Below are 72,089 nucleotides of genomic sequence, written 5' to 3' on the forward strand. Positions count from 1 at the left end.
GCTAACACGCAACAAAAATGTTTGTAAGGAACATTTTTTAACCGAGAGCTTTTCGCATTTGGAAATGGTATAATCCGCATTTGCCACTTGCCACCATTTTTAAGCCGAATCAAATTAACATTATGAGTTCATTGAACTTATGTTAAACTGACTTAAAACAGCTTGTGTAACTTATAAAATTAAGTTACAACACGATTAACTTAGTTTAATAGGTTACAATGAACTAAAAACATGCTGTCAGCATTCATTAATCAGAATTTTTTTACAGCGTTCGATTCAAAGGTATTGTTGAATATTATGAAATAAATGAGAAAATTAGCTATGTAAAACAGTTTGGTATAGTTATCTTCAGCCCACGGCTCTCAATATAATTAAGTTAGAACATGATTAACTTGGCGCAGTAGGTAGTGCTGTCGCCTCAAAGCAAGAAGGTCGCTGGTTCGAGCTTCGTCTTGGTCAGTTGGCATTTCTGTGTGGAGTTTGCATGATCTCCGCGCGTTTGCTTGGGTTTCCTCCAGGTGCTCTGGTTTCCCCCACAAGTCCAAAGACAAGCAGTACAGGTGAATTGGGTAGGCTAAATTGTCCAGTGTATGTGTGTGAATGGATGATTCCTAGTGATGAGTTGCAGCTGGAGAGGCATCCGCTGCGTAAAAAAACTTGCTTGATGAGTTGGCGGTTCATTCCGCTGTGGTGACCCCAGATCAATAAAGGGATTAAGCCGAAAAGAAAATGAATGATTACTTAGTTTAATAGGTTACAATAAACGAAAACCATATGCTGTGAGGACTGTTTGATCATAGAATTTTTCACAATGTATGATTTAAAGTTATTCTTAAATTTTATGAAATAAATGAGAAAATGACCATGTAGAATAGTTTGGTATATTTATCTTCAGCCCATGGCTCTCAGTGATATTTGATTTTTGTCCCTTCATACGGAAAGTTGGGCACCCCATGTAAGGTTTAGAAAGTACAAACTTTTTTTATGAAGAATCAGCGCGTGGCATAGAAATCCGACAGGGGGCGCCAGAGGTTACATTTGAATTTCAATGATATAATATTGGCATCAGCTCCCTTTTTTTATTAAGTGTAAACTCAATAATTCCTCTTATAACTAAAGTGTTCACTTTCATACCTGTAAGACCAAACATGTATATATAATAAAATAATTTCCCCACAGCTGTGAACGTGTGTACATTGGTAAACTGACTATTAAAATGGATTTTCGTATGCTGCTTAAATTCCTGATATACATCAATGTACTCGAGTCTAAGTATTCAGTGACCCGCTTGAACTGGGTGTCGTGTGGCGGAATAAAAAACAATCGTAGCTTGTTGATTTTGGTTTGACGCGAGCTGACATCCTGCCAGATGAAAGAAGAGGAGAGAAACCGGACCTGCCAGAAAACCCTAAACAAATCGTCATCCCGAACATCCAGGGAAAAGGAGGGATCAGAGCCCGAGCTCCAGATACATTATCCTCCTCATCCTGATTCCTGCGGCGGACACACGGGAGATCTGTCATTTCACACACACAAACATTCAGCTTTGCTTATGGATTAATCGCTTTTTAACGCATATGAGGTCATGAATTCGGCTGAACAGACCATCACATGGTTAATAACCCTGGGTGTCCTAGAATCACCCAAAAAGACACTATCGGACCCCGAAGGATTTTTGCAGGCATCCCTCAGAGATGGAGTGGTTTTGTGTAAACTGCTGGAACGGCTGCGACCCGGTTCCGTTCACACGGTAAGCTGTTGGCTGGAGTCTTCGTGTTTTTAGAGTAAATAAATGACACACAATTACACAAAGCAGCAGATGTTTTGTCGGTCAGGCACATTATGATGACCATTGTATTTGTCTCCGCGCGCACACGTTTATCGTTAGCACTGGGTCACTAGCTACTAGCATACTGTTTTTCTGTAGCTTATATATTTTAAATGACTTAATGTTAACAGTCGAGTGGAAGAGTGTGGCATATTTTAAGGAAATCCCGTAGAGTGAAGGGGTAAGAGTAGCATTTTAATAGCCTGCAAGGAAAACACTAGTCATTTGCTGTAATTAAAGATATGTGGTGGTAAATATGTCGACGGATATTAATTTTGGGATGCATCAATGTGTGAGTTGACCGCCATTGATTGAATGTGTGTTGAGAGAAAGAGGAAACGGCAATGTCCGGTTTGGGAACGAATTGTTCTTTTGAGTCGGATCTTTTGAGTGAATCGTTGGAGCACCTGTCTGAGTGAGTCGTTTACAAACCCAAGCTATACATTTTTCTTACATCTTTTTAAAAAAAGACTAAATCTCCTTTTCCCTCCATATTTTCAGATACAAATCATGTTGTACAAAGCATTACAAAAAAACAACAACATTAATAGACTAAATCTTGACTGCACAAGTTCGAATTGCACACTGAATACACCGGTCAATCAAAATCAATAGCTTTAAAAGAGCAGATATGCTTAGTTGGCAGTGTTGGGGAGATTACATACAAACTGTCGTCTGCTACTGATTCTCAATCAGATGAAAGTTGTAGTTTGTATTATCATAACTATAGATTACACATACCTGTACTACTTTTAGATTACTTTTGACCTGATTTGTATATCGCGTGGTTTTAAATAAAATCTTGTGCCATATTGAAAATAATAAAATAAATAAGATTCAGTTCTTTGTTATAAGCAACACAAAGTGCATAAATTGACTGTTGGTTGGCCTGTGTTTTGATTTTCCAAAAAACTGGAAGGCTTTAATATCCCCTTTCACACAGTGAAACCAGTGGATTTCTGGATCGACTTTAAAATGCCGTTTAAAAAAATTTAATAAAAAAAAAATAGCAAGACCTAAGAAGTTATGTGAATAACATCATGTAGTAATCAAAAATCAAATAACTGTTATGATATTTACACTTACATTTGGTTATTTAGCACAGGGTTTCCCAAACTTTTCAGCCCGCGACCCCTAAAATTACAATGCCAGTGACTTGCGACCCCCTATACCCTTTGAGGAGGTTATTGGACACAACGGCACACACATACCAATTGGCCCAAGTCTATTCATCATTTAATTTTGAAGAACACCACTGGGAGACCATCCTTCATGTACAGCAATTATTTTTAATGTACGCGAGAGCCGTAAAGGTGTCAGAAAGTTTAACCTGGTGCCATAAAATCATGTGCTGTGTCTTCAATATAACGTAATCACCCTAGGGGTTGCAAAGAAAACATTTAAAGGCTGATGGCTTTTTGTTTGAATGTTGTTTTTTTTAATATAACTAATAACTACAATTTTTCTTTCTATAGATTATGGTTAAATACGATAATTGTAATAGTTTAATAAAATGAATTCGCTTTTTTGGAAATCACCTAGCGACAACTTCGATACGATACCTTGAAAAATATCGATATTTGATACTGTTTTCGATACCGTGGGGAACTAATTCCACAACATAGGCAATTTGCCAATAGTGCACGCCTTTTACTGTTGTCAACTGATCAAGCCGGGACTCAAACCAGAGACCTTCTTGTTATGAGAAGACAGTCCACTCTATCGTGTCGCCCCTGATGTGCATTTTAAAATGTCATTTTTTTTTTAAGTGTTGATTATGTAATCCAGATTACTAGTAGCCAGCATTGTTTATAGGGATGTCAGGGTCCTATTTCTAATGAGCTTACTGAAAGAACGGATTCTCTGAAATATCATCACTAGATAAGATCTCCATATGTTTAGCAGCGTCAATTTGTGGGCATTCACTTTTCCATTCATTCATTAGATTTCCTTCAGCTAAGTCCCTGATTTATCAAGGGTCAGAACAGCGGATTATGCAGCAGATGCCCTTTCACATTCACTTTTTATTGTTAGACATTTTAAAATATTATATAGAAATATTTAGAAAAAATGGAGTGGTTCAAAGTGAGTCAGTGTTGTCACAATACTAGAACTTACAACTTCGATACGATACCATGAAAAAATATCAATATTGATTCCCTTTTTGATACCGTGGGGAACTAATTCCACAACATAGACTATTCACCTATAGCGCATGTCTTTGGACTGTGGGGGAAATTGGAGCCCTTGTAGGAAACCTGCGCCAACACAGGGAGAACATGCAAACTCCACACAGAAATGCTAACTGACCAAGCTGGGACTCAAACCAGAGACCTTCTTGCTATGAGGCGACAGTGCAAACCACTGAGCCACCGTGTCGAACCTTACGAGCATTTTAAAACGTAATTTTTTTGGAGTATTGATTATGTAATCCAGATTACTAGTACCCAGCAACGTTTAATGGGACGTCAGGGTCCTATTTCTAATGAACAATTACAATTACAATTACAAGAACCGATTCGCTGAAATATCATCACTAGAAAATAACCCGATATTTTAGCAGCTTCAACTTGTGGACATTCACTTTTTCATTCATTCATTTTACTTCAGCTTAGTCCCTGATTTATAAAGGGATGTCACAGCGGAATGAACCTACAACTACTCTGGCATGTGTTTTATGCAGTCGATGCCCTTCCACATTTTAAAATACTAATAGAAACATTAAGAAATAATTGGAGTGATTCAAAGTAAGTGTTGTTATGATACTGGGATTTACAACTTTGATACGATACCTTGAAAAATATTGATATTTGATACCAATTTCAATACCATAGGGAACAAGCCTCAACATTAAAAGTATTTAAATGAAGTAAATATGGAGAAAAAAACAAACAAACTAAACCATATAATGCTTATTGACCTTATTCTTAATGTACGAGTGGCTGCAGCCAATGGAATCTTTTTGGTTCGAGACTTCCAGTCTCATTCACTTCCATTGATTTTTAGACGTTAAGAACAGCTCGTTCTGCTGTTGCAAACTCATATTTTCTTATTATATTGTTCAGCTTTTCATATAAGCACACTTGTTTGTAGAGGAAGTAGTTTGACCGTTTTATGTCGTTTATTATTCCTGGTCATTTCTCTCATAGGCAACCGAATAGGAAGTTCTAAAACAACCGCAAAAACAAGAGCACTTCCACATTGCAGAACAAGGTCAATACCAGGTACATCAGCAGTCCGTCAGTCCAAAAGGCAACAAATAACACGCACATAAAAACGAAATTACCTCAGTCTCATCTTATTTGAATGAAATTGATTTAAAATATAAAATTGATTAAAGCAAGTGTTTAAATCTAATTATTCAATCCCTTTAGGTGAGAAGAGAAAGTAAAGCCAGTATCCAAAAGCAAAATTGGATCAGTTGGCGTTTCTGTGTGGAGTTTGCATGTTGTCCCTGCCTTCGTGTGGGTTTCCCCCACGGTCCAAATACATGCGGTACAGGTGAATTGGGTAGGCTAAATTGTCCGTAGTGTATGAGTGTGTGTGTGAATGTGTGTGGATGTTTCCCAGAGATGGGTTGGGACTGGAAGGGCATTCGCTGCGTAAAAACTTGCTGGATAAGTTGGCGGTTCATTCCGCTGTGGCGACCCCGGATTAATAAAGGGACTAAGCCGAAAAGAAAATGAATGAATGAATGAATGAATGAGTATTAATATTTATTGATATCTGCTTTGGCATGGGTTTCCTCCGGATGTTCTGGTTTCCCCCACAGTCCAAAGACATGTGCTATTAGTGAATTGAAAAAGCTAAATTGGCCATTGTGTGTGTGTGTGTGTGTGAATGCGTGTGTATGGGTGTTTCCCCAGTACTAGGTTGCTGCTGGAATGGCATCCACTGTGTAAAACATATGCTGGATAAGTTGGCGGTTCATTCCGCTGTGGTGACCTCTGATGAATAAAGGGACTAAGCTGAAGGAAAATGAACGTTGAATGAAAATTGTACGTAGTGTATGTGTGTGAATGTGAGAGTGTATTGGTATTTCTCAGTACTGGGTTGCAACTGGAAGGGCATCTGCTGTGTAAAACGTATGCTGGATAAGTTGGCGGTTCATTTCACTGTGGCGACCTCCGTTGAATAAAAGAAAATTAATAAATTTATTGATTTACCGTTATTTTTGACAATACTAAGTCGACTATATGAACAAAAAAAAATCGTTGACTGCCTTTTTTTCTGGTATCACGTTTATTTTTAACCTAGTTGTAGCCTAGTTTAGTGTGTTATGATATATGTAATGTTGGGGCGTCACAGTGGCGCTGTGGGTAGCATGATTGCCTCACAGCAAAAAGGTCGCTGATCAAGCCTCGGCTAGGTCAGTTGGCGTTTCTGTGTTGAGTTTGCATGCTCTCCCCATGTTCGTGTGAGCTTCCTCCGGATGCTTCGGTTTCGGATAGGTGATTAGGTAAGCCAAATTGTCTATATAGTATGCCTGTAAGTATGAGTGTATGGGTGTTTCCCAGTGATAAGTTGCAGCTGAAAGGGAATCCGCTGTGTTAAACATATGCTGGATACGTTGGTGGTTCATTCCACTGTGGCAACCCCTGATTAATAAAGAAAATGAATGTATATTTATCGTATCCACTTGCCATGATATTATTAAAATGCGGATGTATTCAATTAATATTTCATGAATATTATCGATCAGCCAGTTTCGACAGCGGAGAATGTATTTAATTTATAGACAATACCATTTGAAGCTGATATGCTCTCAGTGATGTAATCGTATGGCTTTAAAAAGTCTCTGCTGCCCTAAAATACTTCGATAAAATATTGTAAAGCACTCAAATCAACTGTCCGGCTCCATTGTTGGACATTCTGTAATATATAAACAACATGACAGACCATCACGAAGATTTTAGACTTTGCTCCGACAGGTCAGACTTGCCTGTGCCAACATGCCCCTCTCGCTGAACTCAAGCGCGAGCTATTAGCGCACGTCATTTCCGCTATTCCTTCGCCAACTTCCCTGAGAAGAATAAGTGGGTTTTGCAGGAACGGGGCGATGACCTGTGATAAAAACAAATGGCGTATTCGCACAAGTTTGTGTTTACTCTTTGACAAACCTGCTTAAACATTTTTTGTGCACGGCAGAGGAGTTATCTGTTCGCTTTATTATTGTTTTTTTTTTTTTTTTTTTTAGATATACCAGGACCCGAGGAAGGACGAGTGCTTGAGTAATATCAGAGAGTTTGTGAAAGGCTGTGCATTATATCACATTGAGGTGAGTGCTGCATTATGCTTTATTTAGTCCGTCGGTTCATCTGCATGCTTATTTGTAGTTCGGATCAATGATTCAGCGACTTGCTTGTTTTTGTGTGAAGCAAATCAGGTCGCCAGACTGAGTCTCAGTTGGAGTTGGGAACACACTAATCCTGCGTGCTTTGGGTTTTTATCTGTTATAATAATGGTATTTAGTGTTATTGATTCATCCTGACTTGTTTGTGAACTTGATATTTCATTAAATAAGTTATTCAAATTTGCCTTGATATACATTTATATTTTTTTTGCAGAGCTGTAGTAATGATACATTGAGGTAAAGTTGGTTTAATATTAACACCTTCAGACTTTCTTTTTATATTAAATAGTAATATAATTTCATAAAGGTATTCTTTGCAAATTTTAAATAGGGAAATTAAATTAGCAGCATATGACTATCAAAGTACAACATTGTTTACAGTCAATTAAATAGTTCTAATGTTGTTTTGAAGTGATACTAACATGTTATTTCAGACCCAATATCAAAGTACCATGGTAAACAATATAAGGAGCATGTCACATGTAGTCACTGCACGAATGTGCGCATGTAAAACCGACTTTACATCATTATCCCAAACTTTGTATTTACATAGTTATGAAAGTCGAGATGGTGAAAATATATTTGTTTTTAAAATAGTCATCAATAAATACTTTATTTAAGAGCATCTTGGTTTGCATAGAAAAATAATAATTACACTACACTCTTTATATATATATATATATATATATATACACACACACACACACACACACACACACACACACATACTCCATCCCGACAGAGCCATAAAAATATATACATATGAAAAAGTAAATACATAATAATAGTAATAAAAATAATAATGAAAAAAACATTTTTAAAATACTTTAGAAATGCATCCGTCAATGTTTTCAAACTATTCTATTTGATTTACCAAAGTCACACAAGTGCCAATTTTACATCCGTCACATCCATAACCGAGAGATGTCACATTCATAACGACACTTTTGTTTTTCTCATAAATTTGAAAATATTAAATCAAATAAAACCAATAATTTTCGTTTTATAGAGAGTCAACTCTTATCCTTTTGATTAGCATTGTTTCTTTTGGGCTGTGCAGTTTAATTCACAGATTTTCTACCAAGTATGTTTTACTCTAATCTTGCAGACTTTTTTTGTCACATCCATGACGCATGTTTATTTTTCCTCATTTAAAGTACAAAACATGTTTACAAATTGATATTTTTCTGGTCTCTCAACTCTGTGGTCAGTTGTTCTGGAAAATATAAACAAAAGTTTCAATATAATGTTAGCGTTTACTTTCTATGTGAATTTGTGTTTTGAGTTTTTACTGCAAATGTCACATTAATAACACTGGAATTGCTCATATATATATATATATATATATATATATATATATATATATATATATATATATATATATATATATATATATATATATATATATATATATATATAGGCATATAAAAAAGGCAGTTTTGTAAAAAAAAACATTAAGAAAGTGACAGTTGAACTTGTATACATTCCAAAGATAGTGAAAAATATATTCAAATAAGTCATAACAAACACAATGCACATATTAATAGTTGCAAAATACTAGTAGTAAATAACTATTGTTAAACACACGGTATGATCACTTTGTATGGTGTTACTCAACAGTCAGTCCATTCTCATCTAAAAAAAATGATGGAAGAAGTCCCAAATCTTGAAACATATGTGCATTTATTTGTTTGATTGTGTAAGTTAGCCTTTCCATTGCTATACAAGAAGACATTTCCTTAATCCATTGTTACACTGTACTCTTGATTTGCTAAGGTTGGGACTTATATGAAATAATAAATGCCAATACTTTAGTTATATGGATAATTAATTAAACTCTGATTTGCATGTATAGAATAAAGCAAAATGAACTTTAATGTGCAAAAACGACGGTATTTAATTCATTACTATTTATTCACTATTTTAGTTTTCTTTTTGAATGTATTTATTTCACAATGCACATAGTTTCTAACAAATAATCTTGATTTTGTTGATGTTCGATATATTTAATATCTTAACATCTCTTAACAGATGAAGCTATCTGATAATGTTTTACATTTTACAATGATATAAATAGCTGCTAAAATGTGCCTATTATTGTTTTGCTTTAAGCGAGTGCACTTGCACATGCTTCCATAGAGTTTTCAGTATTTTAGGACCTGAGTGTTATCCTAAACACTTTCTGTTCAGTAATTTTCAGGGTGTAGGCAATTGTTAATGGGCGTTGCACATGACAGCCCTCAATGCCAGGTAAAATTTATGCTCTAATCGTCCAGACTTGTTTCTCAAGATAAGAGCATTACTCATGAAAATTGCTGTGCGTTCTATTAAAACAGTTTTCACACTGTTGATATCCTATACCAGTTCATATGTTTGTAAACAGTGTTTTTTCCAACATGTCTCCACGCAAATCTAATTAATTTTGGTGTGAAATTTAATCCGATCCTTCACCCACACACTGTTTTTGTTGTAGTTGGAGCCAATGTTACTATTAACCTATTTTTATGGGTGGATGTTGGTATCAGATCCAACTCTGTCCATTTTCCTTCAGATATGCATATGTCAGTCTGTACAGGCGGTTGCATGTTGTTTCTTGAAAAAGCATGTGATGCAGTGCACAGTATGTGGCTGTAAATTATTCACATTACAGAGCATAATTTGTCACATGACCTCTCATTTAGTGCACTGGCTATCTAATGAAGTTGTTTCAGATGTTTAAATGTCATGCTGTTTATGCAGATGAATTTCCTGTCATTGTTTACTCAGCCTTGTGTTCTTCCAAACCCATATCAATAGTGTTCATCTTGAGTAGTCTGTCAAAAAGTCTTGTCTTTAATCAGATCTGTTTTTTTACTCACTACCTCTGCACCCAAATCCAAGTCTTCTGAAAGAGATGATGGCTTGTCATTTGGGCATTTATTCACACATAAACCTTGATCAGCCAACAATGATTGTTAGCACTATTTTATTTTAAGTTGAGACACAGTTCACCCAAAAATGAAATCTTACTCTGTTTATTCACTCTGTAGTGGTTTTAACCTTTGAGTGTCTTTTTTTCAGTTCATTACATTACAAAGACAATATTTAGAGAGTACTGGAAACCAGTAGTTATTGACATCCATAGTAGGACATGCAAATACAATTGAAGTTAATTGTTACAGGTTTCCAGATTTAAAAAAAACAACAACAAAAAAAACAAGTTTGGAACAAATGGAGGGTTAGGATTGCGGGGTAAACTATTTAATTGATTTTTAAGAACCAGTTTGTTTCTTTCTTGTGTCACCATCCTGTATGACCTTCTTCAGGAACCAATAAGGTTTATTTTTGTGTGTCAAATAGGTACGGTTGAGCTTTTGTTTATGCCTTCTGATCAGTATTTTTGTGTAAAAAAAAAAAAACCTTAATTAAATGTGTTCATCACATAAAGCAATTACAGTGCATCTGGAAAGTCTTCGTAGCGCTTCACTTTTTCCAAATTTTTTTTTATTACAACCTTATTTCAGAATGGATTATATTAATTTATTTCGTCAAAATTCTACACTAAATACCCCATAATGAAATGTGAAGAAAGATTTGAAATTGTTGCAAATGTATTTAAAATAAAACACCTGAAAAATCACATGTACATTAGTATTGACAACCTTTGCTGTGAAGCTCTAAATTGAGCTCAGATACATTCTGTTTCCACTGATCATTCTTGAGATGTTTCAGCGGCTTAATTGGAGTTCACCTGTGGTAAATTCAGTTGATTGGACATGATTTGAAAAGGCATACACTTGTCTATATAAGGTCCCAGGGTTGACAGTGCATGTTAAAGCACAAACCAAGCATGAAGACAAAGGAATTGTCTGTAGATCTCCAAGGTAGGGTTGTCTCGAGGCACAAGGTTAGGGAAGGTTACAGAAAAATGTCTGCTGCTCTGAAAGTTCCATTAACCACAGCGGCCTCCATCATCCGTAAGTGGAAGATGTTTGGAACCACCAGGACTCTTCCTAGAGCTGGCTGGCCATCTAAGCTTAGTGATTGGAGAAGAAGGGCCTTAGTCAGGAAGGTGATCAATAACCCGATGGTTACTCTGAGCTCAACCATATTCTGTGGAGAGAGGAAAACTTTACAGAAGGACAACCATCTGTGCAGCAATCCACCAATCAGGCCTTTATGGTAGAGTGGCCAGACGGAAGCCACTTCCCTCCTGAAATTTGCCAAAAGGCATCTGAAGGACTCTCAGACCATAAGAAACTAAATTCTCTGGTCTGTTGAGACTAAAATTAATCTCTTTGGAGTGAATGCCAGGCGTTACATTTGGAGAAAACCAGGCACCACTCATCATCGTGCTAATACCATCCCTACAGTGAAGCATGGAGGTGGCAGCATCATGCTGTGGGGATGTTTTTCAGCAGCAGGAACTTTAAGATTAGTCAGGATAGAGGGAAAGATGGATGCAGCAATGTACAGAGACATCCTGATTGAAAACCTGCCTCAGAGTGCTCTTGACCTCAGACTAGGGTGATGGTTCATCTTCTTGCAGAACAATGACCCAAATCCTAAGACCTAAATCCTGTTGAACATCTCTGGAGAGATCTGAAAATGGCTGTACATCATCGCTTCCCTTCCGACCTGATAGAGCTTGAGAGCTACTGCAAAGAGGAAAGGGCAAAAATTCCCAAAGACAGGTGTGCCAAGCTTGTGGCATCATATTCAAACAGACTTGAGGCTGTAATTGCTGCCAAAGGTGCATCAACAAAGTATTGAGCAAAGGCTGTGAATACTTCTGTACATGCGATTTTTCAGGTTTTGATTTTGAATAAATTTGCAACAATTTCAAGAAATCTTTTTCCACATTGCCATTATGGGGTACTGTGTGTAGAATGTTCTTATATCATTTTTTAGATATCACATTTATTGTTATCTTAGGGGAACACTCCACTTTTTTGAAAAAGACTCATTTTATAAGTCACCTTGGGTTAAACGGCTGTTTTTTATAATTTTTGAATCTGTTTATGATATTAATGGTCTGATCCAGTTCAATTATTTATGCTAAGCTAAGCTAAAAGTGCTTCAGCCAGACCCAGATACCAGCTGAATTGATTAAAAAATTGACAAACTTAACTGTTTCGTTTCGGGAAGAGAGCACTCTGACTTATTTCAGGTTATTCAGCAGCAAATCAGATATAAAAGCGTGACACAGCAAAGTGATGTAGGAAGCTAGATAAAAGCCAAGTGTCACAAAGAGACCAACTGTAATTTTGCTACATTTTTCCAAATATTTGCAAACAATATGGATTATTAGTGTATCAGACATATTTGCACGAGTGAATCTCTACTGTAAATGTGAGTTACAATCACTGTGTTAATGGTTCTAAATTCTGCTTTGTTTATGCTTTGTGTGTGTTGGAAGTTCATTGTTTCAACAAGAAAACAGACTACAACTGGGGGCTGAATGGTTTTCGTCCCTTTGGTGTGTTCACATACAGCTTTTTGGTCCAGATATGTTCCAACTCAAGGGTTTCATTGGTGTTAGTTGTTTGGCGTTGGATTGGTGTGTCTAAATCTAGTAGGTTGTAAAATTAGCCTTTGTTTTAGGTAGTGTGGGAGTAAGTCACAGACAGTTTTGGGATTCCCTGCAAAATTATTTTTCAAAGTTGTAAATAACAGATGATTTGAGTAGATTTTACAAGAACATTTGGTACATGCCTTTTGTTATTAATTTCCTAGTGAAATGTATGGTATCATGACCAAGTATCAGATCTTTTTGCTCTGTGCAGCAATGGTTGCTCTATATGAGCGTTGTTGTGTGGGACGGTTGTATTTCTGTTTGTGTGTGTGTGTGTGTGTGTGTGTGTGTGTGTGTGTTTCAGGGTTGCCAGTGTCTTGGGTTGTTCTAGCCAGCTGTGAGAGGTTCAGACAAGCCCTCTATTGTGGTGAATGGAGTTGTGAGTTTGAATGGGCAGATCTGCCAGCTCATTAATAGTGCTGTGGGGTTTGGCACAGGCCAGAATGAAGAGAGCCACTCCACACTAAAACTGCTTTTTCAAATGGCAGAAAGAGCAGAATTTAATTCGACTACAGATGATGTCATGTAGACTTAGATGTGTGTGATGATTGTTGATGGTGCTTGAGTGTTGGGGATTGGACTTTAGGCCTGTATCAAGTACTGAATATTAATGAAATGTCTTTGTGTCTCTATTTTTAAGCAGCTCACCCAATTCATTTGAGCAAATAAATGTGTTTCTCGTAATTCAATAATAGGAGAAGGTTTCTTTCGTCAGTGTCGCTAGTTAAATCATTGTTGATGATTTATTTTTATTATAATTTCTGATTTTTATTGTGCTAAATTGCTATAGGGTAATAATGTGAACTTCAGGGTACATTTGCACAACAACAATTTGAGCAATTATGATTCGGAAGCCGATAACCTAATGGTCCTCAACATTTTAATCACTGAAGACCGGTCAACATTTGAACATTTTACAGCAGCCCTGGGGGAGATGAGCTGACCAAACATTGCTTGTTATTTATGAAGATAATTAAAAAGCACTGCAGTGTTTGCATGATCTGTGTATGTCTGAATTAATTAGTCTACCAAAATGGGTATGTTCCATACAAGTATAAAGCTGCTTGGTCAGTTTTTGTTATGTGACTCGCGATGCGCTCGCACACACGCGATGCTCCCAATATGGTTATTTCCTCCATTGGAAATAACGAACTTGCGCACGGAAAACAATGCGATATATGAACGGCCCCTAAAGCAGCTGTCATTTGCGATCTACAGCAGTTGATCTTCTTTTTGATCTTCTATTTTGACAATTGGGTCGCGGATCCATTCCTTGGCAGTTCGCGGGTCCTTCACTGGGCCTTTTCCCCTTTGCAAAAAAACTTTCCAAAGACGTGTTTCTTACCCGAGAGAATACACAAGTTGATATAACTGAGAGAATATGGTCATTTTTCAAAACAAAAATCAAAACAAAAGATTGTTTAGACTCAGATAATAAATAAAACGAAAATAATTAATGAGTTCTTGTTTGGCCCGGTACCAACTGATATATGGATCGGTACCGGTCTGCGGCCCGGGGGTTGGGGACCACTGCGATAGCTGGTATATAGGCTGATAAATATAATTATATATATTTTCAAAATATTTTTTGTGATTGGTAAAAGGTAAATACAGAAAACAGCTGATTTTTATTTTAAACCTTAACTTCAGAAGAGTATTATTAAATATATTAATCAACTGTTGTTTACTATGGCCAAATTTCTTTTATGAAAATTGTACTGCCTTGACACAGAAAAGTGCATAAAGCAACAGTCACTATTAAACATAAACCAAAATCAAAACCAGTAAAATGGTAAAACAGTGGTGGGGATCAAGTATCGGAAGTGGAAGCGGAAATAAAACATCATTTATCGGCTAAAAGATATCTGTGTGATAACATTAAAAATGGCATTTATTGGCAGATACCAACATGGTCGCCAATATATTGTGCATCTCTATCTGTTTTGAAAGTTTATTTACTAGATGACGAGTTTTTGGGAGGCTTGAAAATGAAAATTTTTGGAAGCAAATTTCTAATTGCACAATTTTGAAAATGATAACATTATCATCTCTGTAAACTAGAGAAATATAGTTCTGTAAAAGCTGTGACCTCAATTGTATGCTTATTACGTGTTTAGTGTATAGGCATACATGAGTACTTCAAAACAAAACAACAATAGCAGATTACAGGGCTGGATGTGTGCAGTGGTGTATTGTTTCTTTCTGGCATTCATTATAGGTGGATTATTTAGACAGCATTGTAGTCTGTATGTGACTTCAAACTTTCAAAGTCAAAGATTTATTTTCTTTTGTTAAATATTATAGTATAGTAATAATAGTCTCAGCGTGATATATTTGTTTCAGGATTGTTCAATTAATAAAAGGGTAAAAGCAACAGAATTTATTTAAAAATGTGCATCCCTAACATTTAAAATAATGTTTGAATACTTTGTTGTGTTTTTTTTCTGTGTAATGTTCCCTTGCTGAATAAATATAATTTCCATTAGGTTAAACTTGAAATAAGAAGTAATATGAAATATTTTAAACTATCTTTAGTATATTCTGTTTAAGAAATAACAATTAAAAGTAATATTATTATTATTAAATACAACATAAAATCCTTTCCAAGTTAATAGAGCAATTGGCAAAAAAAATTACAATGTGAAAATAATATTATTACTAGCCCATCTTTCATTATTTGCATGACCCCTTTTTCACACAAAAACAAACCCAAAACCACTTAATTTGACCATACAAACATTTTTGCGTATATTAAGGGATTTTTTTTATCAGAATTGGCCATTTCTATCACTCGTTTCCCATGCATTACTTCAAAAAACGCAATAATAGAAACCCAGCTATTGACACTTTTTTTTTAAATGTCGGCTTTCTAGATAACTAAAGGTCATTCACCTAAAAATGCATGGTTTTCTAGATTCTAATAATCCTAAAATGCAAACGAGTTGATGCAATAGAAAGCATTTTGTAAAGTCCAAAACAAACAAAATAAGCTTCAGGGGTAAATAATGTGTGCTCTTTGGATAAGGTATGCAAACAAAAAATCAGTCCAAAGCACTTGTCAAAAATAAAGTAAAAATAGTTTAAAAGTAACTCTTTTCACTTATTTTTCCGAGTGCCTTGGACTGATTAATTGTTTGCATACCTAGTAGAAAGCATTTTGCTTATGGATAGACAGCGGACACTCTTCACATCTCCATGTATATTTCCTGCATCTTTTAAAAGGTTAAAGTCAGATCAGGCCAGTTTTGGGGAGGTTGGTTTTTGCTCAGGATTAGCTTTGTGTGTCCAGATGGCCCAGAAAGCAGCAGGTAGTCTGAGAGCCAGAAACCCACACACATCATCATCCTAGTTGATCAAAATCACATTCTCATATTCCCTCACTAAAGCAGGCACATCTTATAGAGTATCTTTGATCATCATTAATGTTTTGCATATGGCATTAAGTGACACGCCTTGATATGTAGACCCGAAGCTTGTCATGCTTGTGTCAGCACCAGTCATCATATTTTGCTTCTTTAATTTGCATTTCATTAATATGAGTGTTTTTCCTGCTAGTGGATTTGATAGTTGAGAAAGGCTGTTGATTAATTGTTTAATCAATTTTAGTTTTAAAGCGTGGTTTGTCGCTTCAGAAAATACGGGACTTTATGCTGTTTATAATTTGCTACAATTCAAATGTCAAATTTTATTTAAAAAATGTAATTGGTCATCAAGGCTGCATTTGTTTGATCAGAAATACAGTAAATTTAGTAACATTAGAAAATATTAATAAATATTTTGTAAATGCATTTTAAAAATGTATTAATTTTTATAATGGCAAAGCTGAATTGTCTGCAGTCAATACTCTTTGTACAAAAGAAATATTTGATTGTCATCTCTGTTAAGAACTTATTATAGTTATGAGTTTCTTCTGGATACTTTAAATATTGCAAAGTTCAAGTGAACAGCTGTACATACCAACATATTAAGCCTACATTAACTAATTTAGGGGTGAAATTTGACTCAGATTTTAAATTTGACCATCAGATTAGAGTGATAATCAAATCTAGCTTTTTTCAGTAGTCAACTAGCAAAAATAAAGCAATATGTACTAAAACAACAGTTTGAGACAGTATTTTGTGCTTTTATGACCACTCAATTAGATTACTGTAATGCACTGTATGTGGGAAGTAGCAGGTCAGCTATTGCCCGTTTGCAAATGGTGCAAAATGCTGCAGCATGCCTGTTAATTGTTACTTGCAAATATGACCTGAGTTGATACATCCCAAAAGCCCACTCATTAACTCAGGTCAGTTTATCAGCTTCTCCTGGTTGTGCCAAAAACATAGTGTAAGTGTAGAGGGGATCGTGCTTTTGCTGTGGTAGGTCCTAGACTTTGGAATGATTTGTCACTGCCCATTAGACAGGCCTCCTCTGTGTTCTCATTTAAATCAGCTGTTAAAAGTCTTTTGTTTTTGTTGGATTTGACACCTGATCTTACTAACTGGTTTTAATTTTAGTTTATATGCTTTTTCATGTAGTTTAGCTATATTTTGTCTTGTATTTTATATACTATTATGTTTATTTTGTTGTATATTTTTTCTGTGCAGCACTTTGGCTCACTTCTGTGTTTTTAAAGTGTTCTATAAATTAAGCCTGATTTGACTTGACAACAAAGTTAATCTAAAATAATATGATTTATCTCAAGTTTGTACTTTTTTTCTCTTTATTTGAGGTGTTTTTTTTTTTTTTACACATTTTTTTACATGTTTAATTGTAGCGTTTTTTCCCCCCTCTGCAGGTATTTGAAGCCAATGATCTCCTTCAGGGCCAAAACTTCTCCAAGGTCTTGAATTGTTTGGTTGCGCTCAACAAAGCAACATCAGGTGAGAGATATCAAAAACGTCTTCACTTTTAAATGCTAAATAATTTAGTTTGTTAATAGCAGCGCTATTATGACTGTCACTGTATTTGTGTAAAACTATTTTCTGACTCTTGGTATATTTTGAAGACAAACATGTTCCCAATAAGATTAGTTTAGGTTTGGTTAGATTTTATTCAGCTGTATTGTCCTTACACATGTACATGTACAAGGCAACAAATTGCAGTTTAGGTCTTATAACAGGTCTAATTTAGGTGCAATAAAAACAAGTGCAGGATATAGGTATAAGTACAAAGTGCAGTTATAGAAATATATGGGTAATCAATGTTTCCTTAAGGATTTTTTCCAGAGGTGGCAGTAGGCCTTTCACACAGAACTTCTATTTACCTATTGCGATATTTCAATGACATATGTCGTGAGTGCATAAAAAAGTCGAGATCGCATTTATGTAATACGAGCATGCGAATCTCTTTGCTTGCGCACCGATTTCCTCAGTTCCTCTACGCAAAACATTTGCGCGCCCTCTTAAATATACGCTGCTCTAGTGCAGATTTTCTTGTGCACTCTCAAATAAATGCTGCTGATGTGCGATTTAGTGCATTTATGTAGTGAGTGTGTCTTCAACATTTATTAGATTTGCTAAGAATATTTATGAATGTCTCCAATCGACCTACAGAACGGCATTGATGCGTCCTGAAGTAATGAATTTTAGTGTGACGCCCCGCCATGGAAGAATGATTGTAGCGGAAGCCATGGTAATATTTACGGATGGATGTACTATGAACATAATATACAAGTCATGTTAACTAGAATCAGATATATTTACAAATAGATGAACATACTGTACAAGTTGCTATTACTAATCAGAGATAAGCAAATAGAAATGAACATAACATGCAGGTTGTTATTTGCTATAAATATTATGCATTTACAAATGTATATGTGCAGTGTAAATGTACATTTAAAAATGGGTAAGTACAGTGTAGTGCAATTATTATGTGCTATATTAAGTGTGAAGTGGTTGGGTTGAGTGTAAGTTATGGGGGTAGTGTAGTGGTGTATGGGGTGGGCCAATAATCACCTTAATCTAGATACTCAATAGTAAAGTTAAATTTTAACTGTAAAAAACAACTATTGGGATAAAATGTCATGTCCCCACTTAAATGGTGAAGTAAATGAATATTGATGTGTATTTTTTGATTGTAGAGTCCGGTGGAGGGAGTAACTCGGTGTGTTCCCGTCAATCGTCTTCTCTGCGGATCAAGTCTTTCGACTCGCTCAACTGTTCGTCCACTCACAGGAGATCCTCCAGGCACAAGTTCAACCAGTACCGCAGTCTGGTGAGCCTCACAACCACTTTACACACTTATGCCTTGTGTCCACTCCACTGAGTGGTACAGCACGGTACGAAACGGTTCTGTACGGGTCAAGTTTCTCAGGTTTGTGTCATGGAACCAATGGTACAGTTTTTGTAGGCGCGGTGTATGACAGAAAGATGCATTCGAAGTTACTTAATTGAAGTTTGCATATCGTATGAGAAGCACTTCTTACTAAACAAATGCTTTATATACATAAATACTTGAGTATAAATGTTCATTACTAACCTTTCTATTAATATGATTTGATTAATACTGCAGATCAATGATGTGCGAAATAGCCTACTGTAGTGTCCGCAATTAAAAAAAATAAATTAAAAATCAAACATTCATGAACACATACAGAGCCTCACAGTAAAAAAATACCCAAAACATACATTTATTCTGTTCTTCTACTTGGCTTTCAAGCTTTTCGTGGCTGTTCATCAAGACGACGACAAGATTTGTTTGAGCTCAGGGGTCCGTTCTTCGTACGTGGATAACTCAGTTAGCTGGATTTGGATATTGACGATTTGACATGATCCAGGATCGTTTCGTTCTTCAAAGCTGATCCGAGAGTTGTTGTCATGGCAACAGTTCTGCTAGGTCAAACCTGATCGGGAGCAGGTTCAATTCATATAAACAGGATTAGATCGGCTCAGTTCAAGCAAAGATAATACAGAAAGTATGTTTCCAATTCTGATATTTTCTTACAGTAGTAGTTATATACACTTGGGAAATGGTACATATTTTTAAACTATATATATATATATATAAAGTTAAAGTCATTAATAAAATAAATAAAGGTATACATATTAATAAAGCGTATGCAATCTGCACCCTCGAAATGAAAGTACAAAGACCTGGTGGTGCAAAGAGAAAACTTATTGATATGAACTTTTTAGATCGCTTTAGTACAAATTGTGTATAATAGAAATGCACAATATGTGACTTTTTTTAAAGCAATAATACATTTATGCAGTCATAAACATGTTTTGATAGTTAATATGCCAGTGATTTGATGCTTCACAAAAGTTGCAGACGCCTTTACCAATATGAAAATGCTTTTGTAAACAACCAGTTATTCTTTACACCGATTAAAAAACGGCTACTATTATAAAGAAAATCTTTTCTAAATGTAGAACTAAATACACTGATTTGCATTGAAATACATGATGAATACTCTTGTCTTGACAAATGAAAGTGTAAAGCCTGCAGCTCACAACAAATGTGGAAAGTTCTTGCGTGTCATATTAAAAAAACCGTTTACTGCTAATTTGATGTAATTTTGCTCACATGGATAATTGAATATTAATCAGATGATGTCATTACGCTGCTGTGCCGTCAGCCAATCATTGCATTGCTGATCATGATTTCGAGGATCGATAGATCTGTCCTTCACAACACACGCAGCGATCTCAGATCAGTTCATCCAGACATTCTAATCTGATTCACGAACTTGTTTGAAGAACCAAATTAGCGAGAGATCAGTTATCAACATTAAAAGATCCAGCATCTGCCAAATAATCTTAGATCATTTAAGCGAGGTACGAAGAACGGACCCCAGGTCGACCATGGCTTCTTATTTTATGTATATATTTTTACAAGTAATGTCTCGCACGCACTAGTGAAGTTTCTCAGTAAATCAATAGCGTTCAGCTGCGTGTCTAGCTCCACCTTTTGTTACCCTATTGTTGTGCTAGGTACCCTTTGAAAAGGGTACCCAAAATGTGGTATGGTACGGTTCGCTTTTTGGTACCTTTTGACAGTGGAAACTGAACTGTACCGTACGGTAGCACTCTGTGGAAACAGGCCATTATGCACAATGAAGCCCCTAATATAAATCTATAATAGAAGATTTTAAAATAAGACAGCATAGCCCCTCCCCTGCTCTTCACTTTGCCACTGCCCCCTTCCCCCCTTTCCACTTCGCCATCGCCCCTTCCCCGCTCTTCACTTAGCCATCGCCCCTTCCCTTCCCCGCTCTTCACTTAGCCATCGCCCCTTCCCTTCCCCGCTCTTCACTTAGCCATCGCCCCTTCCCTTCCCCGCTCTTCACTTCGCCATCGCCCCTTCCCCGCTCTTCACTTCACCATCGCCCCTTCCCCGCTCTTCACTTTGCGATTCCCCCTTCCCCGCTCTTAACTTCACCATCGCCCCTTCCCCGCGCTTCACTTCTCGATCGTAAAATGTAGAACTGCTACGACTTTGTTTGTTTGACAGAAAATAAGTCATATACACTAAAGATGGCTTAAGGGTGAGTAAATATTTGGTTGAAATATTCCTTTAAAATTTGCGTGAAATCAAAATCAACAATGTTTATTTAGCTAAAACACATTGTTATTCTTATGGTGAACAACTCACCCATGCAAGTTAATCTACTGAATTTGTTTTCTTTTATTTATCTTCAATCAAAGTCGGAACATTTGTTTTCATTTTGGCAGTCCTTCTCAATTTAGACTTGGTCGATGACGCGTCATAGCTGGGGGCTTGGCCTGGGGCCGGAGTCGGCTTGGGGGAAACAATGTTAGTAAATGACACCATAAACAAGTGCCAACAAGGCAATAATACATGTACATTTACTTAATAGAACAATTAAACCAAAAGACTTATGAAAACTTAGGATATTTTTTTACAGTATGTGACTTGCGGGAGAAAATGCTATACTCTTTGATGTGGTCAACCTATAGCCTTCCGTATTTATATTTGGCAGTACATAAACCTTAACATCAGGATTTTTAACTAATCAGAGGTGAAAAACGTTACACAGGTTTTCAGTATTAAATCAAGCTAAAATAAATTGTATGTTTTTCAAAAAGCGAAGATTACGCAATGTCTCTGCACAATCATTCTAATGGGTTGTTTTTCCCCACAAGACAAATGGTAGTGACTTAAAGGCCTATAAATGACTCATTTTCAGCAATGCTGAATGTAAGAGTAATTGTCAGGTGCTGTTGAATTATTTGTGTGTAACACTTAAGTGGAAAAACGACTATAAAATCAGTGTATTGACATCTCAGAAAAATAAGACATCTTTATTGAAACTTATTGTCTCCTTATGTTTCCTGTGTAGGACATGTCTGAAAACAGTGCCCCTCAGGTGCTGGTGAAGGCGCGCTTCAACTTCCAGCAGACTAATGAGGACGAGCTATCCTTCAGCAAGGGTGACATCATCCAGGTGACACGGCAGGAGGAGGGTGGCTGGTGGGAGGGCGCTCTCAATGGCAAAACCGGCTGGTTTCCTAGCAACTACGTCAAAGAGATCAAAGGCTCCGGTTAGTGCTTGTTACTCTCAACCTTCAGAAGTTTCAGTTGCAAATGCTACAGCTTTAAAACAGGCTGACATTGAGAAGAAAATTGATCTAGACTCCTGCAAGACCGAACAAGCAAAGTGACGGGGTTTTGTTTTACTTGTACGCCTTTCTTAGACTGCCAAAAAAGCAGAAGAGATCAGAGAATTTGGTAGACCTGATTTACCTGCTGATTTCCTTCTGTGTCCTAGTGTTAGCATAATGTTTTTCTAAAAGACCTGCTGAGTGTGTGTGTGGATCAGAAAGTTGCTGCAGGCAGCTGTGTGTTAGGCTGTTATCACTTGGTAACACTGCATTTTGATGGTCCATTTGAGTATTAGTAGACTGTCTGCTTAATATCTGCTGATGCTGCTCCTTCAACAGACATTTAACTGACTATAAGAAACTTTGCAAGTACATATCAACTTGCACTAACCCTAACCCCAACCTAACAGTCTACTTATTATCTAATGAGAATTAGTTGGCTTGTCAATGCAATGTAACTTAAATTCAACAAACGGGCCATCAAAATAAAATGTGACCCATTACTTTTAGCCAGCTTTAAATATTTGGGCAATATATTGTTTTAAAGCTTTGGGCCTTAGTAGATGGTAAATAGTAAATCTGCCTGGCTTCATTAAAATGGCCTTTAAAAGTAAACCTACAAGCTTAATGAGAATGTGCCAAAAGAGAAGTGAATGGCTTCTCTCTGAAAATGCCAAAAACTGTAAGATTATGTGAGCATTACAGGCTTATAGTGCTCATCCACATGGGTACATTGCAGAAAACTAAGATTTAAAAAGTAAATGGTAAAATGCTTCATAAAAATACCTTTTGTTGTCTGTTTAATTCATTTTGAAATATAACCAAGGTTCAGCAAAGAAATATGTTTATCAGGGCTTTTATTTGATCAAAAATACTACAAAAACAGCAGTAAAAATTTGTGTTTTAAAATATTTTAAAATGTAATTTATTACTCTGCAAATCTGAACTTTCTGGAGCAACCCTCCAGTTTTACATTTTAAAACCTGTTTCCACAATATAATAATATGGTAACACTTTACAATAAGGTTCATTAGTTAATGCATTTACTAACATAAACTAATCATGAACAACACATGTAAAGCATTTATTAATCATAATTGAACATTTACTAATGCATTATTAACATCCAAGTCCATGCTTGTTAACATTAGTTAATGCACCTAGAGTTAACATGAACTAACTATGAACTACTGTATTTACATCAACTAACGTCAAGTAACATGAACAAATACAGTAGTAAATGTATTGTTCATTGTTTGTTCATGTTAGTAAATGCATTAATTAACATTAACTAATGAACCTTATTGTAAAGTGTGACCAATAATAAAAATAAAAGTATTTTTTTTACATATTTTATCTCACAGTTCTGAGCTTTTTATCTTGTATTTGTGATTTTGTATTTCACTATTCAGACTTTTTAAAAAATATTTTACAGAATTTTTAGACCAATAAACACTGAGTACGTTTACATGGACACCTATAATCTGATCTCAATAAGATTAAAACAATACTCTGATTAAGAGTCTACCATGTAAACGGCAAATTTTGATTAGTTTAATCTGATTAAGGTCATAAACAAACTTAACAGAGATTGAATTAAGACATGTGGAGTATGCCGATTTTAGTTGCATTATTGAAGTGAAGTACAGACATGTAAACCCTGAAATCAAACTATTAAGCCTCCTTTTTACTGCTACAAGCAACAGACTGGAAGTCAATTCATTTCCAATGGAGAGCAGTCCTGGAGCTGCGTGGAGTTCCGATCATCGCCGTATGCAGAAAATTCAGATACAATTTGAGCTGCGGATACAGTGAAATATTTGAACTCCTGCGACTAGACCGGCTGACCAGATGTGATGTATTCCAGCGTTGTCCAAGCAAGTCTGTGCACGCGAGATGAGAAATACGATAAGATGAGAAAATTATTATTTTTTTGGTTATTTTTTGAATCAGCAAAAAAAGTCTATTTTTAAAAAACATTTTTATTCATAAATGAGTAATTAATGTATAATTTTTTTATGTTGTCTCCACATTTCCTCCAAAAATTTTTAGCAGTCTATGAGTTTCTAGTATTCATTCAACCATGGTGAATGCACAGATGGTGAATTCTTTTGCACTGTATTTAGGACACCACGCGAATCTCTCCTATGGTGCATGACAACCCTGAAAATTCTGTGCGACTGCCACAAGGAGGCATATTCTGACAGTCGTGTCCAAATGTCGTGTGCAGTGGAAAGGTGGCTTTACCGTTGTGTAGGATTTTTTCTGCATTTTGCGACAGCATAGTCTAAACACACACGGCTGTTTGACACTATTCTCTGCACCTATCGAGTCCAAAGAGGACAACAGACACCTGCATCGCAAAATGCAATTTTTTTTTTCCCGATACCGTGTGTGTGGTATCAAATTCTATTAAAACAACACTCTTTCAGCAGTTAATGCTCTCATCCAATATCTGGTTTGTCATAGGAGGCCTGCATAAAATGTTCCTTAATGATAGTGAAAGTGCCAAACTGCAGTTAAAGTAGACAAATTAGAAATGAAACACCTGAAATTACATGAAATTCTAGAGTTACTTAACAGATAAACTCTGTTGTCGGCGCCAGTGGTGTAGTGGTTGGTGCGTCGACGCGTGCGCTCCGGTGCTCGCGACGACCTGGGTTCGATTCCGCCTCGCGGTCCTGTGCCGATCCTTCCCCTCTCTCTGCTTCCCATGCTTTCCTGTCTATTCTCTGCTGTCCTTTCAAAAATAAAGGTGGAAAAACCCCTAAAAAATAATTATAAAAAAAAAAAAAACAGATAAACTCTGTTAATCGAATTATGTGCAATAACATGTAAAACGGGATCATGAAAGGAACAGTCAAATAGCAACTCATGTAAACACCTTAATCATATTATTGTCTTATTCAGATTAAGGCAAATAATTAGATTACTGATGTCCATGTAAGTGTAGTCATTTTTTAGGTTAATATTGTCAAATTTAAAATTGCAATTTTTAATCTGTGTCACAGTCCAGAGAAAAAGTCAGAATTGCAGTATAAAGAGTCAAATTTACTTATTTTTTATATTTTGGCCCATGGTGAAACGAGATTTGTACTTTAGTGTGATCTTGCTATTATGATTAAAATGATGATCTGAATGCGTTTTATATTTTCTCAAATTTGACGATGAAGGAATTTTGTTGTACAAGGATAACAAAGGCTACTATGACTTTACTATGTCAACAAAAATAAATTAAATGATTAGAAAACTCATTAAAACATTGATTTGGTATCAAAAAGGTTTTGTGATCGCTGAATTTATTGCGAAATCAAGCACAAGTCCACCAAATTTAGCGAATCTCAATTCTCTGAAATGCCCTAGATTTTCTGCAAATTCGGGTTCTGGATGCTGTCTAGGACGTCATCACGACGGATTCAACCAAAACAAAAGCCATGTGGACGCAAACATCCTGCGCTTTGACATACTTGACATTTTACACACATCAATAATAAAAAATCAGCAATAAAATATATATAATAAAGAATTTTGTATATTTTTTTACAGCAAATTAACAATGAATAATGTTGCAGATATTGCCACAAATTTTAAGAAAAGCCTCAGCAAAATTCATTTTAGGCTGTAAAAAAATAAAAAATAAAAATAAAAACTCCCACAAAATCTTGAAGGGACTTGTAAATGTATTTTAATTTTACTGTTAATGAGTATATTCCATCCAAGCCTATTAAAACTAATACAGTAATTTTATATGAAACCCAATATTTAGAATGGTAATGTATATTTTAAATAGCCATCCCTTTCACAGCCTTATCTCAGTTATTGCAGGTTATAGTATAAACACAACCCCTGACTGGTATTATCCAGCCCAAACATAAATAGCACACACATCCCATGATGCCAAGCAGATGCTTCCCTCTCATGTGTGGGGAAACAGCCTTAATGTATGTTCAAACCAGCTTCAATGGAAATAAGTCAGGATGACATCAGAGCTTGAACATCCAGGGCTTAACAGGAAGGAAACTCCATCATACAACAAAGACAGGAAGTGCAGCAGTCAGAAGACACCACTTCCCCTTTCCTCTGAAATGGCTTCACACTCCAGTTTATTCCACTTTCCGAGAGAGACTTAGAGATCTAGACTCTTTTATGGGATTTACTTGTGTTAAATGCAAGCTTGTAGTAGACATTTAATAGTGTATTGATTTTATGCCTCATCTAAAAATGGCTGCCGTTTGGAAGAGCGGTTTAGCGTAACTGATACACAATAGTTTTTTTTTAGATTCAGATTGTATAGGGAAGAAAAAAAAAGACATTTATGTCTACAAAAACACACTATTGTTTGTAAATAGTTTAGTATTATTACAATGTGTAATTAGGTAATATCACACAAAGAAACTTTCAGTTCAATTCAAGTTTGTCTGTATAGCACTTTTCACAGTAATTATTGGTCAAAATCAGCTTTTTCCCAAAAGTTGCACATTATTGTGTTACAATCGATATAAAAAAATTTTAGAGTTTAGAGTTTAGAGTTGTTTATAGGGCAGACACTATACATAAACATAGTTATTCTGCAGTTATATCAGATACACTACCTAAAAAAAGTCTTGTCGTTGATCCCAGATGTAAGAGCAACAGATAATAACTTGACTTCTAGTTGATAATTTGGAAAAGTGGCAGAAGGAAGTTTTTTTCTTATGAATTATTTTTTTTGAACTGCATCCCAATCATCACAAATACTGCAGAAGATCTACTGGAACCCACATAGACCCAAGATTCTTACAGAAATCAGTCAAGTTTGGTGAAGGAAAAATCGTGGTTTGGAGTTACATTCAGTATGGGGGTGTGCGGGAGATTTGCATATTAGTTTGTTAGTGTGACCATACAATTGATATCGGTTTTATAAAACAGTAATAAACTATTTGATAATATTAAGTGAGTTTCATTTTAGATACGGTGTTGTGTTTTAGGTTTTTAAAAAAAAGTGCATGTTAATTATTTATTTTCTAAAATGTGGTTGATTCTATATCAAATTTTCAGAAACTATTGACTATTTTCCCCATTTTCTATACATTCTTACTACTGATTGTATGCATCTGAAATAGCGAGTTTTTATAGTTTTAATGTACCCATGTGTAATAATAATAATAGTAAAAGTTTAAAATGCACTTTCTTTTTATCTATTGACCATTCGTAAACTGATGTTCACTGTTTGAAATGCCTATAGCTTTTGTTTAAAATCGATATCATTTGCATCAAAGAATCAATTCATTAATTGAATTAAATTTGAGAGCTTGTGATTCACAATTCTTTTTTTTTTTTTGTAAATGTAAAACTTATTAGCAATTTCACCAATAAAACTTTTTAAAAGTAAATTTTACACAGATGTTATATGTGTAAGCATAACTAATGCCTCATGGAGGTCAAACTCTAATTAAACATATTCTGATGTTTAATTGGTGCTCAAGAAATATTTTTGAAGGGTGATGTGACTGTAGCTTTATTTCCATCCACCTATTTTATGTGCAACTTGGAATATTGCATTTTAACAATGCTTAATGGAAACGCCAAGATGCGCGTGAGTTTTGGAAATGTGATGTAGCATATTTACCAAATAAATTCCAGCATGCACATCAAAAATATTGCATGTGAATTTGTTTTAACAGATCATGTGATAAAAAATAATGCAATAGGACAGCAGCAACCGACAAACCTTCGGACCGGCTGCATTGTAAAAAAGCTGAAATGTTGTTTTGGTCTTTCTAAAATGCCTCAGCCAAAGTCTGTCATCAAAGTGGTTCAGTATTAAAAAGCATCTCACGCCTTTAAAAGCCATCGGGTGTTTACTGCGTTTCATCTTTTGATTGATATCATTTGAATCAAAGAATCAATTCATTAAGTGAATCAAATTTGAGAGCTTGTGATTCACAATTCTGTTTCCATGTAAATGTAAAACTTACGAGCAATTTCACTAATGAAACTTGTTTGAAAGAAGATTTGACACCGCTTTTGTATGTGTAAGCAGAACTAATACCTTGTGGAGATCAAACTAAAACATCACACATTTGCAAAGTGGAGATTAATGGTTTTAATCAGTATAACGATTGTGTTCAAACCCCTGTATAATGATTCCAGGAAGTTATGTCACACATTATATAAGTGCAAATGAACCGAGCTGGATTGATCTGAAACGTTCAAACCTACAGTATGTCTTCCTACTGCAGTCTAATGTTTTCCTGTAAACCCAGATCTCCCTCTCTGGGTATCTAAATCTAATATTCCAGCTCACTGCAGGGGAGATGTACTTTAATATTCAATAACAGGAACCAAACGCTTCCAGATGTTGGTCTAAGGTGACCTTCTTACCTTTTGTTCTGTTTTGCGCTCTCTTAAACAGACAAACCTGTGTCTCCCAAGACTGGGACGCTGAAGAGTCCACCCAAGGCCATCGAGAGCGCTAACTTCTGCAAGACGTACTATAATGTGGTAAGAGAGATGCGCTGTGGTGTTGCATTAGTGGCATGTAACACCTCCCACGTGGAAGGAGTTGATTATTTCTGATGTGCGTGGGCTGGAAGTGAAGCCTTTAGGGAGTTGGTACTGCACAGATATTTCCCTAACCAAATAAGCAAGCACATACCTCCAGGCTTCTTTCTGCGGGCCTGATAAGATTAGGAATTGTAGAGGCTATAGTAGCATTCAGATTTTTTTTGTTTATGTATACACAACACTATAGTATGTTCATATAGATTTTAACAGGCACCCTTGTAATACATGAATGTGTCTGTTTGTATTCCACTGAGGTATATTTACTGTATGAGGAGCGCAATCGACTGCCATTATGCCATAAATGCCATAAGCTAATACTACCTTACCGTTCCATTCACATTAACATCAATATGCCTGTTTTATAACCTTTGAAACCATACCATTTCAAAGTTCACGGCCAATATATAAATAAATGTATAATATATATATATATTTATTCTTTATAATAAAATATTTATTTATTTATTTATTTATTAACTTTTGTGTGCTATTGGGAATGTTTCCATCCACTCGGGGTTAATTTTAAGTCTTAATTTAGCCACAGATTTCTCTGTGTTCTAGCAAATGCAATGTTTTTTTGGTGACATCTTATTTTGAAATATATTTTGGGAATAATGCTTTGAAATGTTCAAAGATTGAGCAATCCACTACATTTACTACCTTTTGGTTATGTTCATGGCTGTTTTTGCCCCATTGACTTCCATTATAATGACCTTTTTTAATTGCAAAGCCATGACACCATATACTAGGGCTGGGCAATAAAATCGTTATCGATAGGTATTGATCAAACACCATTGTCAATTTCGATGATAAAAATTTTGGTATGTACAGTAGTTTCAGTATAGCTTTATTAAAAAGTGGCTGCTGAGCATGTATGTTGGAATCAATGCCAATAAGCTTAGAGTCGCAGTTTGTCATTTCCAATGGAGGTGCGCGCGCGACATGCACAACAGAATGCGCGCACATTTTCCAGGGACACCTAGTTAAAAAAACATCTGAACTTTTCCGAATGACCTGAGCACTTGAACTAATCAGTCTGCTTTACACTTTGTATGGATTATACACATTTCAGTAGTAACTAATTACCTCAAACACAAAGCACATGCTCGGGCTTATCACTTTAAGTCAGAATAATAACACACGTGAAAATGAGTGCCATATAGGAGTAGTGAAGAGATTGTAAATAAGGAAGAATGTCTTTTCTTGTGCATCCCAGCCACTAGCTCCCCATCTGAAGGACTTTTTTTTAGCATATGCAGTATGTATTTGAATAATGATGGTTAGTTCCTTTACTTGAAGGCTCAGATGTGATTATCATAATTTGTTTTGTTGACAGACTTTGAGGTTTAATGTATCATTATTATTCACTTCTTACAGATGTTGATCTACCATTACCAGTGCACACATGATTTATCGAATTTAAGAGTCTGTTTAACACTTGTTTATATTATTATAAAGAGATCAGATATTTTGTTTAAATATTTTTGTTTTTGACTATTAAAATTCTTTGCTTTAGTAATGTTGGTAAATTAAAATAAAATGGTTAAATTAAAAAATTCTTATATTTTTAAATGTATTGTATAAAAAAATCAGTAATTATTGATATCGAATGATATAAAACATGATACTGGGATAATTTTAGTCATGCATTCATGATTGTTGCTGGTTTTTAGCCTGTTGCGAAGAGGCAGTGTATAATATTTGCTGTTGATCATCAGTTGCAGCGCAAAAAAAAAAAAGCTTAGTTTCTGGTTTTTGTATAGAGTAGTGTGTGTGTGTGTGTGAGTGTGTGTGTGTGTGTGTGTGTGTGTGTAGGTGAGCGAGATCTTTGTGCACTTACACGGATATGTCTCAGAAAATCCGAATAAGCAGCTCCGCTCTTAGAACATAGTAAACATAGTAAGTGTATTTATGCATGCACACTATAATTTGCTGTAATACTTCATATAAATGCCAGAAACAGTTTTGCATCTAAAGGGGTAATGATTCCAACTGATGATCAACTGTAAAAATTATAAATTTGACCTCTTCCCAACAGGGAAATCCACCAACAATACAGAATGCATGATTATGTTGTGTCATGGCTTGACGATCAATAAATTTTGTTATTATGGAAGTCAATAAGGCAAAAACAACCACCAACATAACAAAAGGGTGGTAAATTTGTACACAATACACAAGGGTTTAGAAATGAACACTTTTATGCCTTACAATGAGATTTAGCAGTCAAGCCATTTTACATGTATTGTCATGGCTTTCAAAGAAATATTACATAAGACACCTAACAAAGTCTTCAACTTTGATATAATAAAACATATTTCTTTAGGACCAAATAAACATTTTAGAATAATTTTCTAAAGGTCATACGACTGCAAGTATGCTTCCATCCACCTATATTATATGCAATTTGGAATATTGCCTTTTAACAATGCTCAAATGGAAATGCCAAGGTGCGCAAACATTTAAAAAAATGTGTATGAAGTAGGAAAAACTTTATATCTGATAAGAAAAACTATGATGAAAACATATAAAACCCAAATAAAATCCAGCGTCCACATCAAAAAAAGTCGTGTGATGAAAAATCATACACTGTAAAACCTAAAAAGTTTAGGTAACCGATTGCAACCATTTGAGTTCAAAAACGAATCCTAATGAGTACTGTGGACTTAATCCATTTGAGTAAACTAAGCAATTTGAGCACAGTAAAATCCAATAAATGAAGAGAAATCAAACCAATTGGTACTGTAAAATCGAATAAGTTAATGCAACTCAAACCGTTTGCGGAAAGTGATTGCTACAAACCATTTGAGTTAAACTAGTCTATATGAGTACCATTAATTTACTCCATTTAAGTTGAAGTAATGAGGTATTTACCTTCAACACTGAGTTCAAAACTCTTTTCAAATGAGTAGAATTAACCGTCAGTAAATTATGAGTTAACTACACTCATTTCATTTGATAAAGTTGACTATTGGGTTTATCAGTGTAGAAGCGACGGGACGGCATTAATGGAAAAACCAAAGGATTGACCACATTGTAGAATATCTAAAATGTTGATTTGATCTTTCTAAAATGCCTCAGCAAAAGTCTGTCATCGAGGTGGTTCAGTATTACTACCTCCAGAATTGTCTCAAAGAGCGTCTCGTGCCTAGCTAGATGTTCACCAGATCGTCGTTTTCAGAGGCGCTAGTCATTTATTACATAAATAATTATATAAGCTTCTCCTGCAAATTCCTTTTTTCTTTTTTATATTTAGCACCAGTTTATTAGGAAGGGAGGATTTTGTTCTCTTTGACTCGTTGGATAGAAACAAAACTTCATTCGCAAATGTTTTGTACGATTTGTTCCAATTTGATCCAAAATAATATTGCTCTTGAAGACTGGAAATTCAGCTTTGCCATCGCATGAATAGAATAGAAAACTGTTTTAAAATTCATATTATTTGTCATAACTCTACAATTTTACTTTACCAACCCCAACTTTTGAATGGTAGTGTATGCAGCACTTGCAATGCATGATCCATACATTTTTTGAGTGGAATTTAAGGGATTGTTCAACCAGATATGAACATTAGCTGTTAATTTACTTGCACTCGTGCCATTCAAGATGTCCTTTTTTAGCTTTAGACTAATCCTTGAGTTTACAGGCACAAGGCTTTAATCTGGGTTTAAAAGCCTCACCAAACTCGAGTTACTTAGAGTTAATAATGTAGGTTAACACACCCAGCAGCAGATGCTGCTCTGGCTTTGATCTTGATTTAATGTCAGCAAATAAGAGACACAATTTCAACATCCTGACAATGATAGTTCTGCTAATAGAGGTCATTTTCTGTGTGTGTGTGTGTGTGTGTGTGTGTGTGTGTGTGTGTGTGTGTGTGTGTGTGTGTGTGTGTGTGTGTGTGTGTGTGTGTGTGTGTGTGTGTGTGTGTGTGTGTGTGTGTGTGTGTGTGTGTGTGTGTGAGTGCGTGCGTGCGTGCGTGCGTGATTGTGCGTGCGTGTGTGTGTTTAAGAATTTCCTTTATTGTGCTCCATTTCCTCATGCAATGGACGTGTCTCAGCTGCCTCCCTCTGAGCCTCTGCAAACCCAGTGAGCCGTTGATGTGTGTGTGTGTAGGTCAGTTTTGGCTACATTGTGTGGACCAAACGTCCCCACAAGGATATTACATGTGAAATAACCTACATCTGTCAGGTCAATTTGTGCTTTACACAATATACATCTTTCCAAAGCTGCTACACAGAAAATCATGATGTTCACATCTTTATAATATCTTAATTCTTTAATCCTATAACTTCCGCATCCAATTATTTGTGTTGCCCAATGTCTATGGTTAAATTGTATTACTGACACCACAGCAAATACATGGATAATGTTGAATATATATAACGTGACCCTAACGATTTGGTACGTACCTTGTTTTTGGGGTCACAGTTCCACACAAGTTTGACAAGAAAAAAGCAACAAATCCCCAGTGCTTGAATTTTTTCTGTTTATTTTGAACTGGCTGAAATGTTTTGTCAAAATCAGCTACAGAACTGAAAACAAAATAAATAGATTGATGAAAAGTAAATCTTTATAATTAGGAGATTAAAAAGTTTTAATTAGACCATTAGACTTTCGAAGGTTGAATTCAACCATCTCCAAATAAATAAATAAAGATAATTATATTTTTAAAATAATGATTAAAAATAAAGCAACGATTAAGCAGTCAATACGTGCTATTTATTAAGATATTATTTCCAATATTTAAAAAAAAAAAAAAAAAAACATCTTAATGACTTCGGCCATTTTATTTTAAAAGTGGGTAGCACAATCACCTCGCAGCAAGAAAGTTGCTGGTTCGAGCCTCAGCTGGGTCAGTTGATATTTCTATGTGGAGTTTGCATTTTCTTCTTGTGTTCGCATGGCTTTCCTCCAGGTGATCCGGTTTCCCCCACAAGTCAAAAGGCATGCAAACAGATGAATTGAATAGGCTAAATTGTGGTGTATGTGTGTGAATGAGTGTGTACGGATGTTTCCCAGTGATAGGTTTCAGCTGGAAGGGCATTCGCTGTGTCAAAAATATGCTGGATAAGTTGTCGGTTCATTCCACTGTGGCAACTCCTGATTAATAAAAGAAATAAACCGGAAAGAAAATGAAGGAATGTTAATTAAACTGTTTTTGGAGTGTTTTTGTGGTGTACCTTGGCTCATTTATGCCTTGAATGAATGAATGAATAAGACACAAACTGTTAGTAAGCTGAATGAATCACTTATTCAAATGATTTGTTCAAAACAGCTGATTAATTCAGATCTTCAGGTCTTCATGGACGACAGAAATGATTTGTTTAAATAATAAACTTATTCAGGAATATTGCACTGAGACAATTATTTTTTTTTTGGCTTTCTTGCACTATTGGACGAAATATTAAAAACAGACAATAGTATTAACCGGTTTTAAACTATTATATAAGATCAATATCCTCATGTTTTGTTTACCCATCAAATGACAGTTTGCTTATTGCCAACTCTTCTTCATGTGCAATAATGTAATCACATATAAACATATAAAGGATTTCATGTATATATATATATATATATATATTTGTATTTAATTATTTATTAATTTTTTTATTGATATTTATTAGTTTTTATTTATTTATTTATACTAATATTTATTTATTTAAAATATAAACCTGTAATCATCAACTTTCAAAGTATGAAAAACTAATACTATGGAAGCCAATGGTAACAGTTTCACAGGTTTCTTCAAAATATCTTCCTTTGTTTTTAACAGACAAAGACAATTAAAGTTTGGGACAATTAAAGATTGAGTAAATGATAACAATTAGTTCACTTTTGTTCGGTGAACCATCCCTTTAATATTTGGTAAAACAGAACTCTTCTTTATGTGGTATCAGTGCACTGTATATCCTATTTTAATTGTGACCCGCTGTTTGTCAACGTGAGAAAAACATCTTAGTAAACAAACTATCTTAATTAAAATGCTGTATTTTTTTTTTTTTATTTTTTTTTGGTGAAAGTGGCTTAAGGAGCAGGAGATCCTAGTCAGTACACAAATGATAGAGATCAATAGAAAGTCCTTGATATGACACAATCAAAACTGTTTAAATGTGATTACATTATTGCTGTTAGTGTCAAAATGGAGACGGTGTGTATTTGAGCTTGTGTTTGTATATTTAAATGTAAATGTGTTGTTGTGAATGTTTGTATTTATCTGTCACCACTGTGGCGTGTGTGTGTGTGTGGGTGTGTGTACTTGTCTCTCAGTCGTGCTGTAATATAGGTCATCTTTTCCATCTCATTGAGTCGGGGGACAGCTGTGCCTGAGGCCCAGCGCTGTCTCTGTCTCTGTCTGTCTGTCTGAGTTAGTAATGTGTCATGTTTGATGAGACTTGCAGAAACTGACCCTTCTGATCTAAAGACTGCGTAAGGCAGACTGACTGAAGTGTGCGCGTGTATGTGTGTGTGCGTTTCAGGTCAGACAGAGTTCATTGTTTTACAGCAGTGTTAGGGGAGGAGATCCACTCAAGTTAGAGACGGTTTGAAATGGCCATAACCGCCAAGCACAGATGTCCAGTGTTGTAGTTTATGCCACCGGTGGTTTCAGACATGCGTTTACAGACAAACTTCATGTTCAGTTACTGATCTGTTTTCAAGGCAAGGTCACAGCAAATATAAGCAATCAAACCTCCAGTGAAAGCTCTTTCAGTTTTAAGCTAAATTTGAACTACATGTTCAGCACATCCCATACATAATTTTTATATCTTTATTGCATATTTTATGGATTTCAGTGCTGCATAAATATTTTAAATATTACATAAATGTCTATAAATGATTAATTTGAATATAGGATTTAAACTTTATGAACATTTTTAATAGGGATATATATATATAAATATATATATATATATATATATATATATATATATATATATATATATATATATATATATATATATATATATATATATATATAAATTGTTTGAAATAATTGTTTACAAAAGTACAGATATATATCAAATAACACATTTTAAATAGGTTTTAATGGTATATATAATTTGATATATTTTAATATATGATATTTATTAATTATATATAAATATCAACATCCTGACAATGATAGTTCTGCTAATAGAGGTCATTTTCATTATATATATATATATATATATATATATATATATATATATATATATATATATATATATATATATATATATATATATATATATATATAATGTATTTACTTAAAATATAAGTTTGATATTAATTAGATTGTTCCAGCAGGCTGTAAATTGCATATTTATATGTAAAACATGAATACAAATAATTACTTTGAAGTTTAAGTTAATTTAGTTTGCATGTTTAAATATTATCCACAGGTCATTTACACAAAATATGTATGACATTTTTAAAAGCGTTTGATTATTCGGTTAGTTTCAGCTTGTTGATGATGTGATTACGCTGTAACAGGTAATGGCTGCCTCTCAAGGTTTTTTGCTGTCTATATGAGGACAGAAATATGGTTTATTGATTTATTGTGGCATTGTGAGGTTTTAACTGTCATGATGTATTTATTCAGTGAGGTCAAATAGGGATGTCTTTAAATCATAAATTAGACTGAAATCTGACTTTATCAAGACTGCGAGGCCTGACCCCGTTCTGTCATTTGTTGCTCTTTTTCGTTTCCAGTGTTTTTGTCTCCAGTGGTAATGAGCATGTGAAAATAGAGACCCTATATTTAAGTCTCTTTGCTTTTGCTCTGTTCAAATCAAAATGTGAAGTTCTTATCCTGTTTGTGGGGTTTATGCTGAGGATGGTGTGTGATAAAATACCAGTACTAAAGACTCCTTTACACTGTACACTGTTGAATAGGGCTGCATCGTTTCAGCATCAATATTTCAGTAGATGCACTCAAAAAATGACAATTGCTGTCTGTTTAAACGTTAAACACAATTCTGGAGACCTTTTTACATTAATATTTTTGTTCAATCCACTTAAATTGGTAAAAAATATATTAATTTAACTTAATTCCTTCATGTTGTCTTAACTCAAACCTCAAAGCATTTTTCACAGTGTGAGTTGAATAACTATTTGGAAAGAATTTATAATTTTAGATTGACTGGGATGATTCTGTTGTGCATAAACTATAATAATCGACAAGCATAGATAAATTCAATAGAGAAAACGATACAAATGAAATAGTTCAAAACTGAAACAGTGTCTTATTTTTTTGAGAATAAGTCGAAATGTATTCCTGTTTGCAGAATAGGCATGGCACGATAATTGTTTTCAAGGTAAAAAGTCAAGGTTTTAAAACCGCCAAAATTTTATTTTAAACTGTTCCTAAGGTGTACGATTTTTTATTTACATTTTTTTTTGGACAACAGTATCTCCAGCAGAAAAAAATATCCAAAGGTGGCATTTTTAATTGTAAAAAAATCAGTGTTTTTGAAAATAATGACGATGGAGAAGTCCATGATTCATTTGAATTATTCAGCTTGACATGTTACTCCTTCAAAATATTATAAATCTTTAAAAAAAAAAAGAATATATTCATATTTTTTCATATTTATTTTCAAAGGGGAAATAAAGTTGTTTTTATTCAGGCATTTAAAAAGAATATATTTTACAGCAGTAATCACAAAACCGTGAAACCGTGATATTTTTATCCAAGGTTATCATACCATCAGAATTTTAAAACCGGGCCATGCCTAATGCAGAATAATTAAATACAAAATTCTGCATAGTCTTTGTTTTATAAACGATACAGTAAACCTAATCACTATTCATTTTTCAAAGTGGTTACAAATGGTACAGTTTCTTATGCCTGAATGCTTTTAAAAACCTCAAGCAGTCACAGGCCTAAAAAACACAGCAAAATGATCAACACTAATCCTGACTCAACATTGCGAATACTCGCAATGCGAATGATCACATTGCGATATCGATGCTGAAATGAAATATTGTGCAGCTCTAATTTATATACTGTATTCATATGGAATTAATGCAAAAAAAAAAACTAACATTTTTATTACTTAGAATTTTTGTCTTTTTTGTATTTTCTAGTCCAAATATCTACATTTTAAAGTGGTAAACTAGATAAATTTACTTGGCTAACAAAATATGGCTTGTGCTACGCTGATGACACACAAATCTATGTTAGTGTTAACACCGATCTTAACACTGCTACATCAGTTTTATCTGCCTGTCTTTTAGAAATTAAATCCTGAATTAATCAAAACTTCCTTAAAATAAACCTAATTTTAGCCAGTGTAAGGATTTCATACTTTCGGTTGATCATCTTTAACTGTCTCCTACTCGGGTGCGTAACCTTGGGGTGCTCTTTTATGCACAGCTTAGTTTTAACTCCTACTTCAAACATTTAACAAAAACTGCCTTCTTTAATCTCCACAATATTTCACTGATTAGACCATTTTTATTACGACCTGAAGCAGAGAGGCTTATCCATGCCTTTATCGCATCACGTCTTGATTTTTGTAATTCACTTTTTGGGGTTTACCTACAAGTTCTCTCAGAAGATTACAGTATATACATAATTCTGCTGCACGGGTTCTGACACACATTATCACACCACCATATTACTCCTGTACTTTAACAATTACACTGGCTTTCTATTAAGTCACGGATTGATTTTAAGAACTTGATTTTTACCTTCAAAGCAGTGCATGGGCCAGCACCTGGTTACATCTGTGACCTGGTGACTCTCGCCACCCCAGCCCAGCCCGCAGTTCAGGATTGTCACCTACCCATATCAGCCACACATTAAAAAAAAAAGAAAAAAAAAGGTTTAGTTAACTTAAACTTTTAAAGCAACCGGCTGCAAAGAAATTTTAAGTTTATCAAGCTTCAGAGGTTGAAGTTGTGCTGAATTATTTTTTTAAGTTGACTGAAAAGGCTGTTTTAAGTCAAGTATACTTATTAGAATAATTTTGCACAACTTCAACATCTGAAGCTTAATAAACTCAATTTCTTTGCTGCCAGTTGCTTTAAAAGTTTAAGTTAACTCAACTTTTTATTTTAACAGTGGTAAACGCTGAAATAAAGAAATCGAAATTCAAAGTCTCTCAACTATTTTTTTTTTTTTACTGTCATTGAACAAACATGCAGTTTAATCGTTTTGTAATGAGTAAATTCAACTCTGAGCCCAAAAAGATGGCCAGTAACCTACAATTGTAAACCGAGTTAAGAATTTGTATGTTGGATTTTTTTACAGTGCAAACTGTAAACTCAAGACCATGGGCGGTAGGGCTTTCTTATACCGTGTGCATAAGCTGTGAAATGCCCTACTCATCAGCATTAGGAATGCCGCTTCTCTGGACTGTTTTAAGAAACTTAAGATTCACCTTTTTAGCATTGCTTTTAACTTAGGATGATCAATTTGTTAACTTTTTACTTGGTTCATATTCTTATTGTTTTATTGCATCTTTTTGTTGTTGCACCTAGTATTGTTAGAATTTTGCCTTGAAGCACTTGGAGTCTAAGAAAAGCGGATTACAGATAAAATGTATTATTATTAATATTACTTACCCCATTGGCAGAGTATTTTGCTTGTTTTAAAGAAAAACTCTTAATTTTGACTTCTATTTCTTCTTAAGTTATTAATATATCAATATTTACTTAATCAATAGTTTCACTTGATCTAGAAATGTTTAATATTTGGACAAGAAAAGCATTTTTTTGCAGTGTAATTATTCAATTTCTGTACCTGAATCCTATTATTAGGCCCACACGGAATCTGCGCGCACAGAATTCTGCCGATTTTTAGCCCATCATTGATTCTGTTTATGTACTGTGTGTAAATTCATATTTATTCAGTTTTTTTATAAATTTCAGTAATATTATTGACTAATAGGAAAATATTTATATGATTTATTCACAATATAGTTTGTAAAGTAATATTTTGGGTCTTTTAGTAGATATATTGTATGAGAGAAATGCTTTATCAAATAAGGTGGATCTAAATGTATTTGCATTGTAAACATTAAATACAACTTAAAAAGGTATTACTTTTAATTTCATATATTAAGGTTTTAGTTATGATACTCATTCTGCATAAATCCGCAGATTTTTACCAAAATTCTGCACAGAAATAGCAAAAGATGTCCGCAGATTCCATCTGGCCCTACTTATTAATTAGACTCATCAGAAAACCATTAAATAGAGCTAATCGTGTGAAAGATGTGTAAAATTGTGTATTCATATTACAAAATTTATCGCAGAAAAAATCAAATATGGCAGTATCAGATTTTTACAATATCGTGCAGACCCTACTATTGAATGCTAATCAAACTCAAAAGTTATTAGTTGTTGTAGATCATTAACTGTTGTTTATTTCATTTATTAAATACACACAGGTGGTTCAGAATATTCTACAAACTGAGACTGAATATTGTAAAGAGCTCCAGAACCTCCTCTCCGTGTATCTGAGAGCATTACAGCCCACCGACAGGTAAGAAAACAAGCTCGCAATTCAACATACCCCGAGGGCTGATGCTTGTGCGCTTCTCAGTCCGTCTGTCTGTTGTTTTTTAGGCTCAGCGTGTCAGATATCAGTCACATCATGGGAAATCTAGAGGAGATCAGCTCTTTTCAGCAGACACTGGTACATTCACTCGAGGAAAACGTCAAGTAAGCGTCCTCGTCTTGTTCTCGCATCAACAGCGACATCTACTGGCGGTTATTGATAATGAATTGTGTTGTATGTGGATGGCACTAACATTTAAAGTATAGTATTTTTTAACGCTACTACACCGTTTTAAATGCTTTAAATTTTTTATTTGCATCAAATTAGCTTTTCTAGTGATCTCAACGTACACCAATCAAACTGGCTTAAAATACTGAGAGATTTGTGAAGGTGTAATCATAATGTTGAGCACTGTACATACACGATACATAGATGTACATGTAAACATCTCTAGTATTGATGTTAGTATGTTGTACAAATGTATTATTGCTGAATTATACCAAATTCAATCTACCTAGTTTTTGAAAAGGCTTAATATTGTGTTCTAAGCAAATCCCTTTTTGCTGTTGGATCATAGTTTAACAGAATTTATTTTCTGAAGAGTGGAAAATGTGGATATGAATTACCTCCTGTTAACATGTATCATTTGTAAATGAAATGCTTTGTGTTGTGTGCAGAGTTTCAGACAGTCAGCAGAGAATAGGAGGCTTCTTTCTGTCCCTCCTTACTCAAATGAGGAGTCTGTACGTGACCTACTGCTCCAACCATCCGTCTGCAGTTAATGTTCTCACACAGCACAGGTGCGTAACAACATGAGTAATGTCCACAAGCAACACTGACACATCATTTACAGTTGAAGTCAAAATTGTTAGCCCTCCTGTGAATTTTTTAATTCATTTTCAAATATTTCCCCACACGCTTGTTGTAAACCATTTTAAAAATTAATATTGCAATTTCTGGTAACTTTAATTGATCCCTTAGGATTAGTATTAATTTAGTTTTTTGTCATAATTTTTGTGAATTAAAAGTTTCTACTGACGAAAACTAAATAAAACTTAAGTGATGATGATGACGACAAGTATAATAAAAAGATACTGATGTTTTTGCTGACTAATAAAAACGAGACAAGATTGTGGTTGAGGGATGTTTGTTGGAAAATATCCAATCAGAATTAATCTTGATGTGTGATGCATGACGCACACACACATACACACTTGATCCTTGATTCACCATGTTCACCAAGCTTAAACTTTCCAACATAGCGATCTGCAAAACTTGATGCACGACCTTGTGTTTCAGGTGTGATGCATTTGCGTGCGTATAAATGGAAGTCTATGGGGAGAAAAGTGCAGTGTGACCGCAGCTTTATTAGGTATACTTGAAACACCCAGCCAGGTGTGTTGAGGCAAGATGGAGCTAAACCCTGCAGGAGTACCGGCACTCCAGGACTGAGATTGGTGACTTATGCATTAAAGCATCGATAATCCAAAGACCACCAATACATTAATTATACCTAAAGCTCATTTTGTTCTTTTTTTATTTAAAAAAATCAAAGCTCTTCTTAAAAAGCACAGCTCTCCAGCTGTGATTCTTGGAATTTTTTATATATTTGGGCTAGAAACAAGACAAAAATACTTAAATATTCACAAAATCCTCGAGTATTTTTTTTTTGTCATTTTAAAAGATTTGTGTGTGTTGAGCACCAGTTAAGACAATGTTAGCACCTGTTAGCTTTAATTGTGGGAAAAACTGGACCATTTTGAGCTTTTGTCAGCTGATTTCAGCTTCCGGGTTTAAAATGATTTTTGGGGCGGGATCAAAATCAGCGACGGAGCGCAAAACTGCAAGTGCAAAGACGACAGGTCAGTTTGTCATTATTATTCATAGCGGAGTTTTCTTATCCTATGAGAAGATCCTGCTTCTTAATTATTCATGAGAGCACATGCTTACTGAAGGCAAGGCAGACCTGCCAGTGCCAAGGCCAAGCTGTGAGACACGAACCCACGGCACACAGTATTTAGCTGTTCATCAAGGCTCGTATGTGTTTGTTTCCATGATCCAAAGGGTTTGTTGCATGTTTTTCCCTGCGATCCTGTCAGGGCCGATACAGAAAAGCTGTATGCAAGCATTTTTGTCGGGAACGCAGTACGAGAATTGGAGAATGGTGGACGTTGTCTTTTATCAGGAGTTCGTTCACATTTAGACACATTGCCGTGCTGCTGTGTTTGACTAAATAATCTAGATTACCAACAGGGCTAATGGTTAAAATAGATGGGGCAAGAGACCTGCTGCACTGAGTCTGCATTCAGACCTATGATTCAGACCCGGGGATTAAGGGGAAAAGTCCTCATTTATAGTTTATACGAACACAATTATTTTTATAATGATATAAATTGTGGTTATCTGTATATAAAATCATGAATAACAAATGTAGCAGGACATTAAATTATTGTTTATTTCTTTGCTTTTTAACTTTTTAAACTATAAAATTATGCGTCTCCTCACAGTTTGTGTCTCATTTTGTGAGCTTACTGACAACAGTTGTACGCTCCCCTTCTTCACCCCTGCTGGCCACGCCCACTCCTGCCCTTTTCTCGCAGAGCTCCACGCCCATTATGATGCATCTTATGAAAAAATTCATAGGTAAACTTGAACCGAAAGTGAGGGGTGTCATGACCCTTTAAGTATGAAGATTTTTAGCAGTGTTGTTCGGTTTCCATCACCTTGTGTTAATGGACATTTCGAATTATTGCACAAGTAACGAATGATAGAAATGCAAAGATTTGAATAAATATCCCCTAAGTGATATTTAACAGAGCAAGCACATTTTCACAGTATTTTTCTATTATATTCTTTCCTTTGGAGAGTCTTATTTGTTTTATTTCGGCTAGAATAAAAGCAGCTTTAAATTTTCAAAAATCCTTTTAAGGTCAGTATTGTTAGCCCCTTTAAGCTGTATTTATTTTCGATTGTCCAGAGCAAACCATCATTTTACAATAACTTGCCTAATTACTTTAACCTGCCTGATTAACCTAGTTAAGCCTTTAAATGTCACTAAGCTGAACACTAATATTTTGAAAGATATGTAGTAATATAATATGTACTGTCATCATGGCAAAGATGAAAGAAATCAGCTATTAGAAATTAGTTATTAAAACTGTCATAGAAATGTTGTGAAAAAATTGTGTTCTTTCTGTTAAACAGAACTTGGGGAAAAAATATACAGGTGGGTTAATAATTCTGACTTCAACTGTATATAGAGCTGATTTAAATCATTGCTGTTTGCCTGCATTATTGCATGTTTCAGTGAGGAATTAGGAGAGTTCATGGAAAGTAAAGGAGCAAACACACCTGGAATCCTCACACTCACCACAGGCCTGAGCAAACCCTTCCTGAGGCTGGAGAAATACCCCACACTGCTGAAGGAGATGGAGCGCCACATGGAGGTACTGAAGCCTCTCACAGACTGCTTTTGTACTGTATGTTGTTGAAGGACACTCGTGTAGTCTGGCACACCTTGACAAGTCAAGATTTTATCAAGACGGAATCGCATAATCTGGCATAGTGACTTTAGTAACCGTCAATAAAAATCGTGGGATCTGACCAGGTAATTATTTGGCTGTAATCATTTGATCATGATGCAATAAAACAGTAATATTGTAAAATATTATTGCAGTTGAAAATAATTATTTTGTTTTTAAAAATATATTTCAAAATCAAATGTATTCCTATGAAGTCAAAGCTGAATTTTCAGCATCATTGCCTCCAGACTTTGCCACATCAAAAAAACATTTGTTAGTGTTGATGTTAAAAACAGTCATGCTTTTCATTTATTTGCTCAATCATTTGTATTGACTTTAATACAAATTTTATGATTTTTTTATTTGAGGGGGGAGAACAAATCCTGAACATAAATTATTTTTTCAAACTTAAATCAGTTTAAATCTTTGTAAATATCTTTACTGTTACTATTAATCAATTTGAAGAGCTCTTGCTGAATTAAGTTTTCTAATGTTTGAATGAGCACCAATTCTCTGAGAACTTCATTTTACTGAAATAAATGTATTGAATGTATTTCCATGCGACACTAAAACAATTCCCATACAATTTTCTGTTATACTTTATTGTAAGTAATCTTTATTTCAGAAAGTGCATGCAACATATGTAACAATTACTACTCAGTAGATAACTACTCAGTAGATAAATGATAGTTGCTCTGTAACAAAGACACCTTAAAAAAAGTGTGAATTTTTTTTTTTTTTTTTTTTTTTTAGTTTTCTGACTAAAGACAGAATGTCTGATATATGTAATTGTCTCCTAACTAGAAATACTCTCCGTGACTCACATATTACACACGCTAAAAGCTGACTTTAAGCAAATCAAGAAGCTGAAATCAGATTGATGGGCAAAAATCAAGCTGAGCTTAAAAGAAAGCATCAATTTAAGAATCTAATAATCAATGATAGTCTAAACATTTGTATATTAGTCTCTTAAAAAAACATTTTAAAATGTACTGTATTCCTATAATGTCAAAGCTGAATTTTTAGCATCGTTCCCTCAGGCTTCAGTGTCATTTATTAATGTTAATGTAGAAACCAGCCATGCTTTTTATTTATTTATTTACTTTCTCAGTTTTATTCATTATTTCTTAGAAACTGCGATACAATTTTTAGTTTTTTTTCATTGGAGAACAAAGCACAAGAATAATTTTTATTCAATCCTGTCACTTTTGATCAATTAATGACTTTTGACTTGATTTTTAATTAAAATTTTTACATGACCACAAGTGCTATCTAATCAATGATAGTCTGAATGTTTGAATAATGGTCTTTAAAAAAGTATCCCTGTTTAACTCGCATTCTTCGTTTATTTCCCACAGCCACTTCATCCTGATTATCCAGACATTCAGAAGAGCATGACATTATTTAAGAATCTCTCAGTGAGTATGAACATATATTTGATTTTGTCCAGTTTGTAAAGATTATTTGTGAAATGTTGCTAATGTGTGTGTGTGTGTGTGTCTGTGTGTGTGTGTGTGTGTGTGTGTGTGTGTGTGTGATGATGTTGTTGTGTCTTTTAGGCGCAGTGTCAGGAAGTGAGGAAGAGGAAGGAGCTTGAGCTGCAGATTCTGATGGAGTCCATTCGCGGCTGGGAAGGGGAAGGTATTAAGACACTGGGCACCGTCCTCTTCATGTCTCAAGTCATCATTCAGAATCACGGCGCTGAGGTGAGTGACCTCATTTAATAATGAACTTAACTATTTTCTAAAAAGTGCTGAAGTGGAAATGAAAACTTGCTTGTAAAATGCTTTTCTGCCTCCTCAGGAAAAGAACGAGCGATACCTGCTCCTGTTTCCTCACATTCTTCTCATGTTGTCTGCCAGTCCTCGCATGAGCGGCTTCATCTATCAGGTAAACCCCTCTTTCATTTGTCGTGCAGCAAAATGAAATTAAGTTATTTATCATATATCAAGCTGAAAAATAATATCTAATGTTTTTATTGTAAAAAAAAATGGGTTCCACTTCATATTAAGTGACCTTTACTATGTACTTACATCAGAAAATATATACAATATGTTCCTATAATATTGCACAGCACTTCTGGTGCTCTTGAAGTGGGATACAGGTAAGGTTAGGCACAATTCTGGGGGTTATGGGTAGGTTAAATGTTGGGTTTAGGTAAGGGATGGGTCAACGGTGTAATTCTAAACTTAGGTTATTAATTTAAATGTGAATATACAGGATTAGCTGCTTGTTAATAGTTAGTAAAGTGAGTATCTCGTTGGGATTAGGTATTGCGTTGGATTAGGGATGTAAAATAACATCATATTTTAAGTAACAGTTCCCATTAACATACCATTATCTAAAATTTTTAGTTGAATAAACTATTAATTAGCTGCTTATTAATAGCTTGTAAGGTAGTCGTTGGGTTTAGATATTGGGTAGGATTAGGAATGTAAAATAAGATCATGCTTTATAAGTGTTAACAAATGTAACATCTAAGAGTTAATATCTTAATAATAGGTAGGTAATAAGCCAGTAGTTAATAGTGTGCAGTGTCACTAGTGTTACCAATCATACTTTATTAGTGCTAATAAAGATTTAATATCTTAATAATAGACAGGTTATAAGCCAGTAGTTAATAGTGTGCTTTGTTACTTAAGCTAAAGCTTTACCAATCATATTTTATAAGTAGGGTTATCGCGATGCCATTAATTCATCTTGCGATACTATACCATCTGAAGTATGACGATACCAAGTAGTATTGCGATACTGTTATTCATAACTCAAAGTATTTTAAAAAAATGTTAGAAATACTATATTTTACGTTGTAATAGGCCTACTTGAATTGAATTTTCATTATTCCCATATTATTAAAAATTGTTTGCACGTCACTTCACCTAACATTTCTTCATTCTTTTTGTAGACAACTGACCAACAAAAAAAATACATAAAAATGAGGATACAGGTTATACCAAATTAAATTTGCTACTAAAGGAGTATTTGTCCAACTAAATTAGGCTATATGAAGTGGTTAAAAATTGTTTCAATGTTTCCTATTGCTATTTTGGGTTTTTCATCTATTGTTTTTTTTTTTTTATTGTTTTATCAGGTAACCATCCAAAGTAATTCAAAATTTCACTCTGTGAGCTACTAAATCATATTGACAGGACCACAAATGAACCGATTCAGAAGTGTGTTCGAACTGAAGCGTTAGAAATTGTGCAATAGGCTGCCATAAAAGTTGCGAATTCTACACAGTTTTGCAACCTTAAAGGGCTCCACAGACTATTCATATAAAATGGTCTTTTGTTGCACAGACGTGTGAGCATTTTAGTGACTTTTCCACATGCAACCATATCTATTGTAGATAGACCATTAATGACGATACTACCGTTAACAAACTACAGGGGCACTGGCAGTATTTTGGAGCCATAGTATCGCGATACTACCATAGTACCGTTAAACTGTGCAACCCTATTTTGAAGTGCTAATAAAGAGTTATTATCTTAATAATTGGCAGGTAATAAGCTAGTAATTAATAGTGTGCAGTGTTACTTAAACTAAAGTGTTACCTGAAATTGTTATGTAATATGTTTTTATCTAGATTGATCTTGCCATAAATAGCCATAAGTTGCTAATTTGACAATAAATACACAAACAAGCAAACAAAATGTAGTACAGCAGCGGTCTCTAGTACCTTTTTTAACTTTAAGGCCAAGGCCAACTATCTAATTTCCTCAAATTTTATTATTATTTTTTATTGATTTATTTTGGTACATTTTTGTGGTGCAATAAAATGACAAAAATAATCATTCTGTTTTAATGTAATCAGTTTTAGTGATATTAAAAGACTTTATTTTCATGTTGACAGTTAAGCCTAGTTTATACTCGACGCATCCCGCTAGCTTGCCTGAGTGCGCGCAGCAAATGTGTCATCATTGCAGAGTTTGTGGTGGTTCGCTTTGGGTGTGCGTGACATGATTTCGGCCGGTGGAGCGCATGATGTTTCTTTCGAGACTGGAGCAAACAGTTCACTCTGAGCCACGTTTGATTGGAGTTGAATGTGAATCACTTTGAAGAAATTTAGTTTGAAACATTATACCTGTACAAACACCTCTATGATCCGTGATCATAGAGATAACCAGATGATCAATAGTTCTTGGCTATAAATTGCAACAGCCGTGGGAAAGGAGGAAAGTTTTTGTTAAAGAGTTTGGAAAAACCTGAGAGATACATTTGTTTATGCCAAAAGAGGCCATGGGAAAAGTGGAGACCCAGGTACACAATTACAGAAATATGTTTTTCCACCAGTCATAGCTTTTACACTGATGTACTGTATATATTACAGTTTTAAATTGAAAACAATTTAATAGTTACAAATCTGTAATTAAGGAACAAATTATTTCTTTGATTACTGGAAAGGAATATTTGAACCTATCGGTTTAAAATATACTGACGGCCTGTTTCAAGGCTTTATTGCTGATAATGGTCAGGAATGTTAGACAATTATTGCCTTTTTTTGCATAAGTATAGGACAGAAACTAGACAGACAGTGATGTTTGAATTGTGGAAAAAAAAAAAACTTCAGTATTTTTAGTAAGTGTACATTTTTTTGCTTTTATTCTTGCCAAAATAAAAAAATATATTTGTAGAGCAACTCATGTTCTCTTGTCAGTAATATTTTAATAAACTTTAATAAGTAAAACTGTCCAAGATATAAACAAAAGCAAGTAATGCATCAAAGTTTAATTAAAAAAAAAAATCTTGAATGATTTTACATTTTTTTTATAATCATTTAAATAATTTATAAAAATAATTTTAAAAATTTTAACGATATTAATTATATGACAGTCTCGGAAACTTTCTACTTCTCTGTTTATCTGTCTGTCTTAACGGTGGGTTTCTTTTGACCGCTCCCTGTCGTTTAAAAAAATATCACAACAGCAAACGTGTCAACTATAAAAGCCTCGTCTGTTTCGTGAGGTGCGCGCTTACTCAGCGGAGATGAAATCCAGCTTTATGTTTCTGCTTTTTAGAAAATACATAATTCTGTTTATATAGATACAGTTTACACATACTGTGCATTATCAGTGTTTAACAGTATTATTATTTTATGTTTTGACATTAAAACAGTTGATTAGGATATTGACTATTATTAATATTATTTTTAATGTTATTATGGCTTGCACAATTCCATTCATAGAACAAATTAAACACTTGCATATTCGGCAAAATATTAAACTAGTAACACTTACAACAACATTTTTATAAATCTTAATTAATAAAAGTTAAGTTTATTAAAACCTTTTTTAAAAATTATTAGTAAATAATGAGTTTTAATGTTAATTTAAGATGAATAAATTCTGTAGAAGTTTTGTTCATTTTTGGTCAACCAAAGTTGTATGTTATGTACTTATCACAGTTATTACTTAAACTGGGTAATAACTAGGTAGTATCCCTAAACCTACACATTGAATTTAGTTTAACCCATGTATTTACTTGGTACTTTTTGGGGGTAAGTACATGTTAAGTAGTGTAAAATCAAAGCAAATAATGAAGGTGTTGCAAAATAGTGTAATTTAAGGGACAAGCAGACAGCTCATTGGTTGATTTATGTACACAGGGGAAGCTTCCTCTGACAGGAATGTCTGTGAGTAAAACAGAGGACAGCGACGGCACAAAACATGCTTTCGAAATTTCTGGTGAGTTTTCCAGACAGTTGTTTTTTATTTGATGTGAGCTATTATTGCTAGACGTTGATGTGCTTCAGCTGTAATAATTATATTTGTGCAGGAAATATGATCGAGCGGATCCAGGTGATCTGTAATAATCAACAAGATCTTCAGGACTGGGTGGATCATCTACACCGACAGACCAAACGCATTTCAACCAGCAGCTTGAAACCACAGAGTGTGCCCTGCCATACAGTGAGAAACACTTTTGTTTTCATTAATATAATAACAAAATTGATGTAATTAAAAGTGTATTTTATTTCTGTGATGGTAAATTAGAATTGTTATCAGACATCACTTAAGACTTTGAAATTACACAAGTAGGCCTGTCATGATAAGTAATTTTGTTGTGTCATAGAAATGATTGCGATAAGTGTTATTGTTGTAATTTTAAGACCAATTGATGTATGTTTATATAGCGATTAAACAACAGCATATAAATAGTCATAAACACATTCATATCACATCAACATATAAACATCAACATATAAATGTGCTTGTAAAATGGCTTTGATGTTATTCCAGAATTGTCACTTTTCTAGAAGTGGACTTCAAATTTGGAACTTTTAAACGTGTCAGTAGTTTTCATGAAAATGTGAAAATTTACCTTTTCTTCACCTGTTAATAAGTATTGTTTGTGAAAGAGTTGAACTCTAAACTCACTGATGCCTCCAACGGAGATTAGATGAGGGGACTGAAGCTGCTCAATCAGCTAAAAGTTTGAAGACATTTAACTTTTAGGTAAACATGATAGATAGTATACATTTACCAGCCACTTTATTAGGTACACCTGTTCAACTGCTCTTTAACGCGAACTTCTAATCAGCCATTCACATTGCAGCAACTCAATGCATCTAGGCATGTAGACATGGTCAAGAAGATCTGCTGCAGTTCAAACCGAGCATCAAAATGGAGAAGAAAGATGATTTAAGTGACTTTGAACGGGACATGGTTGTTGGTGCCTGATTGGCTGGTCTGAGTATTTCAGAAACTGCTGTTGTTCTGAGATTTTCACACTCAACCTTCTTTAGGGTTTACAGAGAATGGTCTGAAAGAGAGATAATATCCAGTGAGCAGCAGTTCTGTGGGCACAAATGTCTTGTTAGAGAATGGCCAGACTGGTTCAAATAACCACTTGTTTCAACCGAGGTATGCAGAAGAGCATGTCTGAACACACAACACCTCCAACCTTGAGGCGGATGGGCTACAGCAGCAGAAGACCACACCGGGTGCCACTCCTGTCCAGCTAAGAGCAGAAAATTGAGGCTAAAATTCACAGGCTCACCAAAATTGGACCATCAAGATTAGAACAATGTTGCCTGGTCCAATGAGTCTCGATTTCTGCCGTGGCATTCGGATGGTAGGGTCAGAATTTAACGTCAACAACTTGAAAGCATGGATCCATCCAAATAATTAGTTTTTAAAATGTGATCCTCTTTATCTTCACTTTTAGTGTTGCCTTCCTGAACAGAATTTGTGCATTTCGGCATCTCTAACCTGGCTTTCTCGTCCTTGTTTAGCTGCCCTCTCACCCGCTCACCCCGTCCAGACATTCGGAGAGTCGAGGAGTGAGCGGATCTCCAGTCTACCACACACTTCCTCATCTCTCTTCGCTCGGCACTCCTCACAGCGGGATGATGTGGGGGCCCCTCGAACCCCCCAAAACCCAGAAGCCCTGGAGTCTCAGCTGTCTGCGACCTGCACCGCCCCTCAAACCCTCTGCTGCATTGTGTTACAAAGAGGTATTCAACTGTGTCTCGTGTTACCTGTTGGTTTACATATTGATATATACAGTGGTGTAAAGTAACAAACTACAAATACTCAAGCTACTGTAATTGAGTAGTTTTTCTTAGTAATTGTAATTCCTGAGTAGTTTTTAAAAATGTGTACTTTTACTTTCCTTTGAACACATTTTTAGTGCAGTATTTGTACTTTTACTCCACTACTTTCCTTCAACCTGCAGTCACTACTTTATTTTTTCTTGACTACGGAGATTGGAAAAATCAGTCTTGTGATTCCTTTCCAATCCCACATAGAAGGTAAATCACATCCTACTGAACTACCTCAAGACATGTGCGCTTTATAATTGCAGCAAACTGTTCGAAAGCATTAAACGTGTCCAAGAAGATGCCCAAAATATGTAGACACATTGACCCAGAGACAGTTTTGATGCATGTCACCGAAGAGAAGATGAAGGATGTTTACTGTTTACCTTAAACACCCAGCAGGCACAAGACTTCAACATGACGTCAGATTGACATTGTACACCAACGTCGTGGGGACGTTGCATTTTGTTTGGAAATAAAAATCAGGTTGACGTCAGAACTCAACATCAGGCCGACGCCAATGTCCAGCCTAAAATCAACCAAACATCAACATCTAAAAATGTTACAGTTTGACGTTGTGTGGACGTTACCACTATCACGTCTATCAGATGTTGAATTTAGGTTGCCATACCTGACGAATAAATGTCAGAATTTGATGTCAATATGACGTTGGTTTTAAATGTTGGCTCAAAGTTGAATCAAAGTTAGTCACTTTCCAACACAATCTGAAATCAACCAAATGTCAACGTCATTTAACGTTGTTTTTGGACGTTAAGGTCCTTAGACGCTGTCTAGACATTTAATTTTGGTCACCTGGCATCACAACCTAAATCTAACCTAATATTAAAGTCTTATGACATTTTGTGCCTGCTGGACAATAGCTAAATTAAATTGCACTACTACAGAATGTTACGTTTTCACACACATCCACAAATTACATTTAAATTCATCAGCTTTTCAGACCCTAATACTCACTACTCACTCCTCTTGAGTACTTTTGAAATGTCTACTTTTTACTCATACTTTGAGTAATATTCACAACAGATACTTTTACCGTATTTGCAATACATTTTTAGGGAAGTAATAGTACTTAGTATGATTTCTCAGTACTTTTTCCATCACTGGATATATATAACAAAATAGCATCATTTTCATATATTCGATTAATTATAAATGATATTAATTACATATACAGTTAAAGTCACCGTTATTATTTTGGTTTCATTTTCAAATATTTCCCAAATGATGTTGAATATAGCAAGCGATTTTTCAAAGCATCACTGAAGATTTTAAGCTTTTTATTTTTAGATGTTTAGTATGTGTGGGCACTAATATACTCATTAAGTAGCTCATAAACATGTGATTATGCATTACAAACTCAAGCTGTAGACTGTTACGAATGCACTAAAGATCATCTTTCGAGACCTACAGATAATGTAATATAATGTGTATTTATATAACGCATTTATTGTGTATGGCCATACACCCAAAGCGCTTCACAATCATGAGAGGGGTCTCTCCACACCACCACCAGTGTGCAGCATCCACTTGGATGATGCGACGGCAGCCACAGGACAACGGCGCCAGTGTGCTCACCACACACCAGTTATTGGTGGAGAGGAGAGACAGTGATCGAGCCAATTCGGTTGAAGGGGCATTAGGACTCACATAGACCTCAGGTTGAGTGCCCTCTACTGGCCTCACTAACACCACTTCCAACAGCAACCTGGTGTTCCCTAGTGGTCTTCCATCCAGGTACTAATCAGGCTCAGCCCTGCTTAGCTTCAGTGAGTAACCGGTCTTGGGCTGCAGGGGGATATGGCTGTGGCCATATTAGGATCTTGATAGCCTGGGAAGTAAACTGAAGTCTACATGAACCTGAAGTTGTTGAAACATTTATTTCAATATGTTGATGTACTTTCAACTGAAACGGAAAATTGAGTAGGGGGCAGGGCTTTTTTTTGCGCAGCATTCCCTCATAGCAAACTAACGAGTAAGAGAGAAATGGTTAAGAATATTGTGGTCGAAGCCATCAAACTGACAACAACAGAAAAGCAACACCATGACAAACGTGGAAGCAAATGGTCAGACTTTAAAGATAACTAAAACAAAAAATATATATTTTCAGTGGATTAACTTACCCAGATTAATTGTTCACCTAAACAATAACAATGTGTGCTAGCAAAATAAACATTATAAATTATTTTCATTTTTGGGTGAACTCACCTTTTTCTATATTGTTAGCATCACCTTTTTTTCTATAATCCTGTTTGTGTACATTTGTTTAAATGCGAATTAATCAGTCAATTTAACAATTCATTCATTGGCTAAATATTATTTAATAAGCAAATATTTTGTCTAATTTTCTGACTCTAATTTCTTTCAGGATCTCAGTAAAAGTCCCAAAAATATGAAAAAGCTTCTGCCCAAACGAAAACCTGAGAGGAAGCCGTCTGATGAGGAATTTGCTGTGAGAAAAAGTATGACACACTACAAAATTATTGCTTCTTTAAAGCTTTTTTGTTTACACATCAGGATGTCATGCTTTTATGGTCTGAAGCTCTTTTCTTCTCTCATCCTTCACTTATTTATTTTTCAACAACCTCTCTCCTACGTCCCACCATTGTTTATTTTTATCTAATTATTTTGGGCATCTTTAGCTCTCCCTCACTTTACTCCTGTTGGTTTGAACCATCCTCTCAACCCACCCATTCTCTCCATATGATTGGTTTATTATTTACCATTGTTTGTAAGAAAACTTAGTTGGCTCTTTACAATAATGACACCATAAAAAAAACTGTTTTAAGCTGTGCTCTTGTTTCCCATCAGGCACTGCAGCTCTGGAGGAGGATGCTCAGATCCTGAAAGTGATTGAAGCGTACTGTACAAGTGCTAAAACACGCCAAACACTCAACTCAAGTATGTACACATTTTTGTATGCTTGAGAAAACTTTGAAATCTCACTTTAGTCCCAGATTGCTTGATGGGGATTTGTGAATGTTCTGAGTTAGAAGATATACAGTTAAGATATACAGTTGAAGTCTTTTTAAAAATATTTCCTAAATGATGTTTAACAGAGCAAGGTCATATTCACATTATGTCTGATAATATTTTTTCTTCTGGAGAAAGTCTTTGTTTTATTTCGGCTCTAATAAAAGTAGTTTTTAGTTTTTAAAAAAACATTTTAAGGTCAAAATTATTAGCCCCTTTAAGCTATATATTTTTTTATAAATTTTTTTACTAACCTGCCTAGTTAACCTAATTAACCTAGTTAAGCCTTTAAATGTCATTTAGGCTGTATAGAAGTGAAAAATATCTAGTCTAATATTATTCACTATCATCATGGCAAATATAAAATAAATCAGTTATTAGAAATGAGTTTTTAAAACTATTTTGGTTAGAAATCTGCTCTTCATTAAACCGAAGTTGGGGAAAAAAATTAACAGGGGGGCTTATAATTCAGGGGGCTAATAATTCTGACTTAACTGTATAAATTGTCAATATAGTCGCATTTTATTTGTACTTTTCTTAAAAGCAAAAAAAGTGTTTACACACTGAAGTCTGATATATTTATGCGTTATTTCTTTACTTTTATTTATTTATTTTTTTGACACGAAAGTTTCAGAGGCAGGGTGTCAATATGATCGACGCAATGTGAGGTCAAATGTATTTTTTTACATGCGAAAATTATGGACGTAGGTTTCAGATTCAATGTGCAACAATTTTTAAGGATCCTGAAAATTCTGCTAAAATATATTACATTTTACAATACTATATCATAGATTTATTAAAAAATTTAATAATGTATATTTAAACTAGGGGTGGCGCAGTGGGTAGCAATGTCGCCTCACAGCAAGAAGTGCACTGGTTCGAGCCTCGGCTGAATCAGTTGGCATTTCTGTGTGGAGTTTGCATGTTCTTCCGTGTTCGTGTGAGTTTCCTCCGGGTGCTCCGTTTTCCCCCACAATCGCATTGGGTAAGCTAAGTGTCTGTAGTGTATGTGTGGGAATGAGTGTTTCCCAGTGATAAGTGGCAGGTGGACGGGCACCCGCTGTGTAAAACATAAGATGGAAAAGTTGGCGGTTCATTCCACTGTGGCGACCCCTGATTAATAGAGGGACTAAGCTGAAAATAAAATAAATGAATGATATTTAAATGAAAAATACTGTCCATTAATATTGCAACATATTTCAAGTCCTACAAAACACCTTTATCTGTCATCTGAAGTCTCTGTCAGACATTCTCTTATCTCTTTTAAAATACTGCATCTTTTCTGAATCGTGATGTTCGCTGTATAAATGTCTGTTGACTAAACTCTGCTGTTCACTCTTTTAATATCTTCTGCTCTTTTAACACGCTCCTTTGTCTCTTTTCCTCTCTTTGTCTTCCTTCATTCATTTATTTTCCACCAACCTCTCTCTTATGTTGTCCCACCATTGTTATTCCTTTTGTTAAATTTGTATTCTATTTTTGGGAATCTTGGTCTCTCCCACACTTTATTCCTCTTGGTTTGGTCCATCCCACCCGTTCTCTCTATATGATTGGTTTGATCCCCATCCTTAATTAGCATGGCAGGGCACTGATTTGATGCATAATCACGTGCTGGCTGATGTTCACCAATCGTGTGTGGATGCTGTGGGTTGCCGTAGCAGTGGATTCCCTTCGTCTGACCAATCAGAAGACTCGGACTATGACAGTATATGGATAACTCACACTAACAGAATTGGTTCAGTGTCCCGTAAGAGCTGCTGCTCGTATTTACACATCAAAACTATAATGCTTTTTATTTTCATTTAATTAATATGTTACCTATTAGATGAAAGGTCCAAAAGAGTATAAAAGGGACAAATACAGTCACTGGCCACTTTATAAGGTACACCTGTCCAACTGCTTGTTAATGCAAATTTCTAATCAGCCAATCACATGGCAGCACTCAATGCATTTAGGCATGTAGACATGGTCAAGACAAATTGCTGTAGTTCAAACTGAGCATCAGAATGCCGAAGAAAGGGGATTTAGCTGACATTAAACGTGGAATTGTTGTAAGTGCCAGACGGGCTGGTCTAAGTATTTCAGAAACTGCTGATCTACTGGGATTTTCACGCACCACAAAATATCCAGTGAGCGACAGTTCTGTGGCCACAAATGCCTTGTTGATGTCAGAGGAGAATGGCCAAACTAGTTTGAGCTGATAGAAAGGCAACAGTAACTCAAATATCCACTCGTTACAACTGAGGTATCCTAAAGAGCATCTCTAAATGCACAACATGCCAAACCTTGAGGCGGATGGGCTACAGCAGCAGAAGATCACACCGGGTGCCACTCTTGGCAGTTAAGCACAGGAAACTGAGGCTACAATTCACACAGGCTCTCCAAAATTGCACAATAGAATATTGGAAAAACGTTGTCTGGTCTGATGAGTCTCAAATTCATTCGGTTAGTAAGGTCAGAATCTGGCGTCAACAACATGAAAGCATGGATCCATCGTGTTTTGTATCAACGGTTCAGGCTGGTGGTTGTGGTGTAATGGTGTGGGGGATATTTTCTTGGCACACTTTGGGCCCATTATTATTGATATACACATTACATTGGCCACAGCCTACCTGAGTATTGTTGCTGACCATGTCCATTCCTTTATGACCACAGTGTACCCAGCTTCAGATGGCTACTTTCAGCAGGATAACGCACCATGTCACAAAGCGCGAATCATCTCAAGACTGGTTTCTCGAACATGACAATGAGTTCACTGTACTCAAATGACCTCCACAGTCACCAGAACTCAATCCAATAGAGCACCTTTGGTATTTGGTGGAATGGATGATTCTCAAAATGGATGTGCAGCCGACAAATCTGCAGCAATTGCGTGATGTTACCATGTCAATATGAACCAAAATCTCTGAGGAATATTTCCAGCACCTTGTTGAATCTGTCACAAAGAATTAAGGCAGTTCTGAAGCCAAAAAGGGGGTCCAGCCCGGTACTAGTAAAGTGTACCTAATAAAGTAGCCGGTGAGTGTATGTCTGTATGATGTCTGTATGATGTTTGTATTTGAAGTTACGGGGGGAAAATTTAAAGTTACGCAAGTAAATTTAAATTATTCACAATTTTTATGTAAAAGAGCAAAAAAGGAGCCATGTTATCAGACATGTTTATATTCATAAATAGCAAAAGTATTTGCTCTTTAGGTAAGGGATTCATCAGAATAAACAGTAAATGTAAGTCCAAGTCACTCGATAAATGTGGAAAAAAATATTAAAACGCCTTTATTGACATGGTTATTCATTAAAGCTGCACCTTTTAAGGAATAGCCATGTCAGTAAAAGCTTTAAAACAATTTCCCCACATTTATCAAGTGCCTTGGACTTACTTTTGCTCTTTATTCTGATGAATCCCTTACCAAAAGAGCACCGACACATTAATTAAACTACTCCTGATCACTTTGGTTTGGTTTTGGATGTTTATAGTCATTTTTATAGAACACAATACCAATTTTTAACTTCAATTTAATATTAATATTGGTTGGAATAATAATCCAGCTTTTCCATTGCATCAAATTAAATAGTTTGCTATTATAACCAATTGTCATTTTCTAAAAGAACAAAAAAGCTGTAAAAGTCAAAGTTTTTATTAAGAAATGTTATCAAATCAGACTTTCATAAAAACAAATAATAAACAACTTATTATGTATAAAGTCTATGTTTAATAAATCTAGTAAATCCAGAGCAACTAATCATATTCAAGTGGTCAAACGTTTGTTTGCGTATAGTATCCCAAGGATCCCAGTCACTTCTCACAGTTTACATATTAACCTTACATTGCTCACCTTTGTTTCAGGATCAAGGAAGGAGTCTGGACCACATATGCTGTTTCCTGAGGAGGAGAAAATCATTGTGGAAGAAACAAAGAGCAATGGTCAAACTGTAATCGAAGAAAGGTTCGAGCTTTTACATTATTACATTCGAGATTTTACATTTCACCATGTACGTTCAACATCTGAGCAGTCATTCATGATCATTTTATTTGGGTTTCCATTGCAGGAGTCTGGTGGATACGGTTTATGCCTTGAGGGATGAGGTACAAGAACTTAAGCAGGTTAGTCCATGTGCATTGATGCTTAATGTGATCATATGAAAATCTGGTGCCGTGACCCGGACTCTTATTTTAATTTTTTTTTAAATCATCAGGACAACAAGAGGATAAAGCGAACTCTCGAAGAAGAACAAAAGGCAAGGAAAGAGCTGGAGAAGGTTGTAAGGAGAGTGTTAAAGAGTATGAACGACCCGTCCTGGGATGAAACCAATTTGTGAGAGATTCTACAGGAAATAAGAATCGTGTAGAATAAGTCTCCTGACCAAAAATATTTGTAAATATTGTGACAAATCTGGACTTGACTCCCTTAGTCACAGTATTACGCTTTTTAAAATGCAATCCTGTTCAAGCCTTCTTTTTGTTCGCCTGTGCCAAGTGGTTAGTTTAGTCAGATATGCTCTAGATAACTGTATTGAACCTGTACATCATCTATTAGGAATGTACTTTCCCTCTTTACAGGATCAGATGTGGTCTGGCAAAGCTGCCAAAAGAACTTCTTGCAAATTGATCATTTAGTTCACAGATGTCATTGGTTCCTAGTCCAAATCTAGGAGTCTCAGGGATGCTAGACACACTGTACCTACACAAATAGCCAGGCCTGCATTACCTTTCTATTCACTTGACAGTATGTTCAATAAGTGATGACATTCAATAGGAGTTTTCCAATGGAGAACCTTGCAATACAAAACTGGAAGCAATCCTGAGGGCACTAGTCTTATTATTGTTTTAATTTTTTATAGAGAGGTTTTGGAGCACATCGTAATACTGCTTTTACGATATCCTCAGTTTTAATTCTGTCCGGTTGCTTGTTTTGCACCTTGTATCCTTTTTTTAATTTTGATCCTGAACACTAATTGTGCATCCACCGATTTTTGTTATGTACAGAAATGATCCTTTATTTTATTTAATGCTCAGAAATGTGCCTTTTTTGGGAAGGGAAAAAAAAGAGATTTCCAGAATTTTGTCAGCATTTCTAGCTCTGTCAGCATTTCAAAGAAGCTTTGTAAGAAAACTGTATGCAAGATTGATTTTAAATTAACACTGAATCTGTGGTTAGAAACTGACGGATTAAGAGTCTTCTATGTTGTCTGTCTAATTTATGTATTTAAATGAAATATTGTCTACAGCAAAATGACTGTGTATTGTGAAGTTTCCAGATAACCTTGACTACTTTCTCTTTCCAAAGCACTCTCTCTCTCTCTGTCTTACTCTTTATTTCTTGCTGATTGAATTAAATAAATACAAATTCCTACTGTGAGTCTTTGATTGTGGCTCGTGTTGGTCTCGTTTCTTTACGTTTTTAGAAGTCTCTCAAGATTTTAGGCTGTAATCATTTTCGTTTACAGTACTTTAAAAAGAAGGTTATATAATTGAATATAATCAAATGTGTATATTTTCTCCAAATGGCATGTGAAATGTATATCCAGCCAATATTACAGTGAGCAGGACTTTTTAGAGCAAAAAGGCTGTTTATGTCAGTAATGGAACAATTGAATGCTTCAAGCTGATAGAAAAACAATAGCATCTCAAATAAGCACTCAGTTAAACTGAAGCCTGTAGAAGAGCATATCTAATTAGACAACAACTAGCATTTAATTAGATAAAGCATTTTGTGTAAAATTAAAATGGGCTCAGTTCATTTCTTCGTCGACTTGTGGTATTCTCACACTAAACCTCCTTCACTCCAATGGAGATCTTATTTACAATGTCTGAGTTCTGTATTGCGATATACTCTATATTTATGGATGGCCATTTCTGGCAGCTAAAAGCGTCTGTTTAAAAAACTTTGCTAAGTTGCAAAGTACGCTAGCCATCTTGGGTGCAGAAAAGCTAGTTCATGCTTTTATGACTTCTAGGCTGGATTACTGTAATGCTCTGTTCAGAGGTTGCCCAGCATCCTCTATAAATGAACTTCAGTTAGTGCAAAATGCAGCTGCCAGAGTTCTTACCAGGGGTGTGTTTCCCAAACAACGATGTAACTTGCGGCAAAATATCATAATGCGATGCATCATTTTGGGCAAATCCATCATTTGAACCACGTTAGTTATAGCGTAAAATACCCCAGTGATGCTTTAAATGGGGTGGTAACAACTTCTTTAGGGAAGAACCCCATCATTTCTTTGTGCAAATTATAGTTTTACATGCAAAAAAAATCTAATATTAGTTTTAGTAAAAACATGCACTCATTTTCCATATTAATTGAAAGGTATGTAAATGGCACATATAGGACTTGTTTCCTTTACAAATATTATTGAGAACATTACACATTCTATTCTAAATTAACATATGATCATTTGCAAAAGCGAACACGCATTCTTATAAATAAATAAATCAAAGAAATTAATAATGAGGCTATTTATTAAGAAATAAAATTTATTATTTATTAGGAAATAAAAAAATCCTACTTTATAATAAGAATATTAATGATGATGATGATGAATATTATTAAGTAGGATATTGTTTATTTATTTTAGTTTTTGGAAAGTCTACTTTTACAATACTTTTACAATTGGACACATTTAAACCACTGCAGAAATGTTGTAACCAACAGGCTTATGTCATATACAGTACAGATAGTCAGAATGTTTTAAATTAATAGGGCATAGGGGGATAACTGGTAATCGAACACAGCCAGGAAACTATGTTTCTAACTTCAGCTCCAGAGGTGTAGTTGCAAGCATAGAAGTCTACGACGCAGTTTGCAAATGTTCATTGGAACAACGGATTTGGGACAAACCAAATCAACGAACTATGTTTGTAAAGAAAAAAACTTGCAACCTTAATTGGCTAACGATGGTTTTCGGAAATCCACCACAGGCCTAGAAAGTGTAACTACATCACCCCAATTTTATCCTCCTTACCAGGGCCGTGCACAGACATTTTGAGGGGCAGGGGCCCAAACCAAAAAAAGGGGCACTAAGTGGGTGGGTTCTTGCTAATACAAATTTTCTAGTTGTCATAAAAGTACAATTAAAAGAAAAAACAGTACACCGTAATAATTCCAGAACTATTTACCATTTTACATTTTATATTTACCTGTACCTTTAACAACAAAACTTTTTTTTTTTGTCCTGAAAGATCTTGATAAGCTCATCTTACATGTATGTGATTCACATTTACACATTGCAGATAATAACAGAAACTATTTACTGTTGGATGGACAATCTGAACATTTTCTGTCTCCATCATCTTTACTTTGCTGAGTTGACTCTGAGGCAGTTTCATCTTAGAATGAATAACAAAGCATTTACAATATTTTAATTTTTTAAATGTCCATCTATCTTATATGACACTCTAGCATATCCCTTCCAGATTAAAAGTCTTACCTGTACCTGTCTGATTTAGCTCATACTCAGTGGTCTCTCCCTCACTTTTTGACCAGCTTCTGCCTCATCTTTAATGGAAAAATAAATATTACACGTTTAATTTAATATTATACACCATAAATTGATATTAACTTTTAGAATATTAATATTGCATTTTTTTTTACTATTTATAGGCCTACTATTGACATGGTTTTAATAAAATGATTTGCTGTAGCCTGGATTATAGTGATTATAATGGAAAATATAGGCTTACTTAATTAGATAAACACAGCTAAATGTTTTATACTGTATAATGATTTACCTGCTGGAGCTTTGAATCCATGTTTTCAGTGTTAAACTACCTTTATCAGCCCTCCTTCGTTCTTTCTCTCTCTGTCTCTGTCTTCTTTTTTGTAAAGGCATTGTTTTTTGAGAATTTTTTTTGTCAACAAAGTGTTCCAACAACAGAAAAATGTTATTTATTTACAGGCTGAAAGGGGCACCTCTGCCAATGGGGGCAGAGGGGGAGTGGCTCTAGCCACCAGGCCACCCCCCTGTCCACGGCCCTGCTCTGCACATTACTGTGCATTCATGAAACATGACAAAAAGTCTTGGTCTGTTGTAAGTTTTTAGTTGTTAGGATCATACAAAGGATCAAATTCTCCTCCCTCAGATGCTGTGAAGTGATGGAGTCCAGATGCTACAGGCACAGAAAAAGATGCAGCAATGGAGGAACACAGCGAGCACCTTCCAGGAAGAGCTGGAGAATAGTAGAAATAAAGACTCTAAAATAAAATTTCACTTGTGTTGTCCATATTTCTGTGTTGTTGGTTTTTTTATTTATTCTTATTAGATGTGTCTGTTTAACAGTGATGTAAATCTGTTACTATATGCACAATAAATAGTTTGCTTAATTGTAACACTATTGCATCCTCAAATAATGTATTAATTGTGGTTTACAGGTGACTACAACGTCATAAAGTCGTTCAGGTTTAAGTGGACCGGATTTGACTTTTCATTTTGGTACTACTTTTTAACCCTGACGTGAATTGTTTAACAAAACGAGAAACAAAAAAGTGTCCAGCACCAAAAGCCTCCATAAATCAATACGTTTTAAATAATGTTTTATATAATAAGTAAAACCCACTGACAATGATAATATTTTAGGGATTATATTTTATGTCAAAGAAGAATTTTACTAATTTACAAGAGAAGCATAAAAAGGGAAGGACATTATTCTAATTATTATTATTCAGATGATTTATTATTCAGATGTTATTATTATTCAGATATATAATAACAGTTTGTTATTTGTCCAATAAATCATAATACATTTTTTCTTTCTCTTGTGGACTGATGATTTATGGACTATTTTAGCCCAACCCTTCATATTTCTTATTCAATCTTTTATGTTTAAAACACTAATGTCCACTTAATATTGACTGTGATAAACAACTTTAATACATGTTTATATGCTTTAGTAAAATATCACCTCACTGATGACAAATTTGTTTTATTTATTTATTTATTTTTTACTGACTTCAATAACAAAGATACAAAATCCAATTTTGCACAAAAAACAATGATAATAACACATCAGGATAAATAATATAAACATATATATATATATATATATATATATATATATATATATATATATATATATATATATATATATATATATTTAATTAAAAGAGAAACAAAAGAGAGAAAAACATTTATTTAAACAGATACATAACTCAAAATTTCAAAAATATTTATCATAATAATCCAAGAATATATCACTTTTCTTGTTATTAACTAGTCTAAGAGATTTAGCTAATAAAAAGATCAATTTCAATAAAAAAATGTGAAAAAGAAGGCTGCGAATTGGAGAATTTTTGTTTGTGAATAAAATATTTTCCATACAAAATAAAAAAGTTAATAACGTGGTTCTCTGATATATCAGTTTTACCTTCATAGTAACAAATAATGTCTTGAAGTTGTAAGTGTCTGGAAGAAGCAATCTCATGACGAATAAATAGAACGAGAAGAAGGCCGTTACGTCATAGCCGACAGAATTCCTCAGAGTGACAAACGAACGAGTACAGTGAACAGTGATTTAATGACTTTAGCGACTTGTTTTGCGTCTCAAATGGAAAATAATAAGTCAACTGTGTTTTTTCATCGAGTTAAAAAGATCACGACTGACTTTGTCAAGAATAATCATCAGAGTGACACGATGGCTTCTCCTACACCTTGTACCACGACGAGAAGCCCAACAGGTGAGATGAGAGTTTACAAAAACGGTGTATTCCCACATATTATTTAATAAAAACTATAAAAAATAATAATCTATCGCCATATAACGAAGCTTACCGACTTAAGAGGCAAATATTCAACCTCTCGTGATTGTAATGATTTCGTGTATATTGTATATTTTCTGACTTTGTGATTGAGGCCTGCTGCCATTTTATGTATTGACATTCTGGCTTTAAAGTTTCTCCTTTCCACTCAACAGAAATTGTGCCTCGCTAACGTTACTGATAAAAAACATTCTAATATTACTTTAATTTAAACTCTATGTGTTGACCTGCGCAGTAATTTTCTTAGTATTTTCTTAGTTTTTGATGGTGTGGAGGAATATTTGTTATATTTGAGCAAACTGAGTGAGAATATTATATTTAACTCTTTTATTGGTTTAAGCAGGGATAAATTAATACAATTGAGGGAAATTTGGTTTTATATTCACACATTCTGACTTTCTTCTTAAAAATATAATAACAGAAATATTGTTTCAAATTCTAAATGGGAATTTCGTATGAGCAGGAGTGAAATGTTTATTTTTGCAAAACAGTTGCTTCTAGGATTTTTCCTAATGTCTAAAATGGATGAATTACCGACTATTTGTCAGGTTGTATTTGTCATTTTACGTCATAGAAATGATTCGCAATTCCACGTAGTTATTGTAGTTTTCAAACATTTTCTATTATAATTGTACATTTATTGTTGATGTTTCTTTTGTGTGATTGTCTTTTATATGTCTAATTTTCAGCAGTTTGTCTATTTTAAACTTGTGGTTAAAGAGTTTTCTAATATTTCCCTGTTCATTTCCTTTACTTCAGAAAACCCAGAGAAAAGGAGGAAAGGGAAAAAAGTCTCTGCTTTCTTTAAGAGAGTATGGAAGGCTGCAAAGCGCCCTTTCCTTAGCTGTGACCAGAGCCGAGTGGTTCCCTTTGAACCACAGTCAGATAACGACTATTTCGAGCACCTGCCTGTTCCAGGTCCCTCCAGGACCGTCGCAGCACATGCAGACCCTGAGCCGGTGTTGCTGCCAGGCCAGGTCTGTGAAGAACCTCAGCCGTTGAGTGTTCCGGGCCCTTCCAGGATCAAGCAAACAGCAGATGTGCCGAATGCAGATCGGGCCCGTCCTGAGTCCTCAACGGCCCTCACAGGTCATGTTGACACTGAGCAGATGCGTCCGCCAGTCCAGGTCTGCGACAGTCTCGAGTCGTTGGCTGTTCCAGGACCATCCAGGATCCAGTCAATGACCATCGCAGATCATGTTGACCCTGAGCAGATGCGTCCGCCAGTCCAGGTCTGTGAAGATCCTCAGCCCTTGAGTGTTCCGGGCCCCTCCAGGATCAAGCAAACAGCAGATGTGCCGAATGCAGATCGGGCCCGTCCTGAGTCCTCAACGGCCCTCACAGGTCATGTTGACCCTGAGCAGATGCGTCCGCCAGTCCAGGTCTGTGAAGATCCTCAGCCCTTGAGTGTTCCGGGCCCCTCCAATATTAAGAAAATGACGGATGCAGATTCGGTCAGTCCTGAGTCGCCTCCGTCTGTTCAAGACCCCTCTAAAATTGATGGGACTGATGGTGAGTCATCCTGAATTTGGTTCATTTTATTTTGCCATCTGTTATTTTTAATCTTTGTTGTTTTTAGTTTCTAAATCAGACAGTGTCATTTGTTGTACTGTTGGTTGTGTATTAATTATTACAGTGCTAAACATATATGAGTACACCCCCACAAATCTCTCATTTAAATTCATATGTTCTATAGGATGCTTTACAATATTATATATTCTAATATCTTTCCATTTCTAAAAATGTTCTGTGACTAAAATATTATTTTAATAAATAAATCTGTTTACTAAATCAGTTTTGTTCAAATGCATCAATATATATTACTATATATTACCCATATTCACTGAGAAATGGATAAATGTACAGCATATATCAGGGGTGACCAACCCTGTTCCTGGAGAGCCACCAAACACACCTGCCTGTAATTATCACGTGGTGTTCAGGTCCTAATTAATTGGTTCAGGTGTGTTTAATATGGGGAGCAACTGAAATCTGTAGGAAGGTGGCTCTCCAGGAACAGGGTTGGCCACCCCTGGCATATATGAATGTTATGAGCACTGTAGCTGCAGCTTTGTTCATGAAGATGTTTCTGTTTGTTTTCTTCATTTTAGAAAACCCCAAGAAAGGAAGGAAAGGGAAAAGAGTCTCTGCTTTCTTTAAGAGAGCATGGAAGGCTGCAAAGCTCCCTTTCCTGCATTTTACGCCACAGCCTGAGCCAGAGTCAGAGCCAGACCTTGAGTCAGTATGTCTGCCAGGCCAGGGTCCTGAGGAGGCTTCTGGGCTCACTCCTGGTAAGTCATAATTCTGTAATTCATAATTAATATAGATTATTAATCAATTTACTCCTGTTATTCTGATAGAAGCTTTTAGATCATTGCATTAGGTCCAGATTTAAAGGACAGGAGTTATTTATTTGATCCGCTTCATACCAGACAATCCAAGTAAATCTCCTTGCTTTTTTCTGTTGTTCAGGACTCGATCTGACTCAGTTTGAAGTCGGAGACCTGATTGGAGAAGGAGCTTTTGGCCAGGTGTATGTGGCATCTCACAAACGCAGTAAAAGAGTAAAGGTAGAGAACTACTTTTTTAAAATTCAGTCAACATTTTCCTCCTGATTAATAAATATAAATAATTTGTTGGCTTTAATTTAATTTGTTTTTCCGCAGGTTGCCCTGAAGTGCATGGTGAAGAGTCAACAGGACCGTTATCTGGACGTTGTAAGTTGATTAATTCACACAACAGTGAAAATGTGCTGAGCATTTACTCATCCTTCACTTGTCCTGTACCTGTCTGGACCACTTTAAACTGAACTCAAAAGCAGATATGTTGGAAACAGGTAGCCACTGACCTCTATTGTAGGAAAAGAAAATACTTTTGAGGTCAATGCTTACTGGTTTTCAACATTCTTCAAAATATCTTCTTTTGTGTTCAGCAGAAGAAATAAACCCAGAGACAAGTTTTGAACATATGAATGTCGGGCTGTGGAATTAATTAAAATTCATTAATGGAGGTTTTTTCCCAGAGATGGGTTGTGGCTGGAAGGGCATCCGCTGCGTAAAAACTTGCTGGATAAGTTGGCGGTTCATTCCGCTGTGGCAACCCCGGATTAATAAAGGGACTAAGCTGACAAGGAAATGAATGAATGAATTAATGGAGGTTAAAATGATCATTGATTCATATCCCGGGCCCTAGTAAAGCAGTCTGCATTCATTTCTACACAAAGCTAGTAATCAGGGAAATCAAGTAGCGGGACTTTTGCAGCATGGGATGTGCTTGATTTATTCGAGTGTATACGAGTCATTTAGAAGTGCTGAAGAGCTCTTGTGCTGTTGTGTGCATGTGCTCAGCCTCAGAGACGGACAGAACACACACATGTAGAGTCCTCTTTTAGCTTAAACTGCATGACTGAATGCTCAAATGCAAGTAAATGTGTCAGAACATGAAGCTTAGTGATTATTCACATAGTGAAGTTTGTGTTTCTGTACTTTGTGCCATTCTGCTTTGTTAATGTCTTTGAAATCTGTTTTCTTTCTAGGATGGTCATTCCACACCTGTGCTTGCAGAAGTGGCATTGATGCTTAGGTTGATGAATGCTCCCCGATGTCCAAACATCATCAGATTACACAACTGGCTTGAGGTTGAGGACAACTTTGTTCTCATTCTGGAGTATGCAGAGTCATGCCAGACCTTGCTTCAGTACATCAAAGACACAGCGGACATTGAGGAAAACCAAGCACGCCAGTTAATGCGTCAGTTGATCCGAGCTATAATGTTCTGCACTGAGCGTGGAGTTTTCCATGGGGATATACACACAGCGAACATCCTGGTGACTCTACCCCGATTAGAGCTCAAATTGATCGACTTTGGATGTGCTCAGCCAATTACCCAAAAGCCTTTCAACAAAAGTGACTATCGAGGTGAGTTGGCATTTTGTGTTAGTTTCTTTGCTCACAGTATTGTCTCATGAAATGACTGAATTCTGGAAATGTCTCTCTTACAGGAGCTGGACATGGCATGCCACCTGAGGCTTTGAGGTGTCGTGTATTCCATGCTAACCCGGCATACGTCTGGACAATAGGCATTATGCTGTATGAAATAATGCACGGACGACTGGCCTTCAATAACAGACAGTCAATAATGTTTGGCGCAATTCAGATACACCCCAGGTTATCCACAGGTAAGCAGACACCTCTGAACAATCTCAGCCTCAGTGACAGAATCAAACATGTCAGTCATAAGTCAAATGGATTAAATATAATGCTTACAGGACCTGTAGATATTAAAGTCACTTAATTGTGGATGTTTTGTAACATTTGATGTTGTAAGATTTAAAGACGTTCATGAATGTTGAGTATGCAGACATATTTCACACTCTCTGTGACACTTTTCAGCATGCGTGGACCTGATTTCCCAGTGTTTGATCCGTAATCCAGCTAAACGGCTACAGTTACACCAGGTAGAAGAGCACTGCTGGTTCAATCCAACGACCCCAAATCCTGTGAAGCAGTTATACAAGAGGAGGTAGAGGAACACACAGAGTTTTATTTGACAGCCTTTCATATTACTGCTTAAATAACTTTGTCTTATTTCTGATTGTTTTTCTTCATTTTTAGAAAAAACTAAAGAAGCGAGGAGGAGGAGAGCACCATTTCCAGACATTCACAAGACTGTTAAAGTTATTAATTACTCCCTCATGTCATTCCAAACCCCTAAGACCTTACAGTCAGTGTCAGTTCATGACGTGTGTTGAAGAGAGCTCTGTCCTGCGGTGTATGTGTGTCGCACTGCTGACGTCTACCTCAGATGTGCCCACGCTTTGTTTAAATGAGAGGAAGTCGCGCAGGCCTCTGGGTTAAACATCAGCAGTGTGACACACATACAGTGCAGGACAGAACTTCTGAAGTCGTATTTCTGTTTTATTATTTTTGTCTTTTTCTTTCTGCATGAAAGAAGTTTCACTTAAAAATGACAGCTGTAGCTCCAAACCCCTGACAGCTTTCTTCATCTTCAGAAAACTAGTGAAAATATTTGAGATGAACTGCGAGAACTCTCTGATCCTCCATAAACCACAAGAATGAAGAAATGTTTAAATCCCAGAAAACTTCATCAAACCATGAGAGCTCTGTCCTGCGCTGTATGTGTGTCGCACTGCTGATGTTTACCTCGGATGTGCTCACGCTTAGTTTAAATGAGAGGAAGTCGCGCAGGCCTCTGGGTTAAACGTCAGCAGTGCGACACACATACAGTGCACTGTGCTCTTATGAACGTGCGGTTTGAGGGTCAGAGAGCTCTCAGATTTCATCTAAAATGTTTTTATTTGTGTTCTCAATATGAAGTAAACATGAATTTGAACTAAGGACATGAGGCGAGTAATTAATGACAATAATGGTATAAATGGTGCCTGGACTGCAGCTCTGCACAAGACGTTTGGCCAGAGGAGAAATGGTCGTGCCCAACTGAGCCTGGTTTCTCTCGAGGTTTTTTTCCTTCACTTTAGTCAATTGGTGAAGTTTTGTTCCTCGCCACTGTCGCCGCTGGCTTGCTTGGTTTGGGACTTGTGGAGCTGCGCATCGATGGATTTGCTCTTTAGTGTTTGGACTTTCAGCAGTGACAATTAAACCACACTGAACTGAACTGAACTGAACTTCAACTCTGAAAACTGGACTGACACAGTTTCAATTTACTTCTATGTTAAGCTGCTTTGACACGATCCACATTGTAAAAGTGCTGTAGAATTGAAGATGAATTGAACTGAATTAATGCTAAAACTCCATTAGGAAGTCCAGTGCTGTCACAGTTTTCTCCTCTAAAGTGTCATCAAAGATCTGCTCAACTATTTTCTACCTCATCAATGAATCTGGTGTTCTGTCACAAGGGAAAGGGATTGTTTTGTAATTAAGTGTTCATAATTGTTTTGTAATGAATTGCTTTTATATGTTGTTAATAATTCAATAAAATCATGTGAATCAAAATGAAGCTCTGATAATAATTTCTGTGACTTTTCTAAATGACTCCTTACTCAATTAAAGAGAGAGTTCTCCCTAAACTATTTACTCAAGAGCTTCCAAACCTATGAGTTTTTTTCTTCTGTTGAACACTAAAGAAGATACTTTAAAGAAATCTGAGAACCTGTAACCACTGATGTCCATAGTAGGAAAACAAATACAATGGAAGTCAATAGTTACAGGTTTCCAGCATTTTCCAAAATGTCTTCTTTTGTAAAAAACAGAAGAAACTCATAGTACTGTAAGTCATTTTGGAAGGGCACTTTCTATCCAAGACTAAAAAGGGCATGTGCACTGCACAGGTTCAGCCCAATGTGTGCTCGTGTCTGCTCCTTACACTGGCTGCCTGTTAAGTTCTGTATTGATTATAAAATATTGCTTCTTACCTATAAAGCTTTAAATAATCTAGCTCCTGTTTATCTAACCAACCTTCACAACCAGTCTCGCTACAATCCAACCAGCTCTTTAAGATCTCAAAACTCAAGGCTTCAGTTACAGTAGTTCTCCAGCCTTTGGTACCTAGACTGCAGCTCTGAACAAGAGGTTTGGCAAGAGGACAAAAGGTTGTGCCCAACAAAGCCTGTTTTCTCTTGAAGTTTGTTTCCTTCATTTTCGTCAACTGGTGATGTTTTGTTTCTCGCTACTGTTGCCACTGGCTTGCTTGGATTTGCTCTTCAGCGTTTCGACTTTCAGTTGTCAAAATTAAACGAAACTTAACTGAACTGAATTAACTTCAACTCTGACAACTGGACTGATACAGATTCAATTTACTATAATCGTCTGTTAAGCTGCTTTAACACAATCTACATTGTAAAAGCGCTATAGAAATAAAGATTAATTGAATAAAAATGATGACGAATCAAACTTAAAAATTTCTATTTTGTTTGAACAAGTGACAGCATCTACATCTATTTAGGTTGTACAGATAGGTGCAAGGACTCAATTTAAACTGTAATAAAGAGTTTAAATAAGTATAAACAATCAAAAAGTATTACGTCATTACAAGTCGTTCAGGTTTAAGTGGACCGGATTTGACTTTTCATTTTGGTACTACTTTTTAACCATGACGTGACGTGAATTGTTTAACAAAACGAGAAACAAAAAAGTGTCCAGCACCAAAAGCCTCCATAAATCTATACGTTTTAAATAGAATTTTATATAATAAGTAAAATCCACTGATAATGATAATATTTTAGCGATTATATTCATGTCAAAGAAGAATTTTACTAATTTACAAGAGAAGCATAAAAAGGAAGGACATTATTCTAATTATTATTATTATTGTTTTATTATTCAGATGGCCAATTTCTGACTAGTGAGGTTATTTGTGCCTACCAGTTTGTTATTTGTCCAATAAATCATAATATATTTTTTTCTTTCTTTTGTGGACTGATAATTTATGGACTATTTTAGCCCAACCCTTCATATTTCTTATTCAATCTTTTATGTTTAAAACACTAATGTCCACTTAATATTGACTGTGATAAACAACTTTAATACATGTTGATATGCTTTAGTAAAATATCACCTCACTGATGACAAATTTGTTTTATTTATTTTTTAATTTTTTACTGACTTCAATAACAAAGATACAAAATCCAATTTTGCACAAAAAACAATGATAATAACAGATCAGGATAAATAATATAAACACACACACACACACACACACACACACACACACACACACACATATATATATATATATATATATATATATATATATATATATATATATATATATATATATATATATAATATAATAATTATTATTACTATTATTATTATTATTATTATTATTATTATTATTATCAATTTAATTAAAAGAGAAACAAAAGAGAGAAAAACATTTATTTAAACAGATACATAACTCAGATACAGCAAGAGGAAACAAGGATTTATGTATCCTTGATATTTCAAAAATATTTATCATAATAATCCAAGAATATATCACTTTTCTTGTTAT

At 35.3% G+C, this 72,089-nt stretch overlaps 2 protein-coding genes across 11 annotated transcripts; both read left to right on the forward strand.

Moving 5' to 3' along the window:
• The first annotated feature begins 1,470 nt into the window (after positions 1-1,470).
• On the forward strand, positions 1,471-59,739 carry arhgef7b (Rho guanine nucleotide exchange factor 7b). Of its 6 annotated transcripts, none has more exons than XM_087235617.1 (22): positions 1,499-1,750; positions 7,026-7,106; positions 17,516-17,600; positions 18,803-18,936; positions 22,025-22,226; positions 28,681-28,769; positions 40,208-40,302; positions 40,386-40,481; positions 40,995-41,117; positions 43,625-43,763; positions 45,197-45,256; positions 45,398-45,544; positions 45,642-45,728; positions 49,444-49,522; positions 49,614-49,747; positions 51,073-51,294; positions 53,765-53,858; positions 54,208-54,297; positions 55,946-56,116; positions 58,214-58,313; positions 58,417-58,471; positions 58,564-59,726. In XM_087235617.1, the coding sequence occupies exons 1-22, from the start codon at positions 1,586-1,588 to the stop codon at positions 58,684-58,686; spliced, it is 2,571 nt and encodes an 856-aa protein (XP_087091743.1). In that variant the 5' UTR covers positions 1,499-1,585; the 3' UTR covers positions 58,687-59,726.
• A 4,100-nt stretch (positions 59,740-63,839) lies between these two features.
• Positions 63,840-70,094, forward strand: LOC147846999 (uncharacterized). 5 transcript variants are annotated; one of them, XR_015476938.1, is made up of 10 exons: positions 63,840-64,037; positions 64,878-65,630; positions 66,230-66,409; positions 66,591-66,688; positions 66,785-66,835; positions 67,654-68,035; positions 68,119-68,295; positions 68,510-68,639; positions 68,732-69,252; positions 69,349-70,094. XR_015476938.1 is itself a non-coding variant. In XM_087237675.1 (10 exons), the coding sequence occupies exons 1-10, from the start codon at positions 63,878-63,880 to the stop codon at positions 68,739-68,741; spliced, it is 1,791 nt and encodes a 596-aa protein (XP_087093801.1). In that variant the 5' UTR covers positions 63,840-63,877; the 3' UTR covers positions 68,742-70,094. The 5 variants fall into 5 exon arrangements, 3 of the variants coding, with proteins under 3 accessions (XP_087093801.1, XP_087093800.1, XP_087093802.1); XM_087237675.1 differs by having other exon boundaries at positions 64,878-65,350; positions 65,501-65,630; positions 68,732-70,094; XR_015476939.1 differs by lacking the exons at positions 68,732-69,252; positions 69,349-70,094 and having other exon boundaries at positions 64,878-65,350; positions 65,501-65,630; positions 66,785-67,128; positions 67,275-68,035.
• The last annotated feature ends 1,995 nt before the right edge of the window (positions 70,095-72,089 follow it).

The sequence above is a fragment of the Danio rerio genome, chromosome 1 (genome assembly GCF_052040795.2).
Source record: "Danio rerio strain M-AB ecotype USA chromosome 1, GRCz13ab, whole genome shotgun sequence".
NCBI lineage: Eukaryota > Metazoa > Chordata > Actinopteri > Cypriniformes > Danionidae > Danio > Danio rerio.

What these genes read in the sequence shown, in the direction of transcription:
- arhgef7b (XM_087235617.1), top strand. Translation starts at nt 1,586, where the DNA reads ATGAATTCGGCTGAACAGACCATCACATGGTTAATAACCCTGGGTGTC. An exon ending in AGATGGAGCGCCACATGGAG is followed by an intron (nt 43,764 to 45,196) that starts GTACTGAAGCCT and finishes TATTTCCCACAG; the next exon opens with CCACTTCATCCTGATTATCC. An exon ending in ACATGCTTTCGAAATTTCTG is followed by an intron (nt 49,523 to 49,613) that starts GTGAGTTTTCCA and finishes ATATTTGTGCAG; the next exon opens with GAAATATGATCGAGCGGATC.
- LOC147846999 (XM_087237674.1), top strand. Translation starts at nt 63,878, where the DNA reads ATGACTTTAGCGACTTGTTTTGCGTCTCAAATGGAAAATAATAAGTCA. An exon ending in AACGCAGTAAAAGAGTAAAG is followed by an intron (nt 66,689 to 66,784) that starts GTAGAGAACTAC and finishes GTTTTTCCGCAG; the next exon opens with GTTGCCCTGAAGTGCATGGT. An exon ending in AGGACCGTTATCTGGACGTT is followed by an intron (nt 66,836 to 67,653) that starts GTAAGTTGATTA and finishes TTTTCTTTCTAG; the next exon opens with GATGGTCATTCCACACCTGT.